Source organism: Pristis pectinata, chromosome 21 (genome assembly GCF_009764475.1).
Source record: "Pristis pectinata isolate sPriPec2 chromosome 21, sPriPec2.1.pri, whole genome shotgun sequence".
NCBI lineage: Eukaryota > Metazoa > Chordata > Chondrichthyes > Rhinopristiformes > Pristidae > Pristis > Pristis pectinata.
The window spans coordinates 19555345-19627433 of record NC_067425.1 but is presented as its reverse complement, the minus strand read 5'-3'; the positions used below and the strand labels follow the sequence as shown (position 1 = coordinate 19627433).

The 72089-nt window shown below is 40.1% G+C and overlaps 1 protein-coding gene across 1 annotated transcript; it reads left to right on the top strand.

Moving 5' to 3' along the window:
- The first annotated feature begins 30232 nt into the window (after positions 1-30232).
- Positions 30233-62274, top strand: LOC127581441 (protein ABHD15-like). The gene is made up of 3 exons (XM_052035866.1): positions 30233-31444; positions 58058-58410; positions 60878-62274. The coding sequence occupies exons 1-3, from the start codon at positions 30986-30988 to the stop codon at positions 61410-61412; spliced, it is 1347 nt and encodes a 448-aa protein (XP_051891826.1). The 5' UTR covers positions 30233-30985; the 3' UTR covers positions 61413-62274.
- The last annotated feature ends 9815 nt before the right edge of the window (positions 62275-72089 follow it).

Sequence of the window (72089 nt, the reverse complement as noted above, 5' to 3'; positions counted from 1 at the left end):
TTGATCTAAAACCAGTGTATTGTACCTAAACAAAGGACACTACAACAGGATGAGGAAGGAGTTGGCTAGTGTAGACTGGGAACACAGGCTATGTGGTGGGACAGTTGAGGACTTCCAAAGAGATTTTTCATGGTACTCAACAAAAGTATATTCCAATCAAAAGCAAGGACAGTAAGGGTGGGGAGAGCCAGCCTTGGATAACTAAAGAAATAAAAGTGTCGCTAAGAGTAGTGGGAAACTGGAATATTGGGAAAACTTTAAAAAGCAACAAAGAACCACTAAGCAAGCAATAAGGAAAGGGAGGATAGATTATTAAAGTAAGTTAGCACAAAATATTAGAATAGTGAAAGTTTTTATAATTATATAAAGCAGAAAAGAGTGACTAAAGTGAACATAGGTTCCTTGGAAGATGAAAATGGGAAATTAATATTGGGTAATGTGGAAATGGCCAAAGCATTGAACAATTATTTTGTGTCAGTCTTCATAGTGTAGGGCATGTCTAACATGCCAAATAGAGATGTTATGGAGCTGAGGACCTCGATGCAATCGCTGTCACTAAAGTGGTAGTGATGAGTAAACAAATGGGCCAAAAGGTAGACAAGTCCCCTGGTCCTGATGGGATGCATCACAGGGTACTGAAAGAAATGGCAGAGGTTATAGTAGACGCACTTGTGATAATCTATCAAAATTCTCTGGACTCTGGGCAGATCCTGGCAGATTGGAAGACAGAGAATGTCACACCACTGTTTAAAAAAGGATGTAGGAAAAACGCAGGTAACTATAGGCCAGTTAACTTAATGTCTGTAGTCAGGAAAAATGCTTGAAGCTATCATTAAGGAAGAAATAGCAAGACATCTGGATAGAAATGGTTCCATCAGGCAGACACATCATGGATTCAGGAAGGGCAGATCCTGTTTGACAAACTTACTGGAGTTCTTTAATGATATAATGAGTGCAGTGGATAGAGGGGAACAGGTAGATGTTGTATACTTGGATTTCCAGAAGGCATCCGATAAGGTGCTGCATAAAAGATTTATGGATAAGGATGCGTGGAGTTGGGGGTAATGTATTAGCATGGATAGAGGATTGGTTAACCAATAGAAAGGCAGAGAGTTGGGATAAATGGGTGTTTCCCTAGTTGGCAATCAGTGGTGAGTGGGTGCCGCAGGAGTCGGTGCTGGGCCCGCAACTGCTCATGACATACATTCTTGATTTGTAAGAGGGAACTGAGTGTAGAGTATTTAAATTTGCTGATGACACTAAATTGAGTGAATAACCAAATTGTGCAGAGGATGTGGAGAGTCTGCAGAGATATATAGATAGGTTAAGTGAGTGGGCAAGGGTCTGGCAGATGGAGTACAATGTTGGTAAATGTGAGGTAATTCACTTTGGAAGGAAAAATAGAAGATCAGATTATTATTTAAATGGTGAAAGATTGCAGCATGCTGTTGTGCAGCAGGACTTGGGAGTGGTTGCATATGAATTGCAAAAGGTTACTTTGCAGGTGCAACAGGATATCAAGAAGGCAAATGGAATGTTGGCCTTCACTGCTGGAGGGATTGAATTTAAGAGCAGGGAGGTTATGCTGCAAATGTACAGGGTACTGGTGAGGCCACACCTGGAGTAGTGCGTGCAGTTCTGGTCTCCTTACTTGAGGAAAGATTTACTGGCTTTGGAGGCATTGCAGAGGAGGTTCACCAGGTTGATTCCGGAGATGAGGGGGTTAGCCTATGAGGAGAGATTGAGTTATCTGGGACTATACTCACTGGAATTCAGAAGAATGAGAGGGGATCTTATGGAAACATATAAAATTATGAAAGGGATAGACAAGATAGAGGCAGGAAGGTTGTTTCCACTGGTAGGTGAGACTAGAATTAGGGGACATGGCCCTAAGATACAGGGGAGTAGATTTTGGACAGATGAGGAGAAATTGCCTTTCCCAGAGAGTAGTGAATCTGTGGAATTCTCTGCCCAGGGAAATAGTGGAGGCTGCCTCATTAAATATATTCAAGACTCAGATAGATTTTTGCATAGTAGGGGAATTAAGGGTTATGGGGAAAAGGCAGGTAGGGGGATCTGAGTCCATGGACAGATCAGCCATGATCTTATTGAATGGCAGAGCAGGCTTGACAGGCCAGGAGGCCTACTCCTGCTCCTATTTCTCATGTTCTTGCAAGGATCCAAATCTTCAGTGTCATTGAAATTCAACTATAAAGTATTATAGTCATTGCTTTACTGTGATGTCTCATTAGCCACTTCAGAAGTGGCATGGAAGCAAATTATCCTTGATCCTGAGGGGCTGCCTAAGAAGTAGTGGAGATGAGTGGAAAAATATGTTTAAAGTGACTATTAACAGTGTTCCTAGTGCACAAAACATCTCTTGACAAAAAATTCAACTACCTTCTAATAATGAATTGAACCAAGGAATTGTTCAGGCAAGTGTTTAACAAGTAAGTATAGGAAAACCAAGATGTATGATAACGAGTTTAGAGAATCTAAGTGTGAACACCACTCCCATGTTTACTCGCCAAGGTGAACATAAAAGATCCGATGGCACTGGATCACAGAACGGCAAGGTGGTTCTGGTTGATATTTATCTCTCAGCCAACACCTAAATACAGATTATCTGGTCATAATACATTTTGTGGAGGCTTGGAGTGTGTAAATTACTGCCGATATTACAAAAGAAACTATGAGTCAGATTATCTGATTGGACATCTGTCCATGATTCCCCAGTGGTCTGTGGCCACATTGATGAGAATGCCAAACCCTCAGCTGAGTTCAGCAGGCTGACCTCATGGCATTGACCATGCCACTCAGGTCTCATAGGTGTGTGTTAAGTGACCAGTCTTCGTGCACTGAAGATGTCACTTCCTTCATTTCCTAGTGATTGGTATGGTAACCCCTGCTGAGATCTCTAAGCTCTGTTCTTTTAGGGGTTGTTTGTGGCCTCGTATCTAACTGAACAATCCAAAACAAGGACACAGGTAAGAAATGTTTCAACACTAATCATTTGGGAGGAAGTAGCAGCTTGAAAAAATTTAAAAATAATTTTCAAAAATTGTCAAAAATCAGGACAGATTCTGTTATCATTTAGCTGTTTGTCCCAGCTATCTTCACCTCATGTGCTGCTGGTTTTAGCAAACAATGACATGGTCAATATTCATGAAATTCACTCAATTGCACCCCCATGCCCACCCCAGGAGCCAGAGAACCTAGGAAAGGCAGCACTGATGTTGGCTCACTTATCCCTCCAGTGACTTTGGAGAATTTTGCAGATAGTGTTGGTGGTATTTTTCTTGTGTTTTGAAATGCCTGTTGTAGGTACCTCGTGTATCAGTATCATATGGAAGGGCAGGGATCTCTGCTGTCGAGTAGACCATAAGTCTGTAGCCAGATCTAAGGTCTTGCTCTTCAAAAGCCCTTTTCTTCAATCAACCAAAGGCAACGAAGGCAGTGGTAACTTTCATTATCAATGTCTGCCTTCAGCAAGAGGTACCTCCCAAGATGTGGGATGTGGTCCACAGTTCCAGATCTCACTGTGAATCTTTATTGTTGGAGAGTAGTGTGGTGCAGTAGGAGCCCGTTGATGCAGAATCTTTGTCTTTCAGATGCAAGGCTCATCTTTTCTACACTTCAGCAAAAGCATTGATGTGTTGGAGTTCCAATTCTGAGTGGGCACAAATGTAAGAGTCACCAGCATACTGCATCTCAGCCTCTGGGTAACCTTGGTTCTGAAATGTAGTCACCACAGGTTGGACAGCTTCCTATTAAATCTGATTATTATCTCCAGTCCTGGTGGAAGCTTGTTGATGTGAGAAGTTAATCGTGGCATGCAAAATTCAAAATGTGTTGGGCATTGACGCAGCCTTGTTTGATATAGGTTTTTGCTGAGAATGGTTTGCATGCAGCTATGGAACAAGCTTAAGATGGAGATGGATTTCTGTGGGCAGCTGAATTTGAGGAGTCCCTCCTGAATGATAAAGTCACAGGATTTGGTGAGGTCTTAACAGGGGATGAATTGTAGCTGCTGCTGCTCCCTGCACTTTTCCTGGAGTTGCTGCTCTACTTTTGCTCAAGGGGAAAGAAACAGAAGGCAAATGGAGAAAGTGCAGGAGACTCATCAACTAACCAACAACCGTGATATATGCTGTAAAAGCCACCACAGCTTTAACACCTATGCCCCCATGCCACTGATCCAGGATTAAACTCATCTGAGACAGATGTCAACACCCCCTGGAATGAATACTTTGAAGACCTCATCAAATGTGACTCTGCCCTTGAAGTGAGCTGACTTGATTCCATCCCATTGTAGCCCAAGTCCTGACTGACAAGAAGTTGAGATATCCCAAACCAAAAATATTAAGGCCTTAGGAGCAGATAGTATCCCTACTGAAATCCTAAATCGTAGAGTCACCAGCATACTGCAGCTCAGCCTCTGGGTAACCTTGGTTCTGAAATGTAGTCACCACAGGTTGGACAGCTTCCCATTAATTCTGATTATTACCTCCAGTCCTGGTGGAAGCTTGTTGACGTGAGAAGTTAATTGTGGCATGCAAAATTCACATGCTTCAGTCACAGATCTATAGATTCATTGCCCACTTCTTGGAAAGGGAGAATATTACAGGGGACCTCAGATGTTGTAATCATGGCCATCTTCAAGAAAGGAGATAATTCCAATGGTGGTAATTATAGAAGAGTATCCACTACCATTCTACTACCATTTACATAATATTCTTACCAAAGTGGATAACTCCACATTTTTCCAGATTATACTACATCTACCGTGTATTTGCCCACTGACTCAACTTGTCTAAATTGCCTTGATGCCTCTTTGCATCCTTCTTACAACTCTCAATCCCTCCTAGCTTCATGTTGCTGTCAATCTTAGAAGTAGTCAATTTGGTTCATTTGTCCAAATTATTGATGTATATTGTGAATAGTTAGGGCCCAAGCACTGACCCCTGCATTACTCCAATAGTCACTGCCTGTCATTCTGATAGAGATCTATTTGTTCATATTTTCTGTTCCCTCTGTGAAACAATTTTTAATCCAGCCAGTTTAATAACCCCAACCCTAAGCGTTTTAATTTTGTACACTAACCTCTTTTGTGGGACTTTGACAAAGATCTTCTGAATACACCACATCCACTGCTTCTCCCTTATCTACTCCACCTGTTATATCTTCAAAAAAACTCCAGTAGGTTTGTCAGACACAATTTCCCTTTCATAATCTATGTTGATTTTGTCTAATCCTGTTACTGTCCTGTTATCATATCCTTTACAATAGACTTCAGCAGTTTTCCTACTACTGATGTTAGGTTAACCAGTCAGTAGTTCCCTGCTTTTGCTTTCCCTCCTGTTTTAAATAGTGGAGTTATGTTTGCTACCATCCAATATACAGGAACTGTTACATAATCCATGGAAGATGACAACCAATGCATCCACTATTTCCATGGTTACTCCTTTTAGTACTCTGGGATTCAGATTATCAGGTCCTGTGTATTTATTGACTTTAAGTCCCATTGATTTTTCCAGCACTTTTTTCACTAATACTAATCTCCTTTTCTTCTCATTTCTGGGAAGTTACTACTGTACTTGAGAAAATCTTTTGTGAAGACACAACCAAAATACTTGTTTAATTAGTCTGGCTATTGAGCTTGTTACCATAGAGAAATCTCTGGGCCAGAGAGAGCAATGTAGCCAAACAAAGAGGTAGAGACAACAGCTTCCATCACATCCAAGAAGAGAAGACAAGAGAGCATAGGATCTTGGCGGTCTGACAACACATGAAGCAGATGCTGACAGTGCCCGGCATTGCTCTGCACTCACTGTGCTGGCCTGGGTGTAGCCCTGAATCCCACATCTCAGCACTGAGCAGCTGCACCACTTGCCCCAGCTCACCCAGCATTAGCCCTCAGTGGCAGCCTCTCCACTGTGGGACAACTCATTGCTGCATTTGTGCCAACTTCCTAGCTCAGCAGTGGGAAGGCTGGTAGAGGGCAGGAGTTTATGCCAGATTCCTAACACAGCAGTGCTGTCAGTTATGCATCTCTCTATTTTTAATGCTGTAACAATTCCTTTTAGTGGTGTTTCCATTAACTCTCTCATTCCTGAAATGAATCCTGGGTGCTATGCAATGTACCAAAACTTTTCCCTAACTCCTTTTGTTAATCATGGTTGGAGAGCAAAACAACTAATTTTCAATGTACTTTGTGTTCTTATCCAATCGTTCTTGTGCTGTCTGCAATGGCTTGAACAGCCAGCACTGAGCTAGTGACTCTCCTGTTCCTGGCCTTCTTACATGTTTACTTTGGTCAAGTGTCCAGTAGGCTTTGCCAGGTTAGTTTCACAGCCTTTAAACATTGTACAATATATTTTTAAACTGTAGCTTATACAGTAGATTTATATAACTGCAACTCATACAATGAGTGATTCTACACAGTCAACTCATTGTACGCAAACATGATTAACATTAAATAAGAATACTAGAGGCTGGTGCTTATGGTTGGTATATTTCTAACTTTCTAACTATTTCCCACTAACTTACACCAAAGAGCTAGATGTTACACTAATACACATGTTTCCAAATCAATGGTCCAAGTGGCACAGGGGCACAGCTGGTCGTGCTGTTGCCACAGAGCTCCAGTGACCCAGGATCAATCCTGATCTTGGGTGCTGTCTGAGTTTTTAACATTCTGCCTGTAACTGTATGGGTTTTTCCCAGGTACGCCAGTTTCCTCTCACATCCCAAGATGTACAGTTTGTTAGGCTAATTGGCTGTTGTAAGTTGCCATTGGTGTGTAGGTGACTGTTAGAATCTGGGTAAGAGTTGATGGGAATGTGGGGAGAGCAAGTTACAGGAAAAATTAGTGGGAATGGGATTGGTCTATAAGTGACTGGGAAAAAGACTGTAATCATCCACTTTAACTATGCCCCTCATGGTTTTATAAACCTCTATGATCAGGGATGCTCTGATCCTGTATTTGTCTTAACCAATTTCCATAATCTTTGGTCATGCACCTCACTCCCTCCCCAGCTCAGCTTTCAAAGCAGAAGCCCCTCCAATTTTGAGGAAAGGTCCCTGACCCGAAATGTTACCCAGTTTCTCAATGCACAGATGCTGCTTGACTGTCTGAATTCTTTCAGCACTCCTGCTTCTATTACAATTTCTAGGCTGGCATTCCTACCTCTTAAAAAAAAATCAAGAGCTAATGAAAGATTTATTATTGCAGAAAGATCGAACAACGAAGTGCAGAAAGAGGCTATTCAGCCCATTGCATTCATGTCAATTCTTTAAAAGGACAGTCTATTAGTCCCAAGAGCTCTTTCCTCCTCATATTCAAAACATTTTCTCATGCATTTATCCAATTTCCTATTGAATGTTACTACTTAACCACCTTCTAACTTCACACAGTGCATTACATTTCATAGCAACTTTCTGCATAATTATTTTACCTTACATCACCTCTGATTCCTCCAATTACCTCCAATTACACTGGGATGAACTGTGTCCATCAACTGCACTCCCCCCTTGCAATTTTCCCATAACTGCACTTACCGTGAAGAGAAGTAAGTTGCAAATGGTGACCAGACCTCTTTGTGAACTCTTTGATAGCTCATTATTGTCAAGTTCTTTGAACTATTCTTAAATGTTTGAAATAAATGCTAGGGCACCAGACAGTATTGAAGAACAGAAGGACCTTGTGTACAAGTCCAAGGAGATATAACACAGGCAGATAAGTTGGTTAAGAGGGCATGCAGAATACTTGCCTTCATTACCCAGGGCACAGAATATAGAAATAGTGAGGTTATGTTCAGCAGGAGTACACGTGCACTTCAGGTGCCCATACATTAGGAAAACATAACTTCACTGAAGACAGTTCAGAGGATATTCATGAGGGTGTTTGCTGAGATAGAGTATTTCAATTATGAGGAGAGACTGGATAGTCTGGGTTTGTTTTCCTTGGAGCAGAGAAAGCAAAATGATACCCTGATTGAGATGTACAAAGTTGTGATAGGGTAGATAGCAAGAAACTTACCATATTTTCAGGACACGTGTTATATATTCCAGCAAGTTTAACTGAATCTGGACTTTTACCCAATTTTCAAATACAAAGACTTGTACATAAAGTTAATGCAACACATCTGTTTATTCATGGCCTTCCCTAGTATTCCTAATAACCCATCCTTTATAATATTCCAGAAATTTCATCCATGTGGACAAAATTCTGGCAAAATTCTGACAGGGATAGAATTCCATCCATTTTGCAGAAAAGGGAGAATTCTGACTAGGTTTTGAGTAATTAGGGGTTGATGGGAGACACTTCTATCAACACCGAGCAGTAGATTTTGGTTTTGTTCTCAGCCATGTTGGGAAACTTAATCTGAAATGCAACTGATAAGCAGTGGGATGCATGTTTTCTGAGAACAAGCAAATCTGCTGGGTCCACTGTGAATCTCAGAAGTAGTCACTGCTGGGTTTGGACAAAAAAAGCTTTTCCCTCTCCTCTTTAACTCGTGTGGTTTCTTGCTTCCCTTAAAAAAAACAGCAGGAACCCATTCTGAGATTCCACTGGTAATGATGTTCACACATTTCCATTGCCCCCAGGACTCGAGATGGTGTCAGCAGCAAGTAAAAGCCACATGGTGGGGCTCCACCTCATCGCATATTTGATGATACCACTGGGGCATAGGATTTCTGGACTCAGGTCTGGCCTTGAATACTTCCTATATATCGTAAGAATATAAAAAGGGCTGGAATAACAAAAACAATGTGGCAAATTAATCCTGCACACATTGTGCACATTCTGCATGAATATCCCTTGTTGCCCAGAAGAAATCAAAATATATCTACACTATTCAATCTGGTCCTGCATCCCACCACAGATCATACTCAGCAGGACAGCAATCATTATGTTCTGTGGAGCATTTCATCATGTCAGTCAAAACACATTCTATAATTGCCAGATCTGATACCATCAGAAACAAGATTAGTGCAAGGCTGAAAAATACACATCATACAGTCTCTCAGCTACTTTTCTTTTAGCCATTTCCTCCTAACCACCAATCCTCTTGCTGCACCCTTATCCCTGCTAATGTTTATTTTTAATATTCTTAACTAGTATTAATATGACCAGCAGTTGTCAGTAAGCTATGTTATTAATATATTAAATAATTCTTATTTACATTAATACTTTCACTTGCAAACAGAAATCTGCAATAAGCTATTCACTATGCTTTTGGTCATTCCTGAAGAACTATCAGTTGATGCCAAAAGCCTGTTCCTTTTATGCCAAAAGCCTGTTCCTAATCTGATTAGATGCAAATTGTACTCCTTATCAGTTTGCAATCTCCCACAAAGCTCTTCATTTACCTGCCAAATCAATTCCCAGAAGCATGCAACACTTCAGTATTTCAACATAGAGTTAGGTAATCAATTTTTTCTCAAACAAAAGAGCAGAACATGCTGGAAGTGCTCATCAGGTCGACCAGAATCTGTGGAAAGTAAAGCAGAGTTGCCATTTCGGGCTTTATCAGAACTAGGAAAGAGAGAAAATGCTAGTTTTAAATTGCAGAGAGAGTGGGGGAGAGATGGAAAAGATAAAGGAACCATCTCTGATAGGATAAGGTCAGGGTTACTGTGGTGATGAACAGCTGATGAAGCCATCTGCTTGATAGATTAATAAACCATAGAACCATAGAACCATAGAACAATACAGCACAATACAGGCCCTGCGGCCCACCACGTTGTGCCGACCTTCAAACCACACCTAAGACTATCTAACCCCTTCCTCCATATGCTTATCTAACAATCTCTTGAACTTGACCAACGCATCAGCCTCCACCACCACCCCAGGCAGCGCATTCCATGCACCAACCACTCTCTGGGTGAAAAACCTCCCTCTGACATCTCCCTTGAACTTCCCACCCATTACCTTAAAGCCATGCCCTCTTGTATTGAGCATTGGTGCCCTGGGAAAGAGGCGCTGGCTGTCCACTCCATCTATTCCTCTTAATATTTTGTATACCTCCATCATGTCTCCCCTCATCCCCCTTCTCTCCAATGAGTAAAGCCCTAGCTACTTTAGTCTCTCCTCATAATCCATACTCCCTAATCCAGGCAGCATCCTGGTAAATCTCCTCTGCACCCTTTCCAACGCCTCCACATCCTTCCTATAATGAGGCGACCAGAACTGGACACAGTACTCTAAGTGTAGTCTAACCAGAGTTTTGTAAAGCTGCGTCATTACTTCGCGGCTCTTAAACTCAATCCCAAGATTTATGAAAGCTAACATTCCATAAGCTTTCTTAACTACCCTATCCACCTGTGAGGCAACTTTCAGTGATCTGTGGATATGAACCCCTAGATCCCTCTCCTCCTCCACCCTCCCCAGAATCCTGCCATTAACCTTGTACTCCGCCTTGGAGTTTGTCCTTCCAAAATGAAGGCAGTTAGAAAGAGAGAAAATAAACAAAAGAAAATGTAAAAGCTGTGAAATGCAGGACAGAGAGAAAAAGAAATACCTATCTTACTCTCCTGTCAGTACAGAGAGAAAAATAATATTGCAGGTTGATGACCTGAAAAGGAAACTGGCTGGTTCTGATACCTGAAATTGTTGATTTTGATATTGAGTCTGGAAGGACTTAATACATCCAGATGGAAAATGAGGTGCTGTTCCTTGCACAGAGAGCACATACATGTGGCGATTCATGGCATTAAGTGTGGATCTAAGGATTCAATGAGAACACAGTCTCAAGAAACGCTGGATAGTTTAAACAGACTTGTAGGCCTGGGTGGATGCAAATTGTAAAGGGTGGAATTTCAGTTGAAATGCACATAAAATTAGATGGAGCTGGAGACTTTTGTTAAGGAATAGAAATGACCTTTGGTCAAAACCTTGTCAAGGACAAGAGGGAAACAGAAACCATGAAGGGAGAATCTGGCAAAAGAGACAGTGAGGAGAGTTCTTCAAGATTGGCATCCAGTTATTATATATGTTGTTCTCCTTGAGTTTCCTGATCTTTTGTTAAAGCTTTTGGACAAACAATATGATAACTGATTCTAACTTGACCATTTACAATGGCTCATTGGCTTCGTTTCACAAAATTCACAATATTTGTAATAGGATGTTAGAATAGTTTTATTACTCCTGTTCCTCCGACCTTCATATCTGCCTACAGTCTGTACCAATTCTCCTGCAACAATGGTCCACCCAGCTAAATAATCTATTCTTGAACCCTAGTTGCTCCTGCAAAGGCATTCTTTTGTTTGCAATACTTGCTCTCAGCTCTTCGTTTTTAATGAAAATTGTTGTAGTATCATTAGCTTCATCTACCAGAAAATCCAGACTCTATTGAGGGTTCTTGAGATTATTAGTCTATTGCCCGTACCTCAATCACATCAATGCTGCAGCCATCATCGATTTCTCCTTCACCTGTGGGCAATAGTTCCACTCCCCTAGCTTTTCCACTTTTCCAAGCTCCTTTCTGTAGACACATTCAGTTGTCCCAAGACTCTGCTTCCTATGTCTTTACCATGAATGCCATTCATATCTGGCCTTGTGATCTGCAATGACTTCTTGTCCTCTAATAAACTGAATTCAAAATCCTTCCCCCTCGTTTTCAAGTCAGCTTGTATTAGCAGTTTCCTAAAGCTTCAGGTAGGTGTTCTCCTTCTCCTGGCTGCTACCTTCTGCAAAATCCCTCAACATCTTTGGAGACAGAATCTTGAGGAATCTCTGACTTGCACTCAGGAACCTGATGTTATTAGTTCTGTCCTTACTGGCAAAGCTTCCTCAAGAACTCCATCATGGATCAGTTCCCTTAACTCCATTATTAACACAAAACATCTGTTTTCCTTCTCATTTGTTAAATGTCTCAGAACATTTATTAAGTTAATGGTGCAAATTGTTGTTACAATGTTTAATGACCTTTAAATTCTTAAGAGGCTCCTTTGGTGTTCTGCCACAAACCGCCAAGGAACCAGTGAAGCCTTTATGAAAACAGTGCAAACAGCCAAGTAACAAAAGCACGTATGCTAGAAGTAACAAAAACACATATGGGAGTTCTAGCAACTGAGATAAGGGAGTTGGAAGGAGACCCTGTGGAATGTCAGGATATGGCAGGATATCAGAACAATCCCTGCAGAATATACATAATTTGATATGTAGCAAAGTTCAACCATTTAGGGATGTAAATTGATAGCTAAAGCTCAGACTTGAACTCAGCTTAAATCTGTAGGCCAATTGGTGGAGCTATTGGACTGATATTATTACATATATCGTTTGGTGTTAGGTAATAGTGTTCTCCTGCGACAGTGTTCATACTGTTGTAAATGTGCCTTTGGTTCTAGCCAGAGTAAAATTAGGCTGTACCCAGGCACAACATGCAGTTGTATACTTGGCTATTCCTATTTCAGCAGCTGAGGACTTTGTGTTTGCACAATGCACAAGAAGTAATTGGGAAAGGAGTAGGTCAGACACTGTACAAGTGTCCATGACTTTGTCTACTGGAAGAAAAGGCAAATTGCTTTCACACCATCAGGAAGCTGATTTGGTGTGCCTGATGGAGGACTCTCTGTTGCTCTTGAGAAATTGATTTAGTGTTCCAAGGGAATCAGTTCTGGGAACTTGTTTAGAAACAGTTTGAAACAAGGAACTAAAAATTTAAATAGTATCCTAATCATCCTGATTTGTAGATCACAGTAGAAATGACTAGGCTGCTTTAACCATAACTTTGAATCTTCAGCCTAACTAAAACTAATGCAGGAAGAGAATGTGGGTCAGACTGGCGTAGGGGTACACATACACTTCCTGCATGTCAATCATATCTTGACTAATACCATCAAAGGGAAACCATTTCTACTTTATACAGTGACTAACTTTGCAAAAATATTGCAATACAGAAGAACTGGTGTACCTCAGGTTTATTATTAACCTTCTTCTGGACCATTTCCCTGGCCCCATTCATAAATGAATCATCAAATAATGTTTTTACCTTTAAGCAGCTTCAGTGCAACTAAAACATGTCAGAAGGTAAACGAAGACCTATTAAGGACAGAAATGTTTCTCCATTCTCTAAATATATATTCCACAAAAACCATCTCCAGTCAGTGGTGCTAAATGCACAATATAATTGAGTCAGCACATTATACCCTTTCTCTGAAATTTATTCAATTGACTTCCTATACATTACAGAAATAGAAGTCTGCAAAGCAAACAGCATTACACAGCCCTTCTGATATTAAACCATGTTAGTATATGAAAAGGTTAAATAGTTTTCTCCCCACTTCAAGTGGTAAAATAAAGTAATTAAATGTTACCAAATAGATTGTTTAACACATTTTTACAGTGTATAAGCTCACAATCCTCTGGATAAAAAAAAACTCCCTATTCATTGCAGTACAATTGACACATTCCCAGAATTTGGCTGAAATGTTGAATTAAAGTCATGGAATGAGATTACGTAATTGCTTTAACAGATGAAAGAATATAAAATAAGTATGAGATTACACAGAAGTTTGACATATGATTTCTGTCTTGGATTGCAAAAATATACTAAATAGCTCAACTTGCCAACCTCTCAGGACCCTGACTGACCACTGTAGATGGAAGTGCTCATTAATTCACTGTTCTTAACCGAATGGACTTGCTCATAAACTCTCAGTGACCTCCGATCTTTGTAAAATTAAACATAAACCTCAAACTACATCACTTAAGTGTAAAACAAATATTGGTTTGTTGTTTTCTCTTTTTGCAGCTCAAAGATCATGCACATTGGAATCGAACAGATTGACAGAATTATTTTTTTAACATGTTAGTGGATACCTGGAATCAACAACTTCTTGGTGATGTTATAAAATGTTTCAAGGTCACACACAGCAGCTCCAATAGACAAAATTTTCAATTCAGCTGTGAGGTTTCAAGCAGCATCTTAAAGGAAGAAAGGTATGGAGCCAAAAGGGTTGAAATATAGAATTCTAGAGCTCAGGGCCTGGAGGCTGGTCCAGAATATTAAATCACATGGGATCCATGGTGAATGGGTAAATTGGATCCAAAATTACAGATGGAGTTAAATCCAGACAAGTGTGAAATAATGCATTTTGGGAGGTCAAATGCAAGGGGAAAGTATATAGTAAATGGCAGGACCCTTGGGAGCACTGATGTACAGAGGGATCTTGGGGTGCAAGTCCAAGGCTCCCTGAATGTGGCAACACAAGTTGATGGAATAGTAAAGAGGGTGTATGGCATGCCTGTCTTCATCAGTTAGGGAGTTGAGTACTGTTTGTAGTTCTGGCCTACACTACAGGAAGGAAATGGAGACATTGAGGAGGTTGAGAAGAGTTTCACCAGATTGTTGCCTGGATCAGAGTGTATTAGCTATAAGGAGAGGTTGGACAAACTTAGATTGTTTTCTATGGAGCACCGGAGGCTGAAGGGCAACCTGATAGAAGTATATAAAATTATGAGAGGCAGAGATAGGGTAAATAGTCAGTCTTTTTCCCAGAGTGGAAATGTCAAATTCTAAAAGGAAATTTGTGAGGCAAGTTTTTTTTAAATTGGCAGACGTTGGAACATGCTGCCAGGGGAGGTGGTAGAAGTAGACACATGAACTAGCATGGAATAGAGAGATATGGACCATGTGCAGGCAGATGGGATTAATTTAGATTGGCATCATGGTCAGTGCAGACATGGTGGGCCGAAGGGCCTTTTCCTGTGCTATACTGTTCTATGACTGAAGGCACAAATCTCATTAGTGAGGTGAAGAAAATAGGGAAGCTATGCTGAACACAATAGTATTGTGACAATTAGAACTTTAAAATCTACCTGAATAAATACTTGTTTATAAAAGGGAATGGAGAATTCACAAAATATTATTATTTCTGAGGTGGTGGAACTGTGCAAATATCATTTTTCTACTTATTCATTTTATGGATGTGAGCTTCACTGGCAAGACCAGCTTTCATTGTCCATCCCTACTGCCCATGAGAGTTGTCTTCCTGAACATTTGCAGATCTTCTAATGAAGGTACTTCCACAATATTGTTGGACAGGAGTTCCAACATGATGAAGAAATGACAATTATACTTTTGTGTTGGGATGGTGAGTGGCTTGAAGGGGTGCTGGGATTCTCATGCGCCTGCTGCCCTTGTAATTCTCAATAGTAGATGTCACTGGTTTGGGAGGTGCTGTCAAGTAACTAAAGGTAGCAAAGTGTACCATTTTGTAGATGGTATACACTCAAATCATAGTGCACTGGTGGTGGAAGGGATGAATCTTTAGTTTGGTGGAGACAGCGGCTTAATCCAGGATGAAGTGGAGTTTCTTGTCTCTAGTTGGAACTGTACGCACTCAGCCAAGGGAAAGTGTTCCAGCACACTCTCATAGTAAAACCAGCTTCTGACCTGCTCTTGAAGCCACAATATTTATGTAGCTGCTTTAGTTGAGTTTTTGGTCAATAGTTAATCAAGGATGTTGATGGTGGGAGACTGAGGATATCACCATTAAATGTCTAAGGCAGACGTTTAGCCTGTTGCTTGTAGGATACAGTCAATCCCTGGCACCTGTGTGGCATGAATGTAACTTTGTAACTTGCCACTAATCTTCCCATGCCCAAAAGTTGCCGAAGTCTTACTGCATGATGTGACTGTCAAGAAGTATCTCAACTTCTGACTTATTGACATCAGGGAATCCTGCAATGTTCTAGAGGTGATTGACCACCAATGTTCTCAACCATCTTCCTTTATGCAAAGTATGAATTCAACCATTGGAGCATTTCCCCTTGATGCCCATTTTACAAGGACTGTTTGAGGCCACATTTGGTCAAATGCTACCATGATGTCAAGGATAGTCATTGTCACCTCACCTCTAGAATTCAGCCCTTTGATCCATATTTGTACCAAGGATGTAATGAGTGCTTGTGCCATGTGGTCCATCATTGGTGAGCAGGTTTATCAGGATGTAATTGGTGCTTACTAGCACTGTAAATCATCACTTTGCTGATGATTAAGTAGAGAGATTGGATAGTAATTATCTGGATTGAATTTATTCTGCTTTTTTGAACAGGATGCAACCAGGTAAATTTCCACATTGTTGGGTAGGTGCCTGTGTTATGACTATAGGGGAATATGTTGATTATAGTCGTGACTAGTTCATAACCGAAAATATTCTGCTCTAAATCTGAGATGTTGCCTGGGTCATTAACTGAAAGGTATGATTCCATGATACAAGGTAATTAGGTTGATACTTGATTTGTCTGTGGACAGCTCTCCTAATCTAGACATCAGTTCCTAGATGTTCACGAAGAACAGTTTGCCTTGCACGAATGCAGTGATTAGGTCAATGCCATGTAGCCCATTCAACTTAATGCTTATTGTGTTTTAACTGAATGACTTGCTAGGCCATTTCCAAGAGCAGTTAAGAATCAATGACATTGCTGTGTGTTTGGAGTCAAATATAGGCCTGACTAATAATGTCCAGCAGGTATCCTTCCCTCAGTAATGCCTATGGAAAAGGTGGATTTTTATGTTAATTTTATAGCCTCATGGAAACCATTACTGAAACTACTTTGTTTTAAAGAAATGTAGATTATTTAATTCATTAAATTAAATTTTGCATTTGTCATAGTGGAACATAAACTCATGTTATCCAGGATTGTTGGATTATTACTACCAGCTTCTGGTTTACAAGTCCAGTATTTTAATTACTGCACTGCTGTTCCCATCATGCCAGGGAGGGCAACTGGTCCAAGACTGCTAACATACAACGTAATATTAGATTGCTTGGCATTTTGGTTCTTAGATATATTAGTCAGAGGGAGCAGGAAGAAACAATGGCAAACCTTTCCTCAAGAGATTAAGAGTGGGTAGAGACCATAAGAGCATAAAGATTCATGGAATGAAATGAATGACTTTTATTTAATTTAATATTCTCTTATCTTTTAACACAGACTTTAAACTGCTGCTGTTTCTATAAATTCTACATAGCAGAAAATTACAAAGCTGATTGTGAGGATACTTTTCATGGTGTTGATACCAGTTTAAACCAGCAGTAAATATGTACCCTTTCTGAAATAATACTTGTCCCAATGTTTGTACACATAACATCAGCCATGTAAGATTTTGTTATAGACCCATAGACTCATGCAACTCTACTGTAAAAAATACTTCTGTATAGTTCATTAGGTTGAATCTAATCATACAGTTAAAACTTTGATGGCAGATACTGTGACCAACAATCATCTTTCTTCCACAGCTGAAGTCATAAATAAGCTGGCACTGTAGCATGCTGGCTACTTATTCACCAAGGGAAATTTTGCTATGGAAACCGATAAAGGAGAAAGAGTTGTTGAGTGAAAACAATGGATCTGAAGTGATCAGGGGATGCTGCAAATGGAACTCATAATGCAGTATGTCATGCAGCCAGGATGATCATTAGAGAGATGAAACAAGATCAATACATTCTGTTTTTCATTTACAAGGACATGCAGTTATATAGATCCTCGGGCAATTTTCTCTTGGCTAAAGTCTGCTATCAAGGATGTTCAATGGGTGTCTTTGCATGAGAACCAATGATTGACAAGTTTGATGATCTTTAGCACGGCCCTGAGGAATCTCTGAGATCAAGAAAGGTACTACACTGAATTGCTATCTAACCTAATGGATCACTGTAAGGAGTCATCTGCACAAAGGTTGTAAAAACTAGTGCCATGTATTGTGCCAATCAGTGTGGGAGTAGAGTTTACATTTTGGGTGCAATCAGGAAATTGCATCCTAAATAGTCTTGAAACTTTGCTATTTGGGTTACAGTTCATTTGTGTAATCATTGATATACAATATAATCTAAAATGAACCAGTGTAAATGGGCAGTACAATACAAGCTAACTGTTTTCTTTTCAATTAAATAATATCCCTTAGCACATTTAAGAGAAGTAACCTGGTACAGTTTTGATGACAAATTAGAATATGCTTTTCTCTAAAAATAAGTATCTAATTAGCATGGTCCTCTGCTTCTGGGTAACTTAATGTAAAATCTGTGCAAATAATGCTCACAATTGTACTGGATATCAGCATCCAGTAATCAGTTTCTCAGTCAATTATATATTTTAAATCATTGGATCATGGAATTGTTGAGTCAGCAGTGACCATTTGTAGAGCAATCTGTACAGAGCCATTCCAAGCTTCTCTGCAAATGATTATCCCTCAAGTACTTAATCATTCCCTTTGAAAGATCTGACTGGTTCCATTACCATTGGAGACAATAGTACCACAATATAACCACCCTCTGGGTAAAGAAGCTTTCCCTTACATTACCTCTGTACTTTTGCCTATAACTTTACATTTCTGTCTCAGACTTTGAATTGTGCATCTTTGCAAACAGCTTCTCTTTTAGTCCAGCTGAACCCATCATGAACTCTTGCTTCTCTATCAAATCTGCTTTCAACCTTTACGGCTTTAAAAGACACAGCCCCAGTTTCTCCAGTCTAATCTTATAGCTAAATATCCATTAAGACAAAAATCTACTTCATTCCTTCCACTCTCTGTTACTCATTGAAAAATTCAATCAGGTTAGTCAAACACAATTTGCCTTTAACGAATCCTTACTAGTTCTCTTTTATTGACTCAAACTTCCCCAACAACCTAACAAATTTTCTCCTGGCCATCATTTCTCTAAGCTTTCCCACTGAGGTTAAACTGATCAGCCTGTAGTTACCAGGCAATGTATTTACACCCATTTTTGATCAAGAACATCATTTTTTAAAATGTAAAACTGTTAAAACCTGCCTAAACATTTATGTGCACCTGAGAAATTAGAGCAATTTAAAAATATTTCCTTAGCATCTTGCAACATCAAGGGAATATGGCCAGTTTAGGGCAAGACCAAATCCATGCAAATTTATTCTTGTACAAACCCAAAAGATCACAGAAAATGAGAATGGAACTGACCTTCGAGTGTAACCCACTTAATCTCTAACATTTCTTTTGTGTTGTTTCAATTGATTCTATTTGGAGTGATTTTATATTCTTGCATAGGCAAATGGAAGCTCTACCCATTGTCCTGAGACATGCAGACATATAACTTGCAGACATATAACATATGCAGACATATTTCTTGAGTTTCAGAAAGGCAAAGAGCTAATGCTGAAGATCTGATCTCAAATTGGTAAGATGTGTGCACAATAGAATTAAAAAGATGATAGAAGTGCTTCTGTGACTTTATTCTAATCTCTCCTCCTCAGTGAACCATTCATGAACAGCTGCTAATTTATTGTTTGCACTCATTGAGGGCTCAAGCTCTATTGTACATAAACCAACTGATGGAAACTTCTGCAAAGGAACATTGGTGAGCTGGATTTCTTTGGGTCTGTAGTCTTTCCAAAATGTCTTGGAAGCTGACAAAAAGGCTACTTGGAAAGTAGAAAGGCAGATTTGGATTTGCATCAGAGCTTCAGTTAACCCTGTTGGACACTCAAGTAGATAGATTACCATCGATTTGTATTGGCTTAGTCTAGCTGCACTCAGGTTAGTTAAGTGATTCAATATTTCAAAGACCCTTCTTCTTATACAAATATTAAGAAATACAATTCATTTCCAATATAATGATCTATTCATCTCCTCATCCATTTTCTTCTTGACAAACTTGCATAAGAAGGGAAAGGAGGAATTGGATCAAATAAGTCACATAATTTTAGCCAAAAAAACTTCATAAATGGATCACTTTCCAAACCCAAAGCTGTCAGTGTGCCCATTGCATGATAAGGAATACATATTTCAGTATTTAATTTTGTTTGAAATTACTTTGTAATTTCCATGGAACTTGAGAACCCTTAAGCTCTTTCAGTTCACTTGTTTAAGGTGAATCTTTTTTATTGCACCATATAAGCAGTGACTTATTAGCTTCATTGCTCAATCAACCCAATGAAATGGGCAAAAGAACAGAACAACTAAATTGAATTGTCTCCTTGTAACACATAGTAGTTTTCAGACTTGCATGTAATTAATAGGAGTATTTGAAAGTATACAAAAGTGTATGCAAATATATTAAATTACATGCAAATAAACATTGTAAAGTTATGCAGTGATTGTATATATTGGATCAATAGAACTGATTTGCTACCGGGGAATCAACAGTAATCAAACATAAAATTTGACAAAGTGTTATGTTACTATGATTGGATGCTATTGTATTGATAATAGGGTACTGAACTGGATTATTATTAACCCAGAGAACCAATTCTATCTTGGCCACTTAGATTAAAAAATTCTGTTTGTTGGTTATGATAGCGTTAAGTCAAATGTGTTCAGGAAGTCGTATTCCAATTATGATAGAAAAGTGGGCCTTTCAGAAATCTGTATTTTAGTCTGATAAATTTCTAGGTGAATAAAAATCGGGGCCCACCTTTCCTTCCTGGTAGTTCCATTATTCAACAATAATGGAACTGTTGATAATTCATAGCAACCAGTCACTATCAATTAGTCTACAAGACTTGTGTATGAGATGAGGAAAACCTCTTGCTGGAAAACTTTGTGAACAGTGTCAAATGTCATCTACTCCTTCCAAGCATGACTGAGCTACTGTTTGACAGATTAATCATTATGCTCTGTTCTCTCTTCATTGCCACTATAGTCATGGAGTCATAGTTGTACAGCACATAAATGGGCCCTTTGGTCCATCATTTCCATGCCAACTTTTTTGGCCATCTATACTAATCCCATCTGACCACAATGGGACCCTATCCTTCAATGCCTTGCCTATTTAAGTGTCTAAGTGCCTCTTATAAGTAGGAATTATATCTTATATGACCACCACCTCTGATAGTGTGTTCCAGATATCAACCATTTTCTGTGTAAAAAAAACTTACCCCTCAGTTCCCTTTAAAACTCCTTTCTCTCACCTAAAAGATATGCCCTCTTGTTTTTGATACCTGTACCATGGGGAAAAGATTTTAACTATCTATCTGTGCCTCTCATAATGTTATATACTTCTCTCAGGTCATCCATCAGCCTCCTTCACTCCAAGGAAAAGAAGCCCAGCTTATCACAAGATCACAAGATCACAAGACAAGGGAGCAGAAGCAGGCCATTTGGCCCATCGAGTCTGCTCCAAAGAAAAGGGAAAAAAGAAATGAGAAATGGGGAATGGAGGGGGGAAACAAAAAAAACCTATTCTAATCCCAGTTTCCGGCCTCATCCCCATATCCCTTGATACCCTGACTATTTAGATATCTATCTATCTCCTCCTTGAACACCCCCACTGATCTGGCCTCCACTGCTGTATGTGGCAAGGAATTCCACAAATTCACCACCCTCTGGCTAAAGAAATTTCTCCTCATCTCTGTTTTGAAACTGTACCCTCTAATTCTAAGATTGTGCCCTCTGGTCCTGGACTCACCCACCAAGGGAAACAGCCTAGCCACATCTACTCTGTCCTTTCCTATCAACATTTTAAATGTTGCTATGAGGTCCCCTCTCATTCTTCTGTACTCCAGTGAGTACAGTCCAAGAGCCGACAAACGCTTCTCATACGTAAGCCCTTTCATTCCTGGAATCATCCTCGTAAATCTCCTCTGAACCCTCTCCAAAGTCAGCACATCCTTCCTAAGATGTGGGGCCCAAAACTGCGCACAATATTCCAAATGAGGCCTCACTAGTGCCCCGTAGAGCCTCATCAACACTTCCTTACTTTTATACGCTATACCTCTCGAAATGAATGCCAACATAGCATTCGCTTTCTTTACCACCGATCCGACCTGGAGGTTAACCTTTAAGGTATCCTGCACGAGTACCCCCAGGTCCCTTTGTACTTCCGTACTTTGAATTTTCCCTCCTTCTAGATAATAATCTGCCCGCTTATTTCTGCTTCCAAAGTGTACAACGGCACATTTCTCAATATTGAATCTCATCTGCCATTTCCTTGCCCATTCTCCTAAACTGTCTAGGTCTCTCTGCAACCTTCCTATCTCCTCAATACTCCCTAGTCCTCCACCTATCTTGGTGTCATCCGCAAACTTAGCCATAAAACCATTTATTCCATTATCCAAATCGTTAATGTACAAGGTAAAAAGGAGCGGCCCCAACACCGACCCCTGCGGCACACCACTAGTAACCGGTAGCCAACCAGAACGAGATACTTTTATTTCCACTCTTTGCTTCCTGCCAACCAGCCAATGCTCCACCCATTCTGTTATCCTACCCGTAATTCCATGACCTCTCATCTTATTAATCAGTCTCTTATCCAATCTCTCCCCATAATTAATGTCCTTCAATCAAGCCCTGTAACGTTCTCTGATACACAATTAATATTATATATTATTATAAGGCTCAAAGCTGCTCCTATTGCAATGCTGTAACTATGAGAGCTGTTCTACAGAAAACCCATTTAGGAGCAGAGTTTTCCACCCCACCTTTGCTAAATTAGAGTTACAACGTGATCTGTATGCCTATGCACATGAACCACAGGTTGGCTAAGTGCCACCATTTTCACTGTTGAAACAGGAGATTAAAGTATTGAGTACAGTGGTATCCCACTTAGCACTCAGGATGTGTTCCCATACCATTATATATAGAGATGTATTACCGACACGGCTACTGTGCCAGGGACCTGGCAAGAGCCCTGTCCTCCCCACTGCTACTGTGCCAGCAACCTGGTGTGAATCACCCCTGGTCCTGGGTGGAGAACTTGCCAGTAAGGGTTGGTTTTGGGTAAGTGAGGCATGCAGTGTGACTCAAGTCTGAACCTTGGTTGGCATTGTAATTACAAAGGCCCACAGTGCAGGCCATTGCTGGGGACTGGCAGTGGCTGCTCCATATGTGGAAAGACCACCCAGATTCTAAATCTCTTTTATCACTTCCTCTCAGATGAAGGAGATTTAGGTGTCTCCGCCTCTCTGTGTGTGGCTGCATAGTTCTGCCCAACCCAGAGATTCCCTATGGTAACATGCTCAACAGATAAGAAAATCTATCTAGGTAAATGGTGTGTTATAATAATGAAATGTTTGAGAATAAAATAAAGGTGCTGCATTTGTTCTCCTGAAAATCCTAGTTGTAAACAGGTTGCTCGGATATTCTATCCTTGAAGTTTCAATGGACTTTGTTTCCAAGAAATATGGGTTAGAATGAGGCACTCGGTGCACATCATTAACCTCGACATGAAATTGTCATGCTAAGTGATTGAAGATTATTTTAATAAACTGTCAGAATGATATGTTTCCATCTGACTGCTAATAAGGACAAGTACAATGAAAGTCACTGCCAGAAATACACAAAAACATAAGAGTATAGGAGCAGTAGTAGGCCATTTAGCCATAGAGCCTGCTCCACCATTCACCAATTCATTGCTGATCTTCTACCTTAACACTATTTTCCTGTATTATCCTCATATCCCTCAGTACCCTTAATATCCAGAAATCTTTTGATCTTTATTTCAAGTGAACTCAATAATTAAACTCCACAACCTCCTGGATTCACAACCCTCCACGTCAAGAAATTTCCCTGCATTCAGTCTGTTGAACTCTGTGAAAACTTTGTAAATTTCAACAAGATCTCCTCTCACTCAAGAGAACACAGGCTTGGTCTATCAAACTATCTTCATATAGCAAACTCACCAATATTAGAAAAAGTTGGTGAATCTTCACTGGACTCGCTTTATGGTAAGTATATCCTTTTTTAGGTTAGGTGACCTATATTGTACACAATACTCCAAGTGCACTCTTACCAATGCCCCAGATAACTAACCAAGACATCTTCACTCCTGTACTAAAATCCTCTTATAATAAAGGCAACTATATCATTTGTCTGCTTGCTACACTTGTATGACTTGTGTACAAGGACACCTGGGTCCTTTTCAACATCAATGCGACACAATCTTTCAAACTTAATAAAATACTCTGCCTGTCTGTTACGTGCACCAAAGTGGATGACTTCATATTTTACCACATTATATTCCATCTACCATTGCCCATTTACTTCATTTTTCTTGAAGCTTTTCTACCTTCTCTGTATTCACAATCCTACCTATATCATCAAAAAGCTTGGAAATATGGTATTTGGTCCCCTCAGGCAAACTGTTGATATAGATCATGAATAAGTGGGATCCCTTTGGTTCTCCATTAGTCACAGCCTCCCAGCCGTATTCCCAGTCTTTGCTTTGAGTCCTAAAACCAATTCTCAATCAGTTAATTACTCCCAATTCTGTGTGCTCTAACCTTCCTCACCAGCCTCCTGTGCAGGATCTCAACAAAAGCCTTCTACAAATCCAAATACACCATACTGACTGGCTCCCTCTTATGTGCTCTCATAGTCACATCCTCAAAAACTCTACTAGTAGATTACTCAAACATGATTTTCCTTTCATAAATCCCCTGCTGCCTCTGTTCAATCCTATTATTCTTTTCAAAGTGTCCTGTTATTTCATCCTTCATTATATATTTCATTTTCTGTACTACAGACATAACACTAACATGAGGTCTGTCAGGCCTTTCCAGAATTTTAAAATCAAGAAGGTTTGCAGCTAATTTGGAAATGCCAAAAAACTTGTAGGAGCATTTGTGATCCATCCCCACCAACATAAAACCTAAAAAAAATTTACACATTGAGTCAGTAGCCCACATTATGTGAGGTCCATACTCATTGCTTGAGATATTATGACAAAAGGTTTATTTTGTATGATGCATGCTGAGTGCAAATTTTAATTTATTCTTAGGGGTGTATGTCTATACCAGGCCATCATTAATATAGGAACATATTGACAATGATTCCATTCATTACTGAAAATGTTATCTCCTTTTATCTGTTGGAAGGATATTGACCCGAAAGTTTGCTCCATTTCTCCATCCACAGACACTGCCTGCCTGACCTGTTGAGTTTCCCAACCTTTTTTTGATTTTAATTCAAATTTACAGCATACACAATGTTTTGGTTTTGATTTTTAACCATTGCGTGTTTATTTTAGTTTGCACCGTTCATAGCATGTTTCAGAAATATTTTGTTTTTCCAGTTGGTTTTGGATGACTCCCTATGACTTCACTAAATCTGCCATAGCCCAGTCTCTCACTAGCTCCAAGTGCACATCAAACAGTGACTACCTAGAAATTATTTGAATTATCTAAAATATATTTTCATTAAAAGTATTCAAATAATATATATCAAGTATCAGCATACGGGAAAATATTCCATAATGAACAAATATCAAAACTGTTTATATGGTTATGTTGAAACATGGTCATGATTTTACCCACCCAACCTGTCACTCTGTCTGAGATCCATTTAATGCTGATATTGGCCACTTTGTGCAGCAATCCCTGTGGAATCAGCACTGACTCTGTTAAGTGGTGGAACAAGCTCAAGGAGTTCACATGGCCTAATCCTGCTCCTAATTTGAATGTACATATGAATCATTTTTTAGATTTAAACTTTTTCTATCAACAACTTAGCTTCATAAAACCTGGTAAATTTGGTTACTGCTTTGAAAAAGTTTTTTTTAGGTTTTGTTTTTGGTGCATATTGGGGGTTCTTTAGAGCTTTTGCTGGTTTTTGACGAAATCATGTATTTTGTGTTACTTGAGTTCACTCGAGTTGCAGCATCCTGAGATTGCTATAAAGCACAAATAAATTGAAATCAGCAATCATGACAATGAACAGACTAGTACAGATTTTATCTTAGTTACTGCTTTGACACAACCTTTATTTTCTTTCATGTAATTGCTAACAGCTGTCACCTTTCACCTTATTTCTGCTGTTTAGTCTTCCAGCTTTGCTCCCCACCAGCACACCACTGACTAGCTTTTCCCTCTAACAAGTGGGAATGATCGGTATTCTATGTCCAATATGTGTACGTTGAAAGCCTTGTGTAGCAATCTTAAAGCAATGCAAATAAAAACGTAAATTCTATATGGTTGACACTTCCCACTGACACAATATTTAATTCGTATAAAAAACTTATTTTCTAGCTAAGCTTTGAAGACCTTTTTCTATTGTTATTGGCTAAAAAACAGCCACTAACTATAATCTTAACATGATTTCACAATAGTTATTTAAAACTTTCAATCAATGTGCCTTTATTTAAGAAGGGTTACAAGGACAAGACAGGGAACTCTAGGGCAGTGAGCCCCACATCAGCGGTGGGAAACTTACTGGAAGGAATTCTGAGTGACAGGATATATTTGCATTTGGATGGCCAGCATTGCTTTGTTCATAGGAGATCATGTCTCACAAATCTGACTGAGTTTTTTGAGGAGGTGTCCAAGAGGACTGATGAGGGCAAGGCAGTGGATGTTGTCTTTATGGACTTTAGGTTCCACATGGTTGGCTGGTCAAGAAGATTACAGTACATTGGATCCAGGGTAAAATAGCAAATTGGATACAAAATTGACTTTGTGGAAGGAGTCAGAGGGTGGTAGTGGAGGGTTCTTTGTCACAATGGAAGCCTGTGACCAGTGGTGTGCCACAGGGATTGGTGCTGAGTCCCATGTTGTTCATCATATGTATTAATGATTTGGAAGATAATGTAGGTGGCATGATTAGTAAGTTTGCAGATAACACCAAAATTGGTGGTATAGCAGACAGTGATGAAGTTTGTTTAAGGTTACAACAGGTTCTAGATCAACTGGATGGATGGAATTTAACTCAGAGAAGAGAGAAGGGAAGCATTGTGGGAAGTTAAACTAGAGCAGGGCATACTCAGTCAATGATAGGGCCCTGGAAAATGTTATTGAATCGCAAGACCTAGGGATACAAGTACATAGTTCCCTGATAGTGGCAACACAGGAGTACAGAATGGTGAAGAAGACATATATGGTATGCTTGCCTTCATCAGCTGAGCCATTGACTTGGGATGTCATATTACAGTTGTACAAATCATTGGTTGGGCCAGACTTGGAGTATTGTGTGACATTCTGGTCACCACGCTAGAGGAAGGATGCGATTAGGCTAGAGAGGGTGCAGAAAAGATTTACAAGAATGTTGCTGGGACTGGAGGGCTTGAGTTATCAGGAGTGATTGGATAGGCTGGGACTGTTTTCCCTGGAACGAAGGAGGCTGAGGGGTGACAAGCTTATAAAATTATGAGAATCATAGATAGGATAGATAGGATAGATAGTCACAGTCTTTCTCCCTGGGTAGGGGATTCTGAAACTAGAGGGCATAGGTTTAAGTTGAGGGGGAAAGATTTAAAGAGGATCTGAGGGACAATTTTTACACACACAGGGTGGTGGGTGAATGTAACAAGCTGCCAGAGGAAGTGGGAGAGAGGGGTACAATTACAACATATAAAAGATATTTGGACAGTTACATTGATAGTAAACGTTTAGAGGAATATGAGTCAAAAGCAGTCAAGTGGGATTAGCGTAGATAAGCATCTTTGTTGCCACTGACAAATTGGGCTAAAGGGCCTGTTTCTGTGCTGCATAACTCTATGAATCTATGAATACAAATTTATCACCACTTTGTGCAATCATTGGCATTGTCTGGCTTTTATAGAAACATTTTAGTTTTAAAACAAATGAATAGTTGAGGGGAACTAACCTCAGAGTTCGAACAATATCCATTAATCATCCAAGCTTTGTTGTTGTTATGTATAGCAAGATAATTTCAGTTAAATAAGGCTTAAAAATTTTAAAAAATATTCTCATTTTTGGAAGCGAAGTGTATTGACACTGAAAATGCTACTGTAAAATTTACTCATTGTCAATCAATTTCCTGCTATGAAATGCTCACAGTCAAAAATAGAAAAAGAAACAACTGTCTCTGCTTGTAACTGCCTTCTTTTTATTTCCTATACTCTACCTCCACCTCCCTCCACTGTCTTTCTGTTGGTATGACAGCTTTTTCTTGTTTCTTTCACATGTTTTTCCTCACTGTAAATTTCTATGATTCTCTTCCAACATTTCAATAGCATATTGATCATCTTTTTCACAGAGAGTCCTTCTCAGCCATTTTAATGATTTAGGGACTGTGATGAATTATAGAATTGTTACAGCATAGAAGGAAGGCACTTTGCCCACTAGGTCCGTGCTGGTTCTTATTACAGCAATTCCATCAATTCAATTCCCATTCTTTCTCCATAACACTGCAAATCATTTTTTTAAGTGCCTATTAAGTTCACTTTTGCAGGCACCAATTGATTCTGTTTTCACAGGCATTGAATCGCAGATCATTATATTTCCCCTCGCATCCCTTGTATTCTTTGCCCAAGAATATTAATCTGTGTCTTCTGGTCCTCGTAGCTGTATGGTAGCATAGCATTTAATTTTTTGGACTATCAGCCAGAGTTCTGGACCATTGGTACAGTGACACATATTTAAATCCCCCAGTGGCTGCTGGGGAATTTAAATCCAAGTAATTAGGAAAATCTAGAGTAAGAGTTAGTCTTAGTTACAGTAACCTTGAACCGATTGCATTGTTGTAGATACATCTCTGGTTTACTACTTCACTTCAGGGAGGAAAATTGTCATCTTTACCTGACCTGGCCTTTAAGCAACTCTAGACCTACTAATGTGGTTAATCTTAAATGCCTCTTCAGCTCATGGGTAATTAGGGATTAACAATAAATGCTAAAAGTGTTTATATCCTCTGTATGGATAAATAAGAAATTTATCTCCTTCCCCCCAATTATGCTATCTAAATTAGTCATAATCTTGTACAGCTCCAACAAATCCCCTCTCAACCATCTTTGTTCCAAGGCGAACATTTCTGGAAGCATTCTAACAAACTTTTTCTATTCCCTCTCCAGGACTTTCACATTCCTCCTAAAATACATTGAGCTCAACAGGGTGCAACATTCCAATTGTGGCTCAACCAGAAGGGATGGTGATGAGTGCAAGGATTAAATGGAGCAGTGGTCTGTTAGATGAAGAGCAAAGGGAACATGTGGTGGGCTTTTGGAAGAATTTGGATAGACGAAAAGTGGGAAAATCTTTGTGGAGCAAAGGGGATGGGAAAGGATTTGGAGTATTGGGTAACTGAGAAGAGCAGACAGCCAAGGAGCAGCTTCAGTGTTGCAAGACAGATGAGAATCAGGAGTGAGGGTAAATGGTGCTGAGAGAGAAATCTGCAGAGGCAGTCACTGGAGGAGCTTTCCTGATCTTCCAAATGAAACTCAAGTTTTATAATAATTTGGACACAGAGAACTATTACAATGAGAAGTGGTTTTGCCAGAATTAATGATGAATAGCTAAATTACTTGTAAATCAACTTCACTTGCTTCCTCAATAGACTTGTTACCATGAGAGTATTGTAACACTGGAGGAGCAAAAGGTGGGAGGTCACCTTGGACCTGTTGGTAACAGGGACATCAAATATAAGGAATGGGGCATAAAAAGAGAACGAAATACTCAGGAGATCAGTTTTAATGAAAAGTCATCTTCTAACTAACTGTTTTGATTTTGGATTTCCAGCATACATAGTGTTTTTGTTTTGGTATACATGGGGGTTAGTTGTATAGTAAATCACTTGAAACACTTAGCATGCCAAGATAGAAGGAAATGGGGAGGGGCTGGTGAGAGGAGGGGTTGGAAACGAGGGTGGATTATTATAGGCAGCATTAAAAGGATCTCCCAGATGTTGTGACCATGGAGGTAGTGATAACTTGTATGATCTCACAATCCTGAGAATGTTTTCAGTTTGAGGGGTGGGGAGAAGAGTTTACATGTGTTGGAAAATAGAGCCAGAAAGGGGAGTAGAGAATGAGCTCAATTTTACTCTGAACCTTACCTACAGTACTTAAACTGCACATGTGTTTATATATCACCTGCACTGTATCTGGGCAGTTCATAAATCAAATCAGATTCCAAACCAAGTTATTTCCCCACATTTATTTGTATCTCCGGATATATTCATAGGGCTATCCAGTATCTTTACACTGTACAAAAAAGGTCACATTTTTAAATAAACTGTTCTTCAAACAGGATTTCTTTCCAATAATTTGCTGTTCCTGTTAAACTGATGAACCTGGGATAAAAGCGACTGAAACTTCTACAGACTGAAGCACCCAGCTACACCTTACAGCCTGAGAAAAAGGAAACCATTGACCACAAACAAATAGCCACAGGAAGGGGATTGTACATTAACTTAAACCCTATAAACTTGACCTAACGTTTTCTTTTAGGCAGTTTGTGAAGATGCATTTCTATGGACATTTTTTTCCATTCTCAAGTAAAACTCCTGACGTTACCTGTGTAACAGAACAACTCCTCCCCTCCACCTCCCCCTCTACCAGCCTGGACTTCATAAGCCACTCTCGGGGAGAGCCACTGTGTTGAGCTCTCGTACGAGGCTGCACTTTCCAACACAACTCTGATCACAAGCTGGCAGTCGGGGGAAGAGTGAATGTTTGCAGAGCAGCGCTGGTATAAACAAATCGCCGGAGCTCAGCCAAAGGAAGAATTCAAACAGGAACCTGTTCAGAAGGGTGGTGCGAAGCAGCGAAGAGACAGACTTTAAGTTGCAGTGAAACCAGCAGAGCGGCGAGGGACAGCCAAACGTCACACAACTCGGTGGATCTTGACTCTCACTTGGAAAGATGTGTGTGTGTATGTGTAGTTGCCTGCACTGTGCAAAGCGATGAGCCGCAGGTCCTGGGGACTGCGAGTGTAAAGGTTTGGTTTAACGACCAGAGAAGTTAATTTGTTTTATGTGGAGGGACGAGACGTTGAGCATCAAATAGGGAAACAGTGCGAACGCAGCAACTTCCTCTCTTATTTAGTGCCTGCGTGCAAGAAGGGTTTTATTTTTGCTTTTCAGTCTGTGGTCTTTGAGCAGCACTGATGCATTTTGCAAACAGTGCATTGATGTCTCTCAGTTCATGAAGGTATATATATATATATATATACATGTAAGTGTGTGTGTCATCTGATTTCGGAAGCTTGGAGAGACGCTGTTCACTTTAATGGTTCTGTTGGATTCCAACTCAAGCAAACGAAAGGAAGGAAAATCCAGGGAAGGGACTGACTAAGGTTGCTTTATCTGCTTGAGAGTAATCTGGGCATTTTGCAATGCTGTTGTGGGCTCCTGCGGTTTGCATAGTGTCTCTGGCTGTGCTCGGTCTGTTTGCGAGATTGTATTTCGGTCAATATTTCAAAGACCGATTCGACTGGAACGGTCGATGCCACCGGGACCATGGCGGCAATGACGCCCCGAAGCTGATCTGCAAACCTTCGGCCTTGGCCAAATACCTGCTCAAGACCTGCCTGACTGTCAGCGCGGGATCGCAAGCCCGGTGGATCTGGAGGAAGTTTCCTCACCTGCAAACGGTCTGGAATGGAATCTGGCCCCTGGGTTCGGCGGTGCAGTTTACCCGGGATTACCTGCAGTTGTCGGACGAGGGTGTGGTGGCGCTGGACTGGGCAGTACCAGCCGCCGGCGGCAGGAGAAGAGCCTCCAGCAACTCGCCAGCACCCATCGTCCTCGTCATTCCTAATTCCTTCGGCAAGATCACCAGGAATGTAATCAAGGTGAGACCCAGGTTCTAAAGCCATGCCTGCGCTACCCCCAAGTACAGGTAGGCAAGTACAGAAATGGTGATAACCGTGTAGCCGAGCAGAACTGTGGAAAATAGTTCTTTCAGAGAGCAAGCACTGGGGCGCTGGGCTGAAGAGCCTCCTGTCGCGCTGAATGGCTGTGTGTGTGTGTGAGATGCTTCATGTTGTTGCTCGCTCTGTAAATCCCCAGTGGGTTAACCTTGAATCGCGCCAGACAACACTTTCACCCATCTGTAGACCGCGATCGGCTCCACTGTGGGGTCTTTGCAAAACTTCACCTGTCGCCCGGACTTTGCATTGAACTTACAGGGAAGGGGTGTCTATTCACCCCAGTGATGAAGAATCTAGTTGAAACCACCCCTCCCAAACGGCCCCACCGCCCGTTCCGCCCTGTAACACCAATTACGTAAATTTACGAGGAACTCGTTCTAATGACACCGGGATCAGAAATAGGAGTTAAGAGCACTTATGTTGAAAACAAGCCCATCAAAATTCGACGCTAGAGCCCAAATCAAAAATGAATGAAATAAAGGTAGTTAAAAGGGACTTTTGCCTTGATGCCCCGGCTTCAGACGCTGGAGAGCTGACCGGTCTTCTCAGTTGGAAAGCTGGATCTTTCTGTCAGTGCTATTTAATGCAATGTTCTGGTTTAAGTCAAGATTGCTGCCCGTGTGTAAGCGACTGGTGTTTCTTCATCCCAGACTTGTAAAACCATCATTCCAAGGCGTTGCACGGTATTGACATGCCGAGTTCTCAGAATCAAAATGAAACGGAAGGCAGCTCCTGACCAACAGTACTGTCCCATCCATCGGATCCACTCAGTTGGGCATCAGTAAATGAATAGATCCAAACAGCAGCTCCCAATTCCGGAGGAAATCATTCTGCTCCAGGCAGAAGGGCGCTTGAACACAGCGCACGTATTTTGCCATCCAAGGTGCTGAGAACAGCTTGGCTGGGATTTCCAATTTAACCACTTCTGCTTATCAGGGAATTTGACGCAATTATTTTCCTGACCTTTAAGAAAAGTGCTGTCAGGAAGTATGGAGATTCCCAGTGTTCCCAGCCCGAAACCATTAAGCGCTGCATTTACTGTCAAACGATTCATCGGAGAAGCAACTTTGCCGCCTTCCGAGTAGGTCACTGAGATGTGAGCATGAGAAGTAGGGGGAATAGACCATTTGGCTTTTCCTGCCCGCGCTGCCATTCAGTAACTTCCTGGATAATCTTCAGCCTCAGCACCCCTTGCCAGCACTAACCCCATAAACCTTGCTATCCAAAAATCGATTAAGCTCAGTCGTGAATATACTTAGTGTTTTATCATTGACAATCCTCTTTGGTAGAAGATTACAAGTAGTAACTATCCTCTGGGTGAAGAAAAGTCTTCACATTGCTGTCCACTCTGTTTCCTGTTCACAAAACAATCTGTTATCCATGCCAGTTCATTACCCCCAATTTCATGGGTCTAACTTTGCTCACAACCTCTTGTTTGGCACCTTATCTAAGGCCTTCTGAAAGTCCAAATTCACCATACCCATTGGCTTCCCTTATCTATTTTTTAAAAATATGACCTTGAAAACCTCCAACAGATTTGTCAAATGTGATTTCTCTTGCATAAAACCGTATTAACTCTCCCTGATCCTATAATTTTCTAACTGCCCGGTTATCTTTTCCTTTATAATAGATGCTAATATTTTCCCTACATTGAGACCTACTGGCCTGTAGCTCCCAGTTGCTCGCTCCTTCCTTTCTTAAAATTGTGGGAACTGTTTAGAATCTAGAAGCTGGAACACCTCCTGTGGAAACCACAACAGTGGTTCAGGCTAACAACAGACAGTGTCAGCAAGTTCTTCCTCCCTCAACCTGAGGAATGGCCTCCCTCCAAGCCCAGCAGCACAACACCCTACTCCTTGTCAAACCTAGCCATCCAGCCCTTGAGCCTGTGAAGACTGAATGTTGTGATCATTAGTAGCCCAAATTAGAACTGGTCTTACATTGATACTACTGATATTATGGTTGAGGCACAGAACATCATGCCAATTTGATATATAAATCACAAGTTTTGACTTTTTTTAAATTTTCTTTTGTGTGTGGGGGGGGGGGGGGTGGAGTTTGGACATTCCTGGCAAAGCCAGAATGTTTTGCCCATTCGTGAAGCCCTTGAGAAGATGGGGATGAGCTACATATTGAACCACTACAGTTCTTCTGGTGAAGATGCTCCCACAGCGCTGGTTGTTAGATCCAGCAGATGAAGGAACAGTTATATGTTTTCTGGACAATTGTGCAATAACCATTAAATAGTTAAGGTTCATATTAACACTGCTTCAAACTTCCACCTTGCATAGTTCAAAAAATATTCCCATTGGCATACATTCTGCTCCTCATTGCAGGTGGTATAAAATATAACATGAGATGCCATCACATCCGTCATACCAGCTAGGAGACAGGTGGCAGGAAGGCAGGAGCATTTTAATGTCTTACTTTCTCAAGTTTAAAAAGATAAAAAAAAGGAAAAGTAGATTAAATTCACATTAAAAATTTTTGAGTAAAACAGTAATTTCTTATTTCCTTATGAGATGCTGCCGAGATTGATAGTTCTGTATTGCTACTTGTGATTTAGCCACTGAATCGAAAGATTATGATTTCAAGTCGCTCTTCAGTGATCTGAGCTCAGACATCTAGGCTTACACTTTAGTGCATCAAGGAGGGGATCTAACACTGTCAGAGTGCTGTCTTTTGCATGAGATGTTAAACTGGGGCTTGTCTGCTCTATCAGATGGATGCAAAAGATCCTTTGGCACTATTTCAAAAAGCAGTGGAGATAACCCTTACTCAACATCAAGAAAACAGATTATTTGATCATTATTGCATTGCTTTTTTACAGGAGTTTACTGGGAATAAATTGTCTGTGAGGTTTCCTTCCTTTCAATAATTAACAAGTGGTGGCTGGTTTGAGCAGCAACAGGGAAAGTAAAAGATAGCTCTTCCTCATACTGATCATTCTCTGTGGGAAGAAGAAGTGGCTGTTGTTGATCCATCATGAGAAACAAGGTGTGTTTTAGCTACTCAATGATCTTAGGTGAAGCAAATGTAAATCTTTCTTACAGACTCAGTGCATTGTGTGTCAGTGCTTTGAAATATCCTGAGGTCATGAAAAACGCTACATAAATGGAAGCCTTTCTTCTGCTCTTCAGCATGCTTGTGAAGTCTGCTCTTGAAAACAATTCTTCTTTAAACTGAATCTGTTTTACTACCTGCTTTCAGTAGAATCAAGGATTATGGATCAAAGTGAAAAAAAAACTTGCATAATGATTCATATTTGCGAAGCTATGGGCAACCATATACATTTCTTTCTTTTTTTTATACATGGGAACCTTAAAAAATAGGATTATGGTTCGGTGCCCTGGGTGAAGAAGAGAAAGCAGACAGCTTCCAAATCTCATTTGTTACCACGAGAGTGGTGCTGGAAATTTGCATGTGTATTAGACATCTGACCTGAACCAGGCTCAGCTAATGTTCCTTAATAGTTTGTTGATACTTATACTTGGCATGAAAAGTGGTCTTCTTAGATACAAGATTGTATCAGTAATATATTACATATCAATTCCCTCAGGAGTATCAGAGGGAAGTTTGGGGAAGAAATGACCATAGTCTTGATTCCACCCAGCATCACAATCTCCATAACAGATGTGTTTCTCTTTTAAATATTTTTCTCAATATAAGCAATGGTGGCAAGACTAGCATTTAACACTCATCCCCAAATGCCCTGAAGATGTAGGTGGTGAGCCACCCTTTTACAACTGCTTCCATTATTGTGAAGATACACACAGAGTGCTGTTTGATAAAGGGCCAGACTTTGTTTGGTGCTGTGGAAAAATCCAAGACAATTTTTTGGTAGATGGTAAACACTGGAAACATTGTGTGCCAGCGGTTTAAGGAATGGATGTTTCTGGTCATTGGTTACACAGTTCATATGTGTGTTGCCATGGTGAGGTTTGAATTATAATGATTGGTTTGAATTATAATGGTTTTTCCTGCTTGCTGAATAAACTCAACACAAATGAATATCTTTGTAACATAGGAATGGGAGTAGGTTGGGTTATGTACTGGCTTGTCTTGTCATTTAGGAAGATCATGGGTGATCTGTGACCGAACCTCTTGTGCTGGTCGGTAAAAATCTATTAATCTGAGATTTACAGTTAACAATTGACACAGGAAGAATTCTTTATTGCAAAAGAGTTTCAAACTTCCACCACCCTCTTCATACAGGTGTTTCATAAGTTCACGCTTAAAAGGCCTGATTCTAATTTTTAGACTTTGCTCTCCTTCCCTCCCCTGCTTCCAACCAGTCCTAGATTGCACAAGCAGAGAAAATAGTTTCTCTCTACCTGCACTATTAGTTCTCTAAATATCTTGTAAACTTTGATTAAATCAACTTTCTGACTAATACACCATGTACTGCCTGGATTGTGTAATATGGTCAAGTTCTGAACTTCAACCAGATTAAGCTGTAGCCCTGATCAAATAGGATAATTATAAAACTAGTTTCCTTTACTAAAGGTAGAAACAATGTCCATAATAATTCTACTACCCTATTTGGTTATGTAAGTAGTTTGGCCTAGAATTTAAGTTAAGCAGGCTTTTGGACATAATCAGTGGGCATGGTGGGGCTGAAGTGAAGACGAACAATCCTGAGACCTGAGTTTAAATCCCAACAGGAGAAATTCATAATAGATTGAACTAATAATCTGGAATGCTAAAAGAAATAGCAGTCTTTATAAAGATGAGCACAAAACTATTAGATTGCCATAAAACTCCCCACCAGAGTCACAAATATACTTCAGGGAGGAAATCTGTCACCCAATCTGACTCCAAACCCATGCGGTCGACTCTGAAATACCCTATCAAGAAACTGTTCAAGGGCAACAATACTGGTCTTGTCAGGGATGCCCACTTTCTGGAAAGTGATTAAATAAAAAATAAATAGCATTAGTGAACTTTTTTTTCAAAGCCCTGCTCACTTCTGCCCTTGCCAGAATTTTTTGCTTAATATGACAAATATTATACACCTGCAAAAATTTAGGTGGTTGCACTGCAACCAATTTCCAGTGACATAAATACATCATAGCTCATACATTCATCAATACTTAAGCAGTGCAGGTCACAATAGCCATGTGGTTCCACTCATCTTTCCCAGGTTATGCCGTTTCTAATGTCCTCCTGGTAATACTGCCACAGCCTTTCACAAAGTGACGCAGTCACGGCACGGCAACTGGGCCAAAGACAATGCAAATTATGGACAGTTGGCCCAGTGGTCTTTGCCGGAAAAGGCTTTTTCCAATATTTTTCAATGTCTCAAATGATTAGGGCCATACTAATGGGCCAGCCATGGTTGGAGCAATGCTGGGGGTGGTGGGCAGATATAAAGTATTTCTGTCCCCTTGGCTCATTTAATTATGGAACATCCCGAGACACAATGGACAGTGCAAGGGAGGAGCAAGAGGTTAAATGTGGTCAGATCTAGCCTTAAGCATGTTCCAGATATACGTACTATAGAACTGTTGATTAGCCACCATGCTGTCTAGCCCAATGAACAAGATGGTGAATCTAACTGTTGCCCAATACATTTCTGTGGAGGCAAATCTAGTTGGTTTTATGGATTTGATTTGAAGCACTGCAAATTACAACTGCTGTAACACTACATATTTGATCTACAGAGCTCCAAGTATGACTTACTTGACAATGGGATTTGCAACAGTTCAACACTTAACAACTGGTGGCTGGTTTGAGTAACATAGGGGAAAGTAAAAGAAGGCTGTTCCTCATGCTGATTACTCTCTGTGGGAGGAAGAACCAGCTGTCACCTACCTATCGTTATACACAAGGTGTGAATTAGCTGTTCAATGACCTTAGGTTAAATGAGTGTAAATCTTTCTTCCAGATTCAATGCACAGTTAGTACAGAATTACTCAGTGCTGCACAGTGCATCACCTATCAGTGCTTTAGAACATTCTAAGGTCTTAAAAGATGTCACATAAATTGAAGCTTCTCTTCTATTCCTCAGCATACTTAGGAAGGCTGCTCATAAAAAAAATTCCTTCTTTAAACTGAATCTACCTAAATCAGATTAACATTATATTATGAATCTCAATAGAAAAGATCAGCTGATTCACTAATATATCCTTTGGGGTAGGTGGTGTTCTATACTTTATTCAGTGCTTAAGTGACTTGGCATAAAGCATCAACCCAAATAGGCTAATCAGAAATTGTTGAAAATAACAAGCAAGATTGCATTTGTGCAGAGAGAAGCATTTTCATTAGAACCAACCAGAAATGCTGTGTTTCTCTCTACACAATGTTTAGACAGTTTCAGTTATTATTTCAGATACCCAGCTTATAATTTACTTCATCTTTTATCAGATATAAAGATAATTCCTCTCAAGTTGAATGTCCTGAATAATTGATATTAAAGTAGGAATGGCATTCCTTTAATCTTTCAGGTTGGGGCTGTTTTAGTGAGCATTTAAATTATTTCACATTGTATTTTCAGCTCTCCAGAAATTAATCATTTGTACGTTTGCACTTCTAGATGTAGTGTGAATGATGCCCAAATCAATTAAAGGTAAAATTAAAAAAGCAAATAGATTTAATCCAACACAGATATGAATTAAAATCTAAACTCCCCATTATAAATAGTCTGAATTAACTGTTGAATAATAATAGATTAAACAAGTATACATCTTTTTTCTGGATTCATACCTGCATTAATGATGTATATTACATCATACATGCTACATTCACATTCATTTACCATCTGGCTTAAACAATGAAAGTGCTTTATTTAGTGGCAGACTTTTCTTCACCTAAAAATATTAGGGAAATTTCCCCATTAAAATTAAATTCTGCCCACTGGTGGTCAGGAGAGAAAATTACAGAATAGTTTCCTGGACTTATTTGTGTATAGCCCACGTCAAGTTGATACAAAGTTACGCTGGTGCTTGGAACTATGAAACAGTTTTTTTAAATAACTGAAGCAATAGACTGCTAGATGAAATGGAATACTGCTTGGCATATTTACATGAGTTGTACATCTTCACTGACCATTTTCACTAAGTTTTCAAGAATGTGCAAGCAGAATTCTCAGCAGAAAGTTATCAAGCAGGCAGCAGGTACTGGGACCCAGGCACAGAAGAGCACTTCTTTCACTTAGATCTCCAAGATTTCCTTGGTGAAATTGCAATGAAGAGGTTTAGAAGACTGTATGTTGTGAGAGCCAAATTGCAAGGATGTCACTTGTGCCACCTGGTGGGAGATGGTGGTGGCACTAATTGCAGCATTGTAACTCCAGGATTGCTGACCAGTGCCACAAGAAGTTAAACAGTGGCAACTTGCTCAATGTCATCATTGACACACACTTGCGCAGCTAACCCTCAGGAGAACAGCACATGCCAGGCCAGGCCTTTGATCTTCACCTTTGGAGTACCAAGCCAGACACATTTCCAACCAAATCAAAAGCACACTGTAGAGATGAGGCCATGAACAGCTTTCCACTTGGAGACAGCTGCCCTGAGATAAAGGTTACCTCAATTTCTAGACCTCTTTGTAGAATATAAGTAGCCAACCACCTCATGATCCTGACCCTCAGGTTGCACTTTGGTGTGACATGGGAATAAGTGAATGAAAGACACATGCAAGAACTCAAGACAGGAATGTTGTGAAGAGTTGATGGCCTTAGGAATGGCATTTCTTGAATCTTTCAGGTAGCGGCTGTTTTAGAGAACTTCATTCTAGGCTCTGTTTTTAAAGGTAATATTAAATGAAGTAGTGCACAACTTTGCCAAAGAAAAAGTAATAGGATCAAGGGGATTTTCAAATTCAGCAAAGGATGATGACTAAATTGATAGAGAAAATATAGTAGAATAAGTGAGCAAAGTACATAAAAGCAGAATGTAAAGGCTTCTGTAGTTAAGTAAAATGCAAGTGATTGGTGAGAGTAAAACTGCATTGCTTACAGGCAGAGAGAAGAGAAATCACAAAGGGAAATAAGGAAATGGCAGGCATTCAGCAAATATGCTGCATCTGTCGTCACAGCAGAAGGCACTGAAAGCATTCCATAAATAGTGGAAAAGCTAAAGGTCTAATAAGAGTGAGGACCTTAAAGATATTAATAGTAACAAATAAAATATTCTTCTTCTCAGGCAGTCCCTTAGATCGAGGATGATTTGCTTCCACTCTGGTTTTTACAGTTCTTAGGTACCTAATGTGGAAACCGCAGAACTGACAAGGTTGTCAGGACAGGTGGGTGGTTAGTTTGTGACATGGTCCACTCCTTTCACCGCTTAAGCAGGGCTCCTGTTTGCTCCTGAAGCATGGCCTCTAGGATCTCAATAACATCTCGAATGGTCCTTCTCCATTTTGAATGGTCATGGGCCAGAGGTTCTCCAGAGTTGGTGGAGATGTTGCATTTCCTCAAGGAAACTTTAAGTATGCCCTTGAATCTTTTTCTCTATCTGCCTGGTAATCCAAATCAGAGCTTGGAAAAGTCTGCATTTCAGAGTCTGGTGTTGAGTTTGTGAGTGACATGGTCTGCCCAATGTAGCTGACTGAGAGCAATTAGGGCAAAAACAGAAAATTCTGGAAATACTCAGCATGTCTGGCCACATCTGTGTGAAGAGAAACAGAGCCAATGTTTCAGGACGAAGACCTTTTGTCAAAACTGGGAAGGAGGCAATAGAAGATCGTTAAACTGCAGGTAGGGCGAGGGAATGGAAACGTCTCTGTAAGGGTAAAACTGGGATGACCATGGGGATAAGCTGTAAACAAGGTTTTCTGGTAAGTGAATGAATGGGAGCAGTTAGAGAGTGTTAACATAGAGAAAAGAACACAGAGGTTGTAAAATGCAGAGCAGGAAAACATGCCTGGCCGTTCAGGCTCAGCATGTCTTCCACTTTCAGAGTGAATAGAAAGGAAAACAAAATCAACAAGCTGAGGCATATCACAGATTTTCACTCAGTGCTGAGAATATTGGCCTCGGAGAGGACACTTACATTAGTTTGTTTATTCTTCCAGTCAATTTATAAGATTTTGTGGACACAGCAATGGTGATATTTTTCCAGGGTCATAAGATTCTTGCTGCAGGTAGTCTGGATCTCTAAAGCATATAGGAAGGCAGGGATCTCTGTTGCCCACTAGACCATGAGTTCTGTGTTATGTCTGAAGTCTTGATCTTCAAATATTCTTTTTGGTGAAATTCACCACCGCCTCCCATGTCTGTCTTCACTGAGAGGTGTTTCCAGAGATATGAGAAGTGGTTTTCGAGGGTTTCACCACGAATCTTTATTGTTGGACGATACTGTTGTGCCAGAGGGCAAGGTTGGAGGAGGACCTTAGTTTCGCAAATGTTGACTGTAAGGCCCATACTCTTGGTAAATAAGTCAATGATATTTTGGAGCTCAGCCTCTGAGTGTGGGCAAATGCAAGTGTTATCTACATATTGCAGCTGAAGTACAAGGCTTAACCCCATGTTGAAAGAAACCATTCACAGGCAACTTCCACTCCACAATATACATTTTGGGATCTGGAATGTCAAGACTCTCATGGACAATCTCAACAACAACAGACCTGAACGCTGCTCTGCAGTCATAGCTCAGAAACTTGATTGCTTTGACATTGACATTGCTGCAGTGGGTGAGGCACATCAGGCAGGAGAGGAACAGTTTAAAGAACAAGGTAGTGTCAAAGTCGAGTTTATTGTCATATGAACAAGCACACATGTATGCACAGGTGCAGTGAAAAACCTACTTGCAGCAACATCACAGGCACATAGCATAGAGACATGACTTTCACAAGGAAAACATAAATTAAACACAAATTATACAAAATTATGCCAGAAAGAACACAACTAGAGCAAAAAAACACAAAGTCCATTGCAATGCAAAGTGGCAAAAGTGGTCATAGTGTTGATATACTCAGGTAATGATTAGGGTTGTGCAGGTTTGTTCAAGAACTCAATGGTTGAAGGGAAGTAGCTGTTCTTGAACTTGGTGGTGTGAGACTTCAGGCTTCTGTACCTCCTGCCCAATGGTAGCTGTGAGAAGAATGCATGGCCCGATTGGTGGGGATCTTTGATGCTAGATGTTGCCTTCTTGAGGCAGCACCTCATGTAGATACTACCACTGGTTGGGGAGGGGGGGGATGTGCCCGTGATGTACTGGGCTGAGTCCACTACTCTCTGCAGCTTCTTATGTTCCTGTGCATTCAAATTACTATACCGGACTATAACGCAACCAGCCAGGATACTTACAACAGTACATGTGTAGAAGTTTATTAAAGTGTTCAATGACATGCCGAACCTCCTTAACCTTCTAAGAAAGTAAAGACACCGGTGTACCTTCCTTGTGATTGCATTCATGTGCTGGGCCCAGGACAGGTCATCCGATATGTTAATGCCCAGGAATTTAAAGCTGCTGACCCTCTCCTCCGCTGATCAACCAATATAAACTGGTGCACGTTTGCCCTCCTTACCCTTCCTGAAGTCAACAATCAGCTCTTTAGTTTTATTGATGTTGAGCGAGAGGTTGCTGTTGCAGCACTACTTAACGAGGTGCTCCATCTTGCTCCTGTACACTGACTCATCACCAGCTGTGATTCGTCCAACAACAGTGGTGTTGTCGGCAAACTTCTATATGGCACTGGAGTTGTGGTTAGCCACAAAGTTATGTGTGTATAGGGAGTAAAGCAGGGCGCTAAGCACACATGCTGTTACCAGTCCCCATTGATTGAGGTCTGCTGATGAGTAAGTCAAGAATCCAGTTGCAGAGGGAGATACAGAAGCCCAGGTCTTGAAGCTTGACATTAAGTTTGGAGAGGATAATGGTGTTGAATGCTGTAGTTAATGAACAGCAGTCTGTTGTCCAGATGGTCCAGAGCAGAGTGAAGAGCCAGAGACATCATATCTGCTGTTGACCTGTTGTGGCAGTAGGCAAATTGAAGCGGATTCAGGTCACCTCTGAGGCAGGAGTTGATTTGCACAAAAACCATCCTCTTGAAGCATTTCATTACAGTTGATGTAGGTGCTACCAGACTACAGTCATTGAGGCAGGTCATCATGCTCTTCTTGGGCACTGGTACTGTAGATGCCTTTTTTGAAGCAGGTGGGAACCTCAGACTGCAGAAGCAAGATGTTGAATATGTTAGCTAGCTGGTCCACACAGAACGCCGGTACTAAGCCAGGTATGCCGTCTGGACCAAACACGTTTTGTGAGTTCACCCTCTTGAAGCATGCCCAGACATCAGCCTTAGAGACTGAGATTACAGGGCCATCCAGAGAAATAGTGGCTCATGGGGGGGCTCATAGTTCTCAATATCAAAGCATGCATAAAAGGCATTGAGCTCATCTGGGTTGTCGTCACTTATGCTAATCAATCTTGTCTTGTTGTAAGTAATATTGTGCAAGCCCTGCCACTCCTGTTGAGCACCTGTCTGTGATTCCAGTTTAGTCAAAAATTGCCTCTTTGCGCTCGCAATGGCCTTCCGGAGGTCGTATCTGGGTCGCCAACCCTGAATGCCACAGATCTAGCCCTCAGCAAATTATGAATCTCTTGGTTCAGCCAGGGCTTCTGATTGGGGAAGACATGGAATGTTTTTGTGGGTGAACACTTGTCCACGCATATCCTTATGAAGTCAGTGACAGCTGTGGCATATTCATTTAGGTCGCTGACGAATCCTTGAATGTGGTTCAGACCACCAACTCAAAGCAATCCCAAATTCGCTCCTGCACCTCTCCCATCCAGCTCTTTGTAGTCCTCTTCACCAGTGCCATGCTCTTCAGTATCTGTCTGCACACAGGAAAAAGAAGTGGGGGAGGAGGTGAGAGCCGATCCACCGGGGGATGGGTCAATGGTAAGGAGAGAGAGGAAAGAAAGTTAGAAAAAAAGAAGCTAGGAAAGGGAAGAAGAGAAGGAGCATGGTGGTGGGGGTTGTGGGGAAGGGCAGGTGGGGATTACATAAAGTGGGAGAATTCAGTATTCATGCTGTTAGGCTGCAAGGTTCCAAGACAAAAAATGAGGTGCTGTTCCTCCAGTTTGCACTTGGAATTCTCCTGGCAATGGAGGAGGCTGAGGACTGTCATATCAGTGATAGTGTGATAGTGTGGGAGGGGGAGTTGAAGTGACTGGCAATGGGGACAGAGAGCAAGTGTTCTGCAAAACGGTCACCTATTCTGTGTTTGGTCTCACCAATTTAGAGGAGGCCACACTTGGAGCACCGAATGCAGTAAACAATATTAAGGGAGGTGCAGGTGAATCTCTGTCACACCTGAAAGGACTGTTTGGGTCCCTGGATGGAGGTGTAGGGGCTGGTGTTGCACCTATGGCGGGGGCAGTGGAAAGTTCCTGGGGTGGGAGCAGGATGGGTGGGGGAGGAGGGAAGGAGTGAACTAGGGAGTCGCAGAGAGAGCGGTCCCTGCGAAAGGCAGAAAGGGGTGGGGAGGGGAAGATATGTTTTGTGGTGGGGTCCCATTGGAGATGGCGGAATTGGCGGAGAATGACATGTTGGATACATAGGCTGGTGGGATGAAGTGTGAGGACAAGGGGGACCCTATCCCTGTTGGGTTTGTGAGGGGTGGAGGTGAGAGCGGAGGTGCGGGAAATGGCAGAGATGTACACAGTCCTCAACATGCTTGCTGATAAAGTCTGTGATGGTGGTGACATACTCATCTAGGCTGGCAGCTGAATTTAGAAGAATGAGAAATGATCTCCTGAAAATAAATTTAATTACGTGTGTCATGGCTGATGTCAGCAGGATGGTTAGGATCTCAGAACAAAAGATCTGCCACTAAGGACTGAATTCGGTGAATTGTGTTTCTTTGAGATTCTCTATCCTGTAGACTATGGATGTTTGAAAAGCACAAAACAAAACAGTTGTTGAAAATCTAAAATAAAAATGGAAAATGCTGCAGATACTCAGCAGGTCAGGCAACATCTGTCGTAAGAGGAAAAGAGTAAACTTTCAGGTCGAGGGCCCTTTGTCAGAACTGGAAAACTAGCTGATTTTAAGTTGCAGAGAGGGGATGTGGGGAATGGAGAGAACATAGGGAATGTCTGTGATAAGATGGAGATCAAGGTAGATGCTTGGTGGTTACATATGTTAGAGATAGCGATTGATACATTTTGGCAAACTAATGGAATTAAAGGAGGTCTGAAAAGTGCAGGATGCTGTTGAGGTAGATCAGAGAAGATCTTACTGAAAGTTGGACAAGCTGGAAGAACCTGATGGCCTGCAGCTGTTCCTACTCCCTACTGCTTTTATTAATTCTTTCATGTGATACGGGTCTTACTAACAAGGCCAGCATTTAATACCTATTCCTAACACTGCAGTTCTCATGCTGCAGTTACTCCCCATGTTTTGATGGATGGGGAGCTCCAGGATTTTAACCCAGAGACAATGAAGGAACATCTGAGATACTTCCAAGTCAGGATGATGTGTGACATGGAGGAAAAAATGTGCACGTGATGGTGTTCCCATGTCTCAGTGCCTTTGTCACAGAGTCATAGAGTTATACAGCTAGGAAACAGGCCTCTTGGCCTAACTCATCCTTGCCACCCAAGCTGTCTGTCCAAGCTAGTCCTATTTGTCCCTGTTTGGCCAATATCTCTCTAAACCTTTTCTATCCATGTACCTGTCTAAATGTCCTTGACTTTCAGGTTGTTAGAAATCACAGATTTGTGAAGAACTGTTAAACAAGGCTTGGCGAGATGTACACTGCTCTTTGTAGGTGTGCACATTAAAGCCACTGTGGACAGGTGGTGGAGGGAGTGTATGTTCAACAAAGTGGATGGGGTGTCAAACTGGCTGGCTGCATTCGGTTGACACTTCTTGAGGTTATTGGAGGTTTTCTATCACATGTATCCCTATAGAAAGGCTTTTGGGAATCAGGAGATAGGTTGCGTCACAGAATACCTAGCCTCTGACTTGCTTCTCGCAGTCAGAATATCATATATATGTATATATATATATATATATATATATAATAGCTGGCCTACTTGAGGTTCTCTTTAATGTGACCATCCCAGGATATCAAAGGTATAGGATTTAGCAATGATATTACTTTTGAAAGTCAAGGAAAAATGACTGAATTTTCTTTTACTGAGGTGGTCATTGCCTGGCACAATGTTACTGTATCATTCAGTGTTGGATGTCGTTTAGATCTTGTTTAATTTGGGCACGGAATACTCGTCATTTATGAGTCGTTCTGAATGGAACCAATACATTGCACAATCTTCTGCAAATATCCCACTTCGGTCCTAACGATGTTGGAAAGATCATTGATGAAGCAGCTGAAGGTTTAGAGGAAGTCATGCTTTGAGATCCTGGAGCTAAGATAGATGTGCACCACTATCACAAACACCTTCCTTTGGGAATTGGTATAATTATAGACAGCAGAGAGATTTTCCCTTGATTTAAACTGATATGTATTTAGCATGGCTCCTTTGTGCCACCTTCAGTGAAATGGCTGACTTGATGACAATGACAGCTATTTTCAGCTTGCTTTTGGAATTCAGCTCATCTTTGTCCATGTTTAGACCTGGGCTGTAACGAGGTTTGGAGCTGGGCATTCCTGGCAGAATCTAAAATGAGAACCAGTGAACGGGCTATTGGTACTGAAGTTCTGATTTAGTGCTATTGACAAATCCATCCATTGCTTTGGTGATGATTGACAGTTGACTGCTGAGGCAGAAAGGACTTTCCTTCTTCTAAATTGTGTCCTTATGTACAAAGTATAGTCTAAGTTATCCTGAGTCTGTCATAGATAAAGTCATGCAGCATGCAAACAGGCTCTTGGCTCACTGAGTCTGCATTGTCTGTCAAGCACCCATTTACATTAATCCTACACAAATGTTATTTTTATTCTGAGATTCCCATGATCTCTACCCAGATTCTACACTCTCCCACATACTCAGGGCAATTTACAAATAGCAATTAACCTACCAACCCACAACCTTTGGAATGTGGGAGGAAACTAGACTCCATGGGGGGGAAGCTGGAACTGAGGTAGCAGTTCTACAAGCTGCACCACTGTGCCATCCTGATATCAAGAGTGTACAAACCGGGAGGCTCAAGGGACTTCACTGCAACAGATCCAAATAACACCAGTAGAGATTTGGAAGGGTCAGAAAGTATGGGAAAACTTGAGGGGATACATTATTGGGAATGTGTCTGAGTTTTCCATGCATGAAAGTGTCCAGTGTAATATTATGATGCTATCATTGGACACTGGACTATTTCATGCCTCTCAGTGAGAAGAATTAAATTTGCCATCTATTACAAAGTTCAGGTCACTCATCTGTTCTCCAAGTAATGCAATTATATGATTTAGAGAAGGAGAAAATATTTAAATAAAATCAAGAGCAACCTTGAAGTTCCTTCCCCTGCAAAAATAAATGATCAAAAACCATTTTGGCCCAGAAATTCTTTGGTCATCAGAGTGCACAGGTGGTCCCGGTTTTCCCAAGGAATTCATTGCCAAAGCATGTATAAATGTTGCATAACATGATAGAATATCTATGCTTTTCACTTTATATTGTCGTACAGTACAACATCTTAAAACCTAATGCTGTACCCTGAGGATGGGGCTCCAACTACCTTTCCACTGTGTGCTAATATATAATTGACAAGTTTTATAGAAATGTTAAGAATGTAAAAATGAAGTACAAAAAGGCAGCACAACTGATTCAAATCTATTCAATATTTCGTATTGCTGTAATTTTTCATTAAAGGCATGATTAAAATTAATTCAGCCTCTTTTACATTCCTGAACATAAAATGCCTCTGCTCTGCTTAGTTCCTAAGATACTGGAGGAGATGATGAAACATTAAAAGGCCTATGCAACCTTTCATACTCCAAGAGTTAACCATTGTTTCATTGTGCATTTCACACTTTGTTCAGCACAAAACAGGTGAAGTGAGAAACAGTTTTTCGTTACTGATCAACTTACTTTTTTTATTAATTACAATGGCAGATATTCATGATAAAATTCACCATTGCCCTCAGAGCATCTGCACAGCTTTTGGGCATCTGAGGAAAATACAGTTTAAAGATAAAGACCTCAAACATGGCAGAAACCTCATGGTCCATGGGGCAGCAGTGACTTCTGCCCTCGTGAATGCTCCTGAGACATAGACTAAGTACACCAGGCACTTCAAAGCACTGGAATGTTCTCTCTGCAAAACCCTCCAAATGCACAGACAGAATAGGCCAACCAATGCTTGTGTCCTCACCCATGCTAACACCCCCACCATCGGGACCCTGGTTACACTCAGACGGCTCCAATGAGTATGCCATGTTGTTCACAAGTCCAACACCAAACTCCTGAAACAAACAATCTATTCCATGTTCTCTCATGGCAAGTTGATTATTGGATAGACAGAAGAAACAATTCAAAGATGTTTTCAAAGACTCCTTGTAAAAAAGAAAATCCTGGCAGGCTCATGGGAATCCCTGACCATGACCATTCAGACTGGAGGAGGAGCATTTGGATGGCACAGAGAACTTTGAATTCATTTAGCAGGAGCATACAGAAGTCCAGTGTAAATTTCAAATAGAGCACTACCTCCCAAGTAACACACCAGCCCAGCAACACCTCTCGCACCATCTATGGCAATCTGCAGGTCCCACATCGGCTTCCTCAGCCAATGCAGAATCCACGGAAATGGAATGGAAGTGAATCATCCTTGACCCAGAGGGATTGCCTAAGAAGGAGGAGGAGGATGAAGAAATGAGTATAAATAGCCTGATAGTGCTTGAAGGCAGGTCCCAGAAGTGGCCAATGGTGACCTGGATAAATGTTTGAGCATTGTCATCCATTATAGATTGGTGAAATAACGCCATTAAATGTTACATTTTGACAGAATGGTGGTTATCACAGGAAGTAACGTTCATCAGCAGTGACAGCCAGACAAATACTTGTAAAACCAGACCACATGAAAGCTGATAGAAGCATCATACAATTCAGATGACAGGAAGTAAAAAAAAGTTTCTTATCTCTCTCAGCCCGTTCAATTCTGCAACTTGGGCCTGAAGCTATATCACGTTTTACCTTTAGTTTGAGAAGACTATCTGGAAGATCCACATCCATGACACAATTGCATAAACCATTTCAACTTGAGAAACCACCAGCATGATCACAGCAGTCATACCTAGTGCTTGTTCCATAGATAATTAACACTAAATATTTTCTTCACATTATGATCAAAATTACAACCCCAAGCAGGTATTTTGAAAATCCACTAATTTAACATTCCAGAAATAGTAGTTTACCACTAAAACATTTGACAGGATTTTTGAAAATATTACAACTCACAGGATCAGTGGAAGTACAATATCGGTTTGATGTGTGGTGTCGTCCATTATTGATTAGTGAAATAACTGCATTAGATGTTAAATTTTGAAGAATGATGGTTATCAGAGGATGTATAGTACATCAGTAGTGACAGCCAGACAAATACTTGCAGAACTTGACCACATGAAAGCTGAATGTAAGCGTCATTCAATTCAGATGACAGGAAGCGACCAAACTGAACCTTATGACTTTTATTGTGGTGCATTTCCATTTTATTAGGAATTTGTCATTTGATGCATTTGATTAGATTAAATATTTTTTATGTCTTATTGTTTGCAACATGAATGTTATCTTGAAATAGTTTCATTTTAATGGAGCTGTGATATCCTTTTGTGTGGTCTCATTTGTGGTCCAGTTTAAAACTACAGCCTTCCCCAATGGCAGACCTTAATTATTATCAAGAAGCAGTTTCCTGTAGCCATATTCGAGACTAACATCCTATTGGATGATTTGTCCAGTTTTGTAGGTGGTTTTCTCTTACATCGATCCTCTGAATTCAGCCTGAATCTGTGGCAGGTGGGAAAATCTAGTCAAGGCTCACAGAGCAGATGCAACCAGAACTTTAAAAAATTTATAAAACTGAGGAAATGGCACAAATAAAATGATATAAATACAAACACTACAAATAATGTTCGTATGAGCTGTTATATAAAATTACTGAAGATATGATGTAAAACATGACAATTGTTGTATGTTAGTATGTCCTCCGTATTCTGTACCTTCCACAGCTTTGACCCTTAATTATTATCTATGGCACATACTTCTCTCTGACCTTGTACAGGTGATTAATCCTGTCCAGTGTTTTAAGGTGACCTATTCTTTATTTTTAAGCACTATTCACTCCTTAAGATCACAGCTGATCAACTTGCATCTCTCTTGCAAGATGCTGAAGTTTGTCCTGAACTCTCCTTCACTTGTAATCCAAATATCACACTGCGACAGTTTGATTGGCTTAAGCTTTTCTTTTGATTGTCCTACCTTCATCTTGTTTGCCTGCTATAAGGACTACTTGATGTCCAACCATTAGCACAACAAAGGTACTTCGATAGAGAAAAGTTTGAGCTTATCATTACTCTTAAAGGTTGTTAGCTCAATCTAATGATGTTTACCATTTTCAAACACTGCTGGGGACAGATACAGATGCACCACAGCCATCTTACTATTTATAACCTGTAAATTTTGGTAATATCAACACAGAAGAAAAGCTTGTGCTTTTGAGACAAATACTCCAAGATTTCATTTCAGTGTATTGCCTGTTTGAAAAGTCCAGCACTGACAATGAGTTTCCCAGAGTAGAGAACATAGAACATAGAACAGTGCTTCAGCCCATGATGTTGTGTTGAGCCTACTCCATGATCAATCTAACCCTTCCCACCTACATTGCCCATACCCCTCCATTTTTCTTACATCCATGTGCCTATCAATGAGTCTTTTGAATGTTCCTATTATACCAACCTCTACCACCACCCCCAGCGGTGCATTCCAGGCACCCAACACTCTCTGTGTAAAAAACCTACCTCTGACATCTCCCCTCAACTTTCCTCCACTCTAGACATCTCTGACATCTCCCCTAAACTTTCTCCATTAGAAACCAATATCCTCTGGTATTGGCCATTGCTCCCCCTTGGAAAAAGGTGCCGGTTGTCCACTCTATCTATGCCTCTCATAATCTTATACACCTCTATCAAGTCACCTTACATTCTCCATTGCTCTAAAGAGTAAAGCTCTAGCTCGCTCAACCTCTCCTCATAGTACATGTTCTCTAATCAGGCCAGCATTCTGGTAAAATCTCCTCTGCACTCTCTCTAAAAGTTCCATATCCTTCCTATAAGAGGTGACACCCAGAACTGAACACAATACTTGGAGTATTAAGTATGTCTAACCAGGGTTTTATAGAGCTGCATCATTACCTCGTGGCTCTTGAACTCAATACCCCCAACTATTAAAGGCAGCACAGCATACACCTTCTTAACCACCCTATCAACTTGCATGGCAACTTTGAGGGGTCTATGGACTTGGCACCCCAAGATCCTTCTCGTTCCTCCACACTGCTAATAATCCTGCCATTAACCTTGTACTCTGCCTTCATGTTCAACTCTTCCAAAATGTATCAATTCACCACTTTTCCGGATTGAACTCCACCTGCCACTTCTCTGCCCCAACTTTGCATCTTGTCCATATTCCCTTTGTAACCCATGACAACCTTCCACACTATCCACAACATCTCCAACCTTTGTGTTGTCTGCAAACTTACTAACCTACCCCTCCACTTCCTCATCCAAGTCTTATTTATAAAATCACAAAGAGCAGAGGTCCCAGAACAGATCCCTGCAGAACACCACTAGTCACCGACCTCCAGGCAGAATGCTCTCCATCTACTATACCACCCTTTGCCTTCTATGGACAAGCCAGTTCTGAATTCATACAGCCAAGTCTCCATGGATCCCATGCCTCATCACTTTCTGGATTAGCCTACCTTGGAGAACCTTATCAAGTAACTTGCTAAAGTCCATATACACCACATCCACCACTCTACCTTCATCAATTTGTTTTGTCACCAAGTATCTTAGGATAGAAATTTAATTTTAGTTCACCATGGAGTATAAACATTCCTGCTGAAGTCATCATGACTACAGTTTCTCCAGCAATTTTACAAATGGCACAGCATGATATCCAGATCTCAGAAGTAAAGCCAATGCTAATATAATTACCCTGATACTCTGCAAATTAAGATTTCTTTATTAGTCACATGTACATCTGAAACACAGTGAAATGCATCTCTGCGTAAGAATGTTCTGGGGCAGCCTGCAAGTGTCACCACACTTCTGACACCAACACTAGCATGCCCACAACTTCCTAACCTGTACGTCTTTGGAATGTGGGAGGAAACCGGAGCACCTGGAGGAAACCCACGCAGTCAGGGGAAGAAAGTACAAACTCCTTACAGACCATGGCCAGAATTGAACCAGGGTTGCTGGCGCTGTAATAGCATTACGCTAACCGCTGCAACTGTTTTGGGTTTATTCTGACTTATTCTCTCACACATAGTTCATAACTTAGTTAAGTGCATGTATCACATCTTTGGCCCTCTATATCTGTATTGCACATTAGAATAGAGAATGCTTCAGCTTTTTGTAGTTTAAACTGCTGAGAGCATCTCTTTTGAAGTTAAGTAAGGGGGAAATAGAGTTAGAATGCTGATGATCAACATTTGCTGACCAAATAAACTATGATCCATTTCCTTGCTAATATTTCAGAAGCTACCAAATTAATTATTCCATTGCTATTCTGGTCCAAGGCTAACATTTGTCATTACTTGAGATTATAAGTTTTCAGTCTGAAAGCAGCAAAAAGACAATAAATGTTGCACTGTTCTGCTGTGCAGAAATGAGTATCCAATATTGTGAGCCCACATTATCCTGTTGTGTCTGATGCTTACCCTACTCATAACTCTGATTTAGTAGGTTATGGATTTAAGCAGAGACTGGAAGTCAAGGCCAGATACTAAGGGAGCTATTCTGATGAGAGGTTAAAACTGAGGTCTCATCTGATGTGTAGAGTGCAGCTAATAGATCCCCTAATATTACCTCAAGAAAAGCAGGGGATTCAGCCAGTAGACTTCAGAATTGTGATATGTTTATTTTTATGCTGTTCCTTGTGATGTGAAGCTGACAGCTGATAGCCGAAGTGCAGGAAAGGATTTTGGGAGGATGCTTCAGCTCATGACATTCAACCAGTTCACATATTCCCCACTGACCCTGCCAAATTCACAAGGGAAGGGACTTGTCCCTTTAATTGAATAGGCCTGTGTGTCCCAGGCACAAACAGGACCAAAGCTGCTACAAAGCTATGGAGGGAATAGCTGGCAAAGGTTGGCGTGAATGTCCCATTGCATCCCCTTCCCCTCAACAGGAGCAACTTCGACTTCCTTCCTCAGAAGGCTAATGATTTATTGGGTCAAGGCCATGTTTGTAACTTATGCTTGAGACTTATAGAACTATTCACCAGCTTAGAGTGAACCAGATACACCAACACCAATGGACATGCCAGAGCCAAGGACATTGGAACTCTGATAATGTAAAGCGATCTCAACTATCCAAACCAAATTGGCAATTGCTGACAGGGTATGATTGACCACCGGAAGAAACCCACTGGGTTCAGGCAGCAACAATGGGAGAGAACCTCATTGCAATTCTTGACCAGTCTGCACCAGAGAACGCATTTCAGCATTTCCCATCCAAGTGTACTAGATTTACAGAATTATTAGCAAGACTGAAATTTGAATGCATCAAAGCAACCTGGCAATGTTAGTTTTCGAATAAACCAGTCAGAGTTTCTACTGCATTCTGCCAGAAGGCTACATTACATATCAAGGCTGCAAATAAACTTAAATATCACATTGAAAGAGAATAATCTACACTTTGCTAATCACAGGCCATCTATTATAATGTTACTGTAAAATCTAATTCTTTGAGCTATACTTACTAAAACAACATGTAAGCTTATAATGAGAGGTGTGTGGCATTCAATTCACATGTTCACCGAAGGAATTAAATTGGTGATACTATATCACTTCCTTTGCCACGCTATGATTCATAAAATAATCAGTAAAAGAATACAAAATGCTATGATGTTCCTTCAAAGGCTCCTGAATGTGTCTGCGTTAGTAGTGACTCATTTCCTATCTGCTTTTGTAAACTCTCTTTGATTTGAGATGTTGTAATGTGGTGTCTTTTAAGACATTTAATTAACATAAAGCTCGACTACCAGTTAGATGGATATTGAGTACAGTCCTTTTTCATATTATTCATTTTTCAGGACCTTGGTATCATTGCCCAGGTCAGCTTTCATTGCCCTTCCCCTAATTGCCCATGAGGAGGCAGTGGTGAGCTGTCTTCTTGAGCTGCTACAGTTTCTCTGGTGAGGTTATTTTCCCAATACTATGAATAGAGAGTTCCAGTGATAATCGAAGAAAAGCTATAAATCTTACAAATCTCATTCCCTGAAAGTAGAGTCACAGGTAGACAGGGTTGTAAAAAAGGCTTTTGGCATCCTGGCATTTATAAATCAAAGTATTGAGTTATAGGAGTTGGAATTGTTTTGGTGAGGTGTATAAGTCATTGGTGAGACCAAATTTAGAATATTGTGTGCAGTTCTTGGTTGCCGAACTACAGGAAGGAGGTCAGTAAGATTTGAAAGAGTGGCAGAGGAGATTTACCAGAATGTTGCCAGGTCTTCAGGAGTTGAGTTACAGGGAAAGACTGAGCAGTTTAGGACTTTATTTCCTTGGAGCGGAGAAGAATGAGGGGAGATATGATAGAGGCTTACAAAATGATGCGGGGGCATAGACATGAGTTAATTGCAAGTAGGCTCTTTCCACCTAGATTAGGAGAGATAAGTACGATGAGGACATGGCTTTAGGGTGAGGACCGGAAAGGTTTAGGGGGAACATTAGAGGGAACTTCTTCACTCAAAGAGTGGTGGGAGTGTGGAATGGGCTGCCATCTGATGTGGTAAATGCGGGCTCGCTCTTAACTTTTAAGAGTAAATTGGATAGATACATGGACGAGAGAGGTCTGGAGGGGTATGGGCTGGGGGCAGGTAAATGGGAATAGCAGAATAATGTTTCAGCACAGACTAGAAGGGCCGAATGGCCTGTTTTCTGTGCTGTAGTCTTCTATGGTTCTATGGTTCTAATTCATAAAGGTGTACGAATTAGAGTGGTATCGCCATATACCTGAAACCCTTGTTATTCTTACTGGTAGTGGTTGACAGTTTGAGAAGTGTTGTAAGAGTAGCTTCAGCAAGTAACTGCAGTGGAATTTGTGGATGATTCCCAGTCTAAACAGTTTCTGCCAGTGGAAGAGGGAATGAATGTTCAGTGTGGCAGATATCAGTCAAGTAGGCTGCTTTGTTCTCGACGATGTCAAGCATCTTGAGTTTTATTGTAACTACACTATTTCCAAGTGGAGAGTAATCACCTTGTAGACTTGCAGAAAGGCTTTGGGGTGTCAGGACGTGAGTTTACTCCCTTAAAGGATGTCTTACCATCTCTTGTAGCCGTCGGTATCATGTGGCTGGTCAGTCTGAGTTTCTGGTTAATATCCTTAGGGTGTTGATAATTGCGGTAATGCCACTGTCAAGGTTGGTGGTTAGGCTCTCTGTTGGAGAAGGTGTGACACTTCTGTGGCACAAATGTTACTTGCCATTTATTAAGCCCATGTGAGATCTTGCTGCTACTGTAGTGTGTGAATCTTGTACAGCTGTGCCATTCACTAAGACATGATTCATTCCTGCCCTTACACTACACTTTCTCACCCAATCCCAATGTCCCTTGAGGGAATATAAAAAAATCAGCAGCAACCTCGATTGTTTCTCAGTGACAAAGCATTCACAACTATCTTTTGAAGAAAATGAAGATTTACAATCTTATGAGTCACAAAGTAATCCCTCTTCTTTGATTTTTAAGGTCTACCCCTTAGCCTGAGACCATGTAATCTAATTTTAGTCATAGCAGCCAAGGAAAAACAGCCTCTCAGAATTTACCTTGTCAAAGCCTCTGAAAATATTATATTTCAGTGAGATTATCTCTCATTCTTCCAAATTACAAGACTCTAGGCCAGTATCACTCAATATCTCTCTGTAGGACAAGTCTTTCAACCCTGGTGTATGGAGTACTTACACTAGACGTTAGAGCCATAAAGCTAAGCGGGACAGATATGAAGTAATATCCAGTCCTTCTTTGCTGCACAACAGAGATCTATCCTGCACTCAGTGGAGGCTCCAATAGGACAGATGGAAGGTCAAACATACTGGAAACTAATCTCCAGTGCATGCAGGAGAACTACTTTGCAATGTGGAGATTGCAGAAATCAGGAATGTACTGCTAGCCAGCCATTCCCAATGCGAAATGACCACCTGCAGTTCAATACCATCTGGGTCATTATCCAGATTGTAAAAAGCTCTGTTCCCATTGTTGAACCTATAAATTTAAAAAAGGACAGAATATGGGTTCTAAATAATCCATATATAAGGTTTTCAGGAAAAGACAGGGAAGGGAACAAAGGAGAGGGGGAGGGTGGTGGTGGCATAATGATTGAGGAGGACTATCGCAATGCTGGAGAGGGAGGATTTCATGGAATGATCAAGGACAGAAGCTATCTGTTTAGAATAGAAGCATGAATGTTGTAGGGAGAATTCTACAGGCTCCAAACAGTGGGAAGAATATCAAGGAATGAATTTGCATGCAATTAGAGAGATGTGCAAAAGCCATTGAGTAGTGATAATGCAGCCTTCAACTCTGGCCATACTCAATGACAGAATAGAGATCTGATGGCAAATTCATTGTTAGATTTGGTACAATATAGCAGTTGATGCAATACTATAGCAGTAGGCAAAGGGGGAAACTGTTTTATTGAAGTTTTTAAATGTGCTATTCTGCTTAAATGTCTATATTGAAACACACCATTTTTCTTCAACTATAATCAGATTATATTTCAGACCAATCAACATAGAAAAAGACTGTTCTGAAAATCAAAATAATAACCAACATTCCAGAAAGTTCTCCGATGAGTTTTTTTGTAAGCTTCTAAATATTTAACTGACTAAAATCACTTATTTAAATGCAACATACACCTTTTTGTTCATTTTCACTGAATTGGCGATGCTTAAACTTATGTCTGTTAGAAACTAGTTTGTAGCAAATTACTAAATAACATTAATTTTTATAATATTCTATTCATAGCAAACTTTATTCACTCTCTATTGTAGGAGATGAGACTATGGAAGGTTTGGAAACAAGGATAAGAATTTTAAAATTGAGGCATTGCTTCATTTTAACACAAAATCTTACCCTACTTTGGCTGTGAATTTTCTAATTCTCCAGAAATCTGTTGTATGCTTCTTGAAACAATGAGAGGGATTGGTCCTCATTATTACCTGTAAAATGCCATTCCATTGATCAATTGTGTTTTATAGAAAATTAACTTTCTACTCATTAACCCCTAACCCTGCTTTCTCTATTTAAATAAATAGTCCATAATTTGGGATTGAATTGTCAATGGATAATTTAAAACACTAATAAATGAAAATGATTAGCATGCCAAAACATACCTATTGTATACTTTGCTCTAATACAATTTCAAGATGTCAATTATGCCTTCACAATGACCAAGGGGCATTCTTCCCTTCTTGCTTTGCCATGTCAGCTTTGTTAAATGCAGGTACATTTTGATATAGCACCAGTTAGTGTAGAAGAAAAGTTTGTGACAGATAATGGACAAACACTTCAGAGACCTACACTAATGATCCAGACACCTGAGTCAGCATCCCACCCATGTCAGCTGGAAAATTAACATCAATTACTTAAATAAATTATAAAATATATAAAAAACAATATCTGTAATTATTAAATTGCCATATATAGTATAACTCCGATAATCTGGCACAGAGTTTGTTGGTACCCAGACTAACCAATTTTCTGGATTATTGGATGTTATTCCTATTAATACCCCAGCACACTATAAATTCACTTTTCTCAGATGTTACACCCTAATATATACTTTCCAGTGAACCCAGTAAATGTGACAAACAGGACCCAAATTGCCTAGAAAGACACTCAATTATTAAGAAGGTGATACATCGCTTTTTATCAAGGACATTCAAAGATGGTCATTATATGATGTCCTTCATAGCATTGCCCATGTTTGTGAATGAATAATAAGAAAAGCAGTGAGTAAAAAATACGGGATGTGAGGAAAGTGTTGGAAAGCTCACTTCAAGTAACATGTTCGTGAATGCAATTACAAAGCTGTCAATTTTGTTAAACCCCCTGAAATATCTAATTTTTAGAAATTATTAAATTTAAAATTTTCTAAATGAAAGGAACATGTTGTTCCTGACAACACCTAGTTGTTAATGTATTTTCTAACACATGATCAGCTGCCTTTTAGGAGGCCCATCCTGATGAAATTATCTGATCGCACAACATGAATACTGAACTGTGGTTCTTAGTGGTCTCTAACATTGTGTTCATCAAATTGAACTTCTTGACAGTCTATCCCATAATATTAGAGACTATGAGCCAAGGCAACCCACAGCTCCAACTGCATACTCTTTCATGCTCTTTGGAAATGTCTTGTTCAACTAAATTATATTGTAAATTGTGCTAATTCGTATTTTGTCTTTGAAGCTTTGTGCCTCAGCCCTGGATTGTGGTTATCGCCCAGTAATATTTAATAGAAGATGCCAGAATGGGTGCCTTTTAACTACACTGAAGCTGCAGCAGTTTGGTGATCCATCTGATCTGAGAGAAGCAGTCAGATACATTCGATACAAACATCCAAATGCCAGGCTGTTTACTGTAAGTGAGAGCACCGGAGCTGGGCTGTTACTCTCCTATCTTGGCGAGTGTGGATCCTCCAGCTATGTCACATCCGCTGCCTGCATCTCACCCATCTTCAGATGCCAGGAATGGTTTGAGACAGGACCTCCCTGGCTTTATCATTGGTTTTTGCTCCTTTATCAAAAAACATGGCTGAGCAGGTGAGTGTAACCTGATTTGAAAAGTATTTGTTATTTCACAGAGAACTGTGCAGGTGTAAAGTAGATGGTACTAAATTATCAATATTCTTTGTGGAATTTTCTCCCATGCTGTGGAAGCCACTTTTCCTGTTCTGCTGAAAGGTCAGTTCTTAACATACTGCAGGCTTTCTTGATGATTATAGAACATACTCTGTGAATTACCTTGCTATTCTGCATATATTGATCTTCATGTATAGATGGAGGACCTGGACACCCTGAAACATTTGCCTTTTTTTTTCATTTGCTGAAAGCAGGAATAGCAATGGCTGTGAGTATTGTTGCTTTATCATGCATTACATTCTGTGGTTTATTATCTGGCACTATTTCCTTTGTGGATGTGAGGCACGCACCAAGGAAAATATGACGTCAGCAGTGCATGAAAGGATGTTTTCAGGTGGGTGTGGTCACAGTGAAAACAATTTTAGTCTTCTGCAAAGGTTACTTACTTTTTCCCTCTGGTTTAGATGCATTAAAACTTTTTTTCCAGCACTGCATCCAGAAATGGATGATACCCTGACTGGATGACATGTCAGATGTTGTAGCCTCTAAGACCTTCCAGCAGCTGCTCAACAACTCTGTGCTTGAAACATAATTCCCTAAAATAATCTACCCTCTTGATTCCACACTACTTTTCCTACTGTTTTACATAACAGACAAACATAAAAAACAGGAGCAGGAGTAGGCCATCTGGCTCATCGAGCCTGCTCTGCCATTCATTAAGGTTATGGCTGATCTGGCCATGGACTCAGCTCCACCTACCTGCTTATTCCCCAGAACCCTTAATTCCCCAACTATGCAAAAATCCATCTTTGACTTTGTCATTGCCAATTGTAAAATTTCTACTGGCATATGTAAATACACAGAATTATCCCAGAATATTGCTCTGCAATTTGTAGGCTGGATATATTTTCACTCTGACTCGGGACTCACTATTTTCTCCAATGGTTCCAAAGATTCTGGGAAATGCTTAATCTTTAAACACTCTGCTACTTTTGCAGCCAGTTGTTACACTTTTACATCCTAAGTCATCATCATGCCATTCAAGAGAAGATATAAATCCATCGCTCCCTGTGATGTTTATGAGATGCAAATGAGGTCTGAGACAAAATCCCTGCATATTATATGGACATCAAACACAACACTATCTGGTTCAGTTAAGATATTGTTGATGGCAATTTGACAATGGTACTGCCACTTAAAATCAAGTAGAGAACTGGTTAGACATCCTCTTGTTGGAGATGAACATTGCCTGGCACTTGTGTGGCAGAAATGTTTCTTGACATTTATCAGTTCAAGTTTGAATGTTGTTTAGGTCTTGTTATATGCTGTCACAATCTGCTTCATTACCTGAAGAACGGCAAATTGAACTGAACTCCATGTGATCACATTATAGCACAGAAGAATATTACAGAAGTAGGGAGGAATTCGGTCACAAAGGAAGAGAATTTTTTATCTGAGTTCTGAGAATGAATCCTATTTTAGGTTAGTGATCAGTTGGACATTGACTGCTCAGAACTTGGTTCAGATTTGGGTAACTGAGTTTTGAATGAGTTGTGGTTTGTGGAAGGTGGAGGATGTGAGCCTCACTTTCAGAGCATTGGACTAGATGGCTCGTAAAGTCAAAAAATCACATTTATTTCCTTTAGAGGCAGATGAGCTGATGCAGAGAATCAAATTGGAAATTTTAGAGGTGAGAATTGTCTCTTTGTGATGAAATGGATATGTGTTTGGGGTTAAATAGAATGCCAAGATTATAAACAGTCTGGTTCAACCTGAGAGAGTGGTTAGGGATGTACATAGAATCTATAGCAGCCACCAAAAATGAAAGGATCTCAGGAACCTCTAGAGGCAACAAAGTGAGGATGGGAAGAGAAACCATGGCTGGAGATAATGTGGCCCTGACAGGAAGGGCAGGAGAGGAACCAAGCAAAGGGTGTCGGAGATGTGACACAGAAAGACGGGGATATGCTTTATTATGTCAAAGGCTACAGAGGAGTGAAGAGGACAAATAATGCTCTTTGATCACTATCAAATAAATGTAATTTGTGTTACATTAGAGCAAATTATGTGTTTAGACAAGGGAGAAATCCTGATCAAAGAAATTCAAGCACAAGGTTGTGAGAAACTAGATAACAGAATTGGGAGGTCACAATATATTCAAGGATTTTACAAGGAGGTTGCATAACTGGGCAGGAGTTTTTTTTCAACTGTTTACTCGATACATATTAATGATCAGGGTAGTAAGAGATAATTGTGGATTTGATTTAAGATTACTTCAACATAGATAAAAATCCAATTGTCATGTGTAAAATTGATTGCTGGATCTTAGAGTAGTTACTGGAGAACTTTTCATGACTCTGCGAAGTAATGAAGTTTAAATTAACTGTGGTATTAAAGGCCTAATTGTTAATTTCCTTGCCATCTCCAGGTATACTACAGTGCTGGGAGAGATCATTGACATGGATAAGTTGTTTGCCACTCAGACTTTGAAGGAATTTGAAGAGGTGCTCTTCTGTCAAACAAAGAAGAGCAACTTGTGCTGGGACACGTACTGGGAGAAGAATGATCCTTTACGGGATGTAGATGAGGTTGCAGTGCCGGTGCTGTGTATTTGCAGCCAGGATGACCCCTGCCGAGGGGACCCAGACACAACCCTGCCATTTGAGCTCTTTGAAACCAACCCACATTTTTTTCTACTGTTGACCAAACATGGTGGCCATTGTGGCTTCTTGAAGAGTAGGTCCTCTGTATGGAGCCATGAGGTATTACTGGAGTATTTTAAATCTGTCAGTGAATTCTTTGCGACAGAGGAAAGAACAAAAAGTTTTTCAAAAAGAAGATGTGCAGGGGCTGTAAACTCCATGTCTTATACATGTGGCAGAGGCAACAGCTTCAAAGGAGACTCATTTTGCTCTCACAATATTCATGAAATTTTCAGCTGGCAGAGGTCCTACACAAGGTGATTAAAAGTTAGGACCTGTCAGGTAATGATCTTGCTGACTTTAAAGTTCAAATTAATGCAGCTCTTTTTTATGTGGACCATAAAATGACATTCCATTAGCATGGACATGAAAACAGCAATTTTAACCATTGTTGAGGTTTAAACTTTTTACCTGGCAACTTAATTTCTAGGCAGCTAGGAAAAGAAGAATGCACCCATTCTTTTTGATTGTTAGTGGAAATGCTCTACAAAATTTCAATATTTTAAGCTACAATGTGATTTATATAACTAGGCTAGACTGATTGTAAGCTATAGAACTTGTCAATATGTTTGTGAGTCTTATCCATAGTTTAAGATTTCCTCCAAGAACAGGATACAGTTTGCTATAGCAACAGTTCATTGTAATTAACTTTGACTTTTATATTCCATCCCAGGGTGGAAACACTGGTTGACAATTAACCTATTACCCTTCAATGAAACATTAAACAAGACTGCCAAAACCTAAGGGACAAGTTAGCCTTAGCTTTTATATTACCTGCAATCTATTTATTAAAATAAAAGTACCCATGGGTTACTAATCATTACTTTGCGGTTTAATATGGTTGGAACAAAATCTATGTTTTCAGTGATCTAATTTTGAGATTTAACAAATTTATCAGTAAGTTTAAGGCAATGATATTGTTCTATTAAATAAAGAAGGGGATATTTAAAGGATAAATATGTTTACTTGTTAAAAACAATACATAAGTTTGTACATTTCATGTGTTTTTGAAAAAAAATAGAGCTATCTTGTTTCATACATTTTGTGGTTTTTCAACTCTTTATTGTATCTGTTCAATGTGCTTAAACATTAATCTGTTTCTTGACACAAAATGCTCCCATTTGACCTAAAGTCTCCCTGGAAGGAAGTGTCCATTAACCTTCAATTTTCACCTTTGAAATAAAATATTCAGAGCCACCAACATTCTATTACTGACCACTTAAGGAAAAAAAGTAGAATTCAACTGACAAAAACTGGGTAAAAATACTCACATTAAAAGAGAATTGGTAATATTTTTCATTACATACCATTGATCTGACTTTAACTTCCAATTAAAACTACAATTAGGTATCATTTTTCCAAATAACATAGAAATACATATATATGTTTAATGTTTGGATAAACAATCATCATAACCTTTGCAACTGTAAAAAATTTGCCTTGATTTCAACTAGGACAAGCATCCCTTTCTGACCATCCTGAAACAATAACTCCTGGTTTTAGATTCCCTGGCTGTTGGAAACACCCTTTGCTGCATTGTGCAAGCAGCCCATAACTGAATACAACATTCCAGTTGTGGTCTCACCAAAGGTTTATATGAATATAGCAAGACTTCCTCACATTTCTATTCCTACTCCCAGGCAATAAAGGCTGATATACCACTTGTCTTGTTTACTGTACCAACATGCTAATTTCCTGCAGCAACAAACAATCTGCTGGAGGAACTCAGCAGATTGAGGAGCATCTGGTTGGGGAGGAGGAGGGGGGAAGCAATTGTCGACTTTGAGTCAAAATCCTGCATCAGGATGAAGAGTGGAGAGGGGAGCCACCCAGTATAAAGAGGAGAGGGGGAGTGGTGAGACAGGGGCCAGAGGTGATTGGCGGACTGAGGGGGAAGGGGTGAAGGATGACAGGCAGATCAAGCTAGATGGAGGGAGGTGGAGTTGGGAGACCTGCTCCTGTCTTTTTTTTAAACAATTGATGATTTTATTTTTCTTTTGGGTCACTAATTTGTTTTGTTTTATTGCTTTTCATTTCAGAATAATGCTTTTCAGTGATGTACAAGTGTTACTGGTACAAATGGTTGAAACACATTTCACCTCATTACTTTTCTGTAAGGTTGCATGCAGGGATTCCAGTCCAAAGCAAAGTAAGATGGGGAGGAGGGGGGAGAGACAGAGGGGGAGAAACAGACCCGAACAGAGGGGAAGGTGGGATTTGGAGAGTTTGGTGTTGGGGTTGGGAAATGGAAGGTATAGCAGAAGATGTTGGAATGGAAAAAGTAGAGAAAAGGAGGGAAGGGATAGGATCAGAAGCAGGAGAAAGGCAAGGTGAAGGAGAGAGTGGGAATAGGTTAGTAAGAAACATGCAAGGGAATTATAGACCAGTTGGCCTGGCATCAGTACTAGGGAAAGTGCGAGAGTCTATCATTAAGATGTAATAGCTAGGGATTTAGAAAACATTCAAAGTAAGCATGAATTTATCAAGAAGAAAAGTATCATTGACAAGTTTACAAGAATTTTTTGAACTCATAACCAGTAGAATGCACAGGGGAACAGGTACAATGTATTAGGTTTCCAAAAGGCTTTTGATAAGGTCCTACACAAGAGATTGGTGTGCAAAATTAAAGCGCATGTGATTGGGGTAACCTACTGACGTGGATAGAGAACTGGTTGGCAAACAAGAAACAAACTGCAGGAGTAAATGGGTCTTTTTCTGGATGGCAGGCAGTTAGCAGTTTGATACTGCAAGGTTTAGCACTTGGACCTCAGCTACTCACTGTATATATTAATGATTTAAAGGAGGGTATTAAATGTAATATCTCTAAGTTTATGAATAACACATAGCTGGTGACAGTGTGGGCTGTGAGGAGAATCCAGAGGCTCCATTCTGATTTGGACAGTTTATATGATAGATTAACTGAACAGTGACAGATTTAGAAAGAAGGTGGTGTAATGAGACCTGGACATTATTGGACACCAGTCAATGAAAGTAAGCAGCAAGTGTTATGTTGGACTTTATAACAAGAGGATTTGAATTCAGGACTGGGGATGTCTTATCATGATTGTTTAGACCCTTGGTAAGACCACACTTTGAGCACTGTGTACAATTTTGGTCTCCTTAGCCGAGGAAGGATGTTCTTGCAATGAATAGAGTGCAGTGAAGGTTCACCGAACTGATTCCTGGGATGGCATATGAAGAAAGATTAGAGCGATTGGGCCATTATTTGCTAGAGTTTTGAAGAAAGAGAGGACACTGCATTGAAAGTTATAAAATCCTGACGGGTCTGAGTAGGCGAGATGCAGAAAGGATGTTCCTGCTGGTGGTCATCCAGAACTAGAGATCACAGCCTCAGGATAGTGGGTAGCCCATTTGGGACTGAGATAGGGAAAAGTTTTTCCATTCAAAGAGTGGTTAACCTGTGGAGTTCTCTACACAGAAGGAAGTTGAGGTTAAATCATTAATTAAATTCACGTAGTTAGAGTTCTACTATTCTCATGCACTTATTCAGTTTTAATCCTGTCTAGATTTGATGTCCGCTGTCTAATTTTATGGTTGTTCTCTCAGTAGAAATAGTTTTTCTGTACCTACTTCTTTCATCATATTATAATCATTAAAATATCTAACCCTGAGAACTGACAAGCCATCTTTACAGGGAATCCATTTGGAGATTCACCAGAATAATACCAGGAGCTTAGAGTTAAATTATGAGGACAATTTTTAAATCCAGAATATTAAAATGGAAATGTTGAAATGCCAGGTTAAATTATGAAGCTATAGTAGTTGAAAGGTTCAAAACCAATGCAAGGGCTGGCTATGAAGCAATGGACCATATGAAGAGGAAAGGAGACTACAGGCTGGAAACAGCAGCTTGAAAACAAATCATCATTATTTCCATAAGGTCCTGAAAACTCATCTCCCTAACCTGCACAGACTATGAACTTCACTTTACTATGGCTGACAGAATAACTGTCTAGACGGATGTGAAAGTCATGCCTTTCATTAAATTAGTCAGTGGATAGGTTCTGTTTGTATTCCTTTTAACAATTTGACTTCTGGAATTATTGTTTCTTACTTCTTCCACTCCTAAGTCTCAGAATTAAGTCGCACAGAGGTAGTTCTGAGAACGTGAAATTGGCAGCTATTGTTTAGTGGACTAAACCACTAACTTCCCTTAGGATTATAATCAGAAACAACGCCTACAGTAAATTAGCCTTTAATTATATTAAATTTTGTTTTATGTCCAACAGATGGGCCAAAGTCCAATGCTGACTGTGAGTAAAACTTATAAATGCATCACTTCAATTATTTATTTAGTAAACGCATAACTGCAGAGTCAAATGGAAACCTCCTTATTTGCTGAGCTCAGTGTTGTTTGATTGGCCCTTAGTTTGATGGAAGAGCAATTGAGCAAGAACGTCTTGCCACAGCAACAGAATTGATCATCATGAAGGCCTCAGTGATGAATATTGGATGTACGTAGTCCTAGGCCTGTTCTTAATCTATCCTGCAGTGTCGACAGTGAACAATATGGCCATGAAACTGAATATGATGCAACCACAACAACTTTGATGGTAAACAATGGGTTGGTCGAAAAGGAGAAAACTGATAGTAAATCATACACATCTAAGATGCTTTTTATCATGCATTAGCTCATGGTATTACAAAATTACGATATTACAATGAAGAAGGATGGAGTTGAGAGCAATTCATTAACATTATTCATTAACATCTACAAGGTGAGCAGTTCAGTGTAAAATTATAAATATAACATCAAGATAAAGTGATCACATTTATGAATCAGTGGAAGATAAGACCAGTGTTGCCCCCTGAAAATCAATAAGCAGATGATGATCATTCATAAATGGATGCCACTTGGATAAAGTATTATACAGCTGTGAATAAGAGGGAATGAAATTGGAGAAGTATTTTTTTTGATTTGCACTGCTAGTATTCCTGGTGGAAAGGGTCTTCGAATGATTGTTCATTTTGGCCCCTGTCAAATATTGAAAGATACATTAAGTCCAAGCATTGTTGGGGTAGGCAGAGTGCTTTTGTTTCATTTATATCCACTCATTTCCTCTTTGCAAACTAATGCTTAAACAAAATTGATCTGATTAGTTATTGAGTTTTGGCTCAGTTACTAATTAACCAAATCAAATGCAAATGGGGAAGAGGCTCTTCAATAGGAAAGTAGGTCATAATTTAAATTTTATTAAAATAGCTATCCAAGAGCTTATCAATATCCGTCCTTCACCTTTTCTGCTTTTAAACAGTCGGAAGCAGCCTGGGGCCATGCATTGATTTTTGTTGATGTGACATTATTACGTACTGTCTGTCAATTACACCATTCAAAGAGCAAACAAATCATAAATTGCACCTTTCATTCCATAATAGCCCTCAGCTAAATGAAGTGGAGCATGACCAAAAGACCCTTGATCTTGATGTCAACTAGTAATGACAATAGTTAACCATTCTGCAGCAATACTAACCATAATGCCTCAGCAATAGCAGAAGCAAGGGCTGCGACTTTGGTCATCCAGCATGAAGTGAGTGGGGAAGAGAAAGGAGCTATCAAGAGCAGCTAGCAGGAGTCTCATCGCAATGTTTAGGTCACCTCACATTTGCACAGCAGAAATGAGTTGCCAGCATGCAGCATGCTCCGGATGGGCAGCTTGCCAACAGAGAAATGGAAATCATCTGCTGTGAGTTCTTAAGGGCCAACAGCAACTTAAAGGAGAGTGTGTGTGCTGGTCCTAAAAGGACACTGAATGCCCTTTTACCATGGATGGCAGGTGGTTACAACAGCAAATTGGTGAACAAAGACACAACACATCAGAATTTTCATCACCATTTGGCACCAACAATCAAAATAAATTTAATGATCACTCTAGGAGTGTCAAGGTAATTTATCTCCTCATTCTGCAGCATGAACCGACTTCTGTCTCAGCCCTATTAATTTTCCCTTCACTGCTTGTCATGACATCAGGGATGACTTTAATGCATCCACTTCTTCACACCCTCAAAAACTCATACTTCTTTGTCTTCATTGGCCACATTTTCAGTGTCTATGGTAACCCAGTTAACATATAACAAGGGTTGAAAGCCTTTGCCCAAATCACATATTAACCCACACCCTCTTGAAGGAAAACTTGGAATTTGACAGGAGGAAGAAGAAATCAGCACTGAGGGGGCCTCTCTGTATTATAAAGAACCCAATGCTTCACAACTAATACATATGGAGACCATAAGATCCTCTATCCCCTTATTTCACTCATGGCAGAGTGACAAGAGAAACCTTGAAGAGAATGGGTGCTTACTCACTCTCAATTGCTAAACAGCAGCAGCACATGGCCTAACCAAAACACTGGTTAGTCCATATTTGGAGTGTTGTGTGCAGTTCTAGTTGCCTTACTATAGGAAGGATATGGTTGCACTAGAGTACTGAGGTGATTCATCAGGATCTTGCCTGAATAGGAGGACTTTAGTTATGAGGGGTGATTGGACGGGCTGGGCTTGTTTTCCCTAGAGTGAAGGACATTGAGAGGTGACTTGATAGAGCTATAAGATTATGAGAGGCAAAGATAGGGTAGATGGTCAAAATCTGTTCTCCTGTGGTAGGGGTATCAAAAACAACAGGGCATAGGTTTAAGAAGCTTTCAAGGGGATCTAAGGGGTAAGTTATTTTTATACAGTGAGTGGTTGATATCTGGAACATGCTGCCAGAGGAGGTGGTGGAAACAGATACAGTTACTACGTTTAAGAGGTTTTAGACACTTAAATAGGTGAGCAGAGAAGGATAGGGTCCTAATGTGGGCAAATGGGATCAGTGGAAATGGGCAAAAAGAAGCTCGGCGTAGACATGGTGGGCTGAAGGGCCTGTTTCTGTGCTATGCGACTGTATGACTTTATGACTTTGTCTTAACTTGCAGAAGACAGAGATGTAGAATTCAAAGACTTAGCATTTAAAAAAAAGGATTGTCTTATGTCTCTTGTGTTTTAAAACAAATGTTGAAAAAGGTGTTGAAAAATAGAAATATATATTGACTAGCTGTATGTAAATTCGAGAAACAGTTTCAAAAGAATATTGTTGCATTTAAATAGGATTCAAAGAGTTAACCAAAGGTGTAGGGCTTCCATCTTACTTCCTATTGTGTGATTTTTTGGGGTGCTTATAAGAATTTTCCACTTGTCAGCACTGATTTGATAAGAAAAGTTAAGTTTCTCATTTCTGAGTCATAATCTTGAATCATTCAATTTAATATTTTTCCAGATGCCTGATACAGAACCAGCACTATTACTAAACAGAGTGTGTTCACCATCATTTATTAGTTCATTGGTGGCCAATTTATCACAGAAATTGCTCAGTATTAGGGGTAACCTTTTTCAGTATTTGTTTCAGTTAATTCCAAGCTTGATTCTCACGTCCCCAGAATTCTCTGGTGCAAATTGTAAGCACTAAAACATAAAGAGGAAGCTTAGCTAAGGAAACTGAACTGAAGAAAATCCAGGAGAGTACAAATCCTATCCAGCTGTTGGGAAAAAAAACAGAAGTGGAAGCCGGTGATTTTCTATACTTGCAGAATCAATCTTTTCCATTGAACTGGACAGTCCCAAAGGGTAGAATTTGTACCACGTTACCCGGCTTAATTTCTTAAGCTATGACTAATAAAAATTTGCATGAAAATATGGCTCTGACAATTGTATTTCTGCCTGAAACAGAACTTCAGAATATTGATCTAACATCACAATTTGCGTTATTCAACCTCAACCACTTTTAATGCAGATATTTCACTGGTCTGCCAACTGGATCCAATAGCTCTTACTGTGCAAGCATAAAATGCACACAAAGGCAATTTATGCTGTCTTGAAGGAACCACACTTGCGATGTCATTTGATATGAGACTTGGAAAGCATCAGCTAAAGTGAATGCTGCATCAAAGTGTCCAGGCTAATTTCCTGGAAAAGATCACTGGCATGATCTTTAGATCAGAAATGCATTACAAATATTTCAGAGAAGGTTCACTTGGTTAATCCCTGGAATGAAAGGGTTGTCGTACAAGGCAAGGCTCCACAGGTTAGGGCCTACACTCTTTGGAGTTTAGAAGAAATATTCAAGATTCTGGGAGGATGACAAGGTAGATGCCAAGAGGATAATCCCCCTTAAATTGGAGAATCTGGAACTAGGGGGCATAGTTTCAGGATATAGGAAGATGGAGATGAGAAGGAATTTTATCTGTCACAGAGTCATGAATCTTTGGAATTCTCTACCCCAGGGAGCTGTGATGGATGTATCACTGAATATATTCATGCCTGAGAAAGGCAGATATTTGAACTCCAGGGGAGTCATGGATTTTGGGAAAAGGGAAAGAAAGTGGAGTTGAGGTCAAGATCAGATGATCTATGGTCTTACAGTATGACACAGCAATTCTCTAGGGGTGGCACAGCCTACTCCTGTTCCTATTTCTTGTGTTCTTGTGTCCAAGGGGAAGCCCCTATACCTTTATAATCCCCAGATCTACAACTTGTTAAAGACCTGGAGTTAGAACGTGTTGCTTATATCAACATGTTGAAGAAAGCATAATGATTAAATAGCTCAACAGACATATTAATCAGAAAATGTACCTTTTAAAATAACCTTCCATGAAAACTATCTGACCACACCAAACCGGCTTCTCCAGATTTTAAATATTAATTTCACACATTTTTTATGACCAGTTGTGCCAATGAATTTTAGTCTTTCAAAAGAAAACAATTTTCTAAAACCACGGGAACAATGTCAGATCTCCTCTGTAACTGTGTGACAGGCAGTTGATCTATTTCCACTCTGTCAACCATTAGGCAATTAAAATACAGCCAAATGATGGCAGTTTTCAATATATAAAGTGTGATTAAGATATTTAAAAAAGGTAATATCTATGAGATTATGTTACTGTAGAGAATACAAATCTTATTCTTCACATAATGAGTTTATAGCTAGATACATATTAATCTGACCCATTTCGTTAAATTGCAGAAGTTAAGGAGAGTCTACCTCCAACATATTGATGTCAAATTAGGTATATTAACCTTTCTGTCATCCTTATTTATTCCTCAAAGATATTCTAAACTTGCAGAAGAACTTTTTCTTATTGTTTCCAGAGTCCAAATCATCTAGTAATTTTGCTCCTGTAAATTAGGATTACAAGAAAAATAAAAAATAATAGTACCAAATAATAACACAGTTCTTTGACCCATACCTGAAAATTTATAATGAGTCCTGCAAAGTTGGGGTCAATAACTTTATCCAGGGTATTGGTGTGAAAACAACATGGACATACTCAATACAGCTTTTTTCTTTCTAATGGTATCAGTGGATTCTTCCTGAAGGTCTCACAAAAAAGTCCCAAAAGGACTTACTAGCAGCAATATGAAAAGAAATTGGGTAAGAATGCTGTGTGCAGGAGGCAAAATGCTTTGAGTCACCAATTTCTTTCATGTATTATTTCAATGCTACCAATTGAATGATATTTGAACTATAAATGAGCAATTTATTATGAGTTAAAGGAGAATGACTTGCATTATGCACTACTTTTTTCTAGTGTGTTTTGCTGGGTTGCGATTTTATTGCAATACAAAGATGATTCATTCCATAAGGTAAAGAAATAAATTAACAGTTTTTAAATGCAAAATTTTGTTGATTCTGCACTTTTGTCTCTAAATGTAAATGGCAAGCTTGCACTAAGTGCCTTATGAATAGATTTGAGCTATAAGATCTAGTCATCTCCTCTGAAATAGGTAGGAAATATTCTAGTACTGTGTGGATTCTGCGCATGGACATCCACCAGTAATACTAGATACACTTAGCTATCCTATTAAAGTTCGACTGCTGTGCACTAAGGTTAATTTTGGAGCAGGAATGTGAGGGACTGCAATGCAGTCTTGAGTTCCTCATTAATTATGCACTACCTTGGACCATCTGCAGTGGCATTCACATTCACCATTGTAAATTATATACGGCATCAAACTTCTCCCAGGTTGTTTGCACCAATACCCAGAAGATTAATTCCGGGTGACCTCAGGATAATCCAGGAAGGAAAGGCAAGTAAAGAAGTCCTGACTAACTTTGGGTTGATTTTGCCACCTGTTCAGGTTAAAACGTAAATCACTGGGTTTCTAGTTATTGATTCAAGTAATGTTAATTCGTCACGTGGAACTAAAATAACCCCAGAAGGTTATGGGCATCTTAAGACCTTCAATTCTATTAGCTTTGCTTTTCAAAGCAACTTAAAAAACAGATGTTGAGAGGTATTCTCTGAAACAATTTAATTTCTAAAATAATCACTAATGATGAAATGCCCTTTAAATGGAATTGCTTGGTGCTTTGTATCTGCTTGTGGATAGCAGTCCCTGCATCAAATACACTTGGAAGACAAAGCTGTAATCACCACAGTCCACTAGATGGTGCATTTGATTTGGTCAGCAGGAATAATGGAACTAGCCATGATAATCTTCCAATGCATTCCCTGAAATTCTCTTTTCTATATGGTTTCTTTAGAAGTTGTTGTTTTTACATAAGACAAACAGAACTTATTGTCCTGATATTATCAAAGCAACTGAACAAATCACAGTACAACAATGTAAGTACAATAGCCCCCAATTCTTTCATTTACCTTTCCTTGCAGTGTTTGATTCAATGATTAATAAGCAAACTATTTAATGAGATGTACTATTACCTCATTATTAGACAAGCTGGTAGTAGAGCCAATGCCTTACTGCGCCAGAGATCTGGGTTCAATCCTGAACTATCTGGATGGAGTTGTCTGTATGGGGTTTGCACGTTCTCCCTGTGACTGCGTGGGTTTCCTCCCTGTTCTGCAGTTTCCTACCACATCCCAAAGGCGTGCAGATTGGTAGGTTAATTGCCACTGTAAATTGCTCCAAGTGTGTAGGTGAGTG

What these genes read in the sequence shown, in the direction of transcription:
- LOC127581441 (XM_052035866.1), top strand. Translation starts at nt 30,986, where the DNA reads ATGCTGTTGTGGGCTCCTGCGGTTTGCATAGTGTCTCTGGCTGTGCTC. An exon ending in TCACCAGGAATGTAATCAAG is followed by an intron (nt 31,445 to 58,057) that starts GTGAGACCCAGG and finishes TTGTCTTTGAAG; the next exon opens with CTTTGTGCCTCAGCCCTGGA. An exon ending in CAAAAAACATGGCTGAGCAG is followed by an intron (nt 58,411 to 60,877) that starts GTGAGTGTAACC and finishes TGCCATCTCCAG; the next exon opens with GTATACTACAGTGCTGGGAG.